At 36.2% G+C, this 60,948-nt stretch overlaps 2 protein-coding genes across 3 annotated transcripts; one reads left to right on the top strand and one right to left on the bottom strand.

The window, feature by feature from the left end:
- The first annotated feature begins 2,802 nt into the window (after positions 1-2,802).
- RBM12B (RNA binding motif protein 12B) lies at positions 2,803-11,937 on the top strand. 2 transcript variants are annotated; one of them, XM_077167200.1, is made up of 3 exons: positions 2,803-2,977; positions 6,167-6,215; positions 6,779-11,937. In XM_077167200.1, exon 3 carries the CDS (start codon positions 6,807-6,809, stop codon positions 9,690-9,692), a length of 2,886 nt encoding a protein of 961 aa, XP_077023315.1. In that variant the 5' UTR covers positions 2,803-2,977; positions 6,167-6,215; positions 6,779-6,806; the 3' UTR covers positions 9,693-11,937. The 2 variants fall into 2 exon arrangements, with proteins under 2 accessions (XP_077023315.1, XP_077023314.1); XM_077167199.1 differs by having other exon boundaries at positions 2,803-2,959; positions 6,779-11,936.
- A 1,159-nt stretch (positions 11,938-13,096) lies between these two features.
- On the bottom strand, positions 13,097-44,292 carry CIBAR1 (CBY1 interacting BAR domain containing 1). The gene is made up of 10 exons (XM_077167202.1): positions 44,159-44,292; positions 43,326-43,560; positions 40,982-41,050; positions 40,159-40,260; positions 34,593-34,598; positions 32,961-33,065; positions 21,198-21,311; positions 15,872-15,991; positions 14,087-14,182; positions 13,097-13,752 (listed from the first exon to the last, which is right to left on the bottom strand). Exons 1-9 carry the CDS (start codon positions 44,182-44,184, stop codon positions 14,096-14,098), a joined length of 864 nt encoding a protein of 287 aa, XP_077023317.1. The 5' UTR covers positions 44,185-44,292; the 3' UTR covers positions 13,097-13,752; positions 14,087-14,095.
- Positions 44,293-60,948: the final 16,656 nt, after the last annotated feature.

Here is a 60,948-nt window from a genome sequence, read left to right as displayed (position 1 = left end):
ACCTCTGGACATGATCCTAAAGGACAGAATTATTTGGTGCATAATTGATATGGCTTTTTGAATTATCTTTTTTGGGCTTTTCCTTACATTCTCCTTGTTTGGAATTTTTTCTTAGATACTTCTTCCTCTGGCCTTCTTCGTTTTCATCAAACTGAGAGTGAATGGAACACAGCGAAAGAAAGCCTAACTAAAAGGAGACATCCTATTTCACATGTGGTCCTGACCACTTTCCCAGGAATGAGTTTGACAACTGAGATTTGGGGGCCAAAGCTTAAGAAATAAAATATGGTGATTTTACCCAGTATTTTCTCCTTTCTGCATATCTCCCATTCAGGATCCTTATCTCTATCTTTCTCTCCTGGAAGCAAGACTCACATTTATCTCAGGCAAGAAGTTATTCAAGATATTGAACACACAATCCACGTTCAGTAAATGTCAGTAGATTGAATGGAGGTCAAGTGTAGAAAAGGAATGAAGATCTTGGATAACATCAAAGAACTGTAAGGCCAAGTGATGCAAATACGTTCATGTGGATGTTGAAGAGCTATAGGAAGGGTGCATCTGAAAACTGTCTGAAACCAAAATCATTCAGGAGGGTAGATGGTGCTGTAGTTGTGATAAAATGCCTGGGGAGGCTGATTAACTGCTCACACAGAGTCACAAAGTCACCGGTGCTCAGTGTGGCCACCATGTTTCATGGTATAGTCCTCTCTTTTGCTGTTTCAGAAACATAGCTTTCTCTCTTTTCCCCCAAATGATTGGTTTTTCATGCAGAGACACTGAAGGCACAAAACCTCCGCAGTAATTGAAATATCATGTGGGAAAACCCAATTACCATGACTGGAATTTTCTTTCTTTCTTTCTTTCTTTTTTTTTTTTTTTGATTGTGTGGCATGTCCTCAAATCCAGTTATGATCATCTGAAAAATGTGGGAGGCCAACTAGAAAAGCCAGACATTCAATGTAGAAAAAGTCTGTGTGATTATGGGGGCTGATGAGCCCAGAACGATGGAGAAAGCAATGAGAAGCTGTCAATGTCTAGTTTAAGCCTGTTCAGGGGAGTGTCTGTTCTGGTCATATTTGGCCAGAGGAGCCCTCTAGCAAGTGTTCATGAAATGATAGCTATTGTTTTTGTTAATATGGGTAAGGATGTCTCCAGGTAGCCTTAACTGAAAAACATTTTTTGAGATTAGGTAACTCTTTGTGCTCTATCTCCATTCTTAGCAAATAACTTTCTGATCATTTGACTCCATATTGAGAATGCATACGGGCCAGGAAAGTGCTGGTTGATCTGAAATGATCTCAGATTCACTTTACTAGTGTTTCTTCTTTGGATTTAATGTTGATATTCTGGAATTTACATTTTGCTTTTGTGTGCTTGCTATTAAAGGGAGTCTGCCTCAGAATTCTTCTGTGTATTATAGTACAGTAGCCACTGGAGGCAAATCACTAGCATTCAATTCTTGGCATTACCTTGTACTATGTGACATTGGGCGAGTTATGCAACCCTCTATGCTCCCTTTCTCTTATTTGTAAGACAGGAAAAATAAGAGTACTGATGATAGTTTAAGAATAAAGTGAAATACTGCAAAGGGACTGATACATAACACACCCTCAAAAGCCCTTAAGGTCAGTTTCTTGAGCAAGACTGGGACCAAACACTGAAGTATGGGGAATAATCAAGGTAAATACTACCTAATCAATGTGACCAGCTCCCAAAGATGACTTCCTCTGCCTCTCTTTGTATCACTATGACAGCTGAAACAAGTGGCTAACAGAATCGTTCCAGATATTTGCATATATTAATTTATTCAACATTCCTTACAACTCAAAAGGTAGGTACTATTGTTATTCTGTTTTACAGATGAGGAAACTGAGGCATAGAAAGGTTAAGTGATTTACCCCACTCTGGGAACCATATTTTACTCACTTGTTAAACTACCTCGTTTCTCACAAACATATTAAATTTGAGAATGATTATTTTGCTGTGGGAGAAGGATTCAAAGCCCATTTGCTCACTCATCTGTGTCAATGTTTTAAAAATGTCATTTCTGCTTTTTTAGTAAACTTTTAATCAATCCATAAATGCATTATGTAATTGCATGGGCTTTTTATTAGATACAAATAATAATATAAAACCAAACATAAGTTGTTCACCAACTACTACATAGCAGGAATCAAAGAATTTGTACTTGTTCCTGTAATTGTGCTTTTCATTCCCCAATTTTCAGGACTAACACTTCTGTTCTCGTCTCAAAATACCTTAGGGTGGGAAGGATAAATTTATAAAGGCCCTTCTTCACAAAGTTACTAATACCCATAAAATTGAGAAAGAGCATTTATTAAGCCTTTGGGTGTTGTTACCATACCTGGCGTACATCTAAGGCAGTAAAATAAACACTTCTGTGGCCTTTTACAGTTTACACAGAGACTTTCAGAAGATGCTTATACCACATGGTAACAAAAGCATCAAAAGGACAAAGTAATCGCCAACTTTCCTCTTCTTTTGCATCTCTTTCTTTAACTCCTAGGAATCCCGAGCTTTTGTGCAGGAGGTATTCACCGGTTAATTTCTTCAAAAGCCCCCTCTGACTCCAACCAGTAGACCCTTTGTTTCCGAATTTCGCCTTCCCCTGGGCGAAGCTCACCGGTTGGCTGGAATCAGAACATGCGCGGAAGTTTAGCAAATTCAGGGCGGGTTGGCGCGTTTGCCAGGCACCGCCTCCCTTCCCCTAACAACTGGAAGCGGCGCGTGCGTACACGGGGCCTCCCGCCGGGCTGGTGGGTTACGTCTGGTGTGCGCATGTGCAAACAAACTGTACATCCGTTTGTCCCGACCGGAGGGGCGAGTGGGCGCCATCTTCTTCTAGGTTTGTTGAGGGCTCTGCCGGTTCTGCGGAGGCTGCTGCGACGAGGAGCGCCCGCCACCCCAGCCTTGTGTGTCCAACTCGGCAGCAGTGGTGTGTGTTTATTGCCAAGTGCGAAGCAGTTACCCTTTGGGTGTGGTGGGTGGGGAGGGTTGCGACGAGGACGAAAGAACAGGGAAAGGCGGGGCCGGTGGCCGCGCCATGATTTAGCGTAGCTTCAGCGGTTAGGGCACCCTCTTTTCTAGCTGAACACCACCTCTCGGGTCTGTCTCCGTACGGTGGTGTGTGTGTGCGTGCGCTTCCCAGTGACCTTGACAGTGAAGATCTCGAAGGATTTCGTAGGTATTTTTTTGTTTGCTATGTCATCGTAGTCATTAGAGGCAGGAAAACGCCTGGCTTGTTAAGACTTGAGAGGGGCGAAAATATTTCAATTAGGTTTGGGTACAGTTCATCCTGTGGCGAGTTAGCTTGGAATGTGAGCCTTTGGGACGGTGTAACAGAAAGGCACCGGAGGTTGGGCGGTCCAGGTTAATTTGAAGGCTGATTTTGGCTGAAGGCTTGGCGACAGCATCGGATCCCACGTAGCAACTTTGGCCTGGCGCGGAGGAAGTCCTGACCCCTGGGAGTGTGGACAGAGGCTTTGGGCTATAGAATCGATGCCTTCCGATGATCCCCGTTTGAGGATGATGGATGTTATGGGAAATCCTGTGCCATGTGGATTCGTCTTCATATACAGTTCATATTGGGGACCATGGCTCTGTGTCGTCATGCCTTTATTTTAACCATCTACGTGTAAAAAGGCAGATCATCGTAAAGAATAATTGTGGACTCGGGTAGATTTTCTGCAGGGGAAACTCGCATTTAGAATTTGGATGTTCTTCATCATAATTTTGGGTTTTAAAAAGTAGTCACAGGCAAACAGTAAAAGGTTTTCTCTCCCTCACCATGTCTGGAAAATGACTTGTTTGTTTGTCATTTAAAATCAAATGGCTCTGAGATAATGCCTATTAATTCATTCCCCGTTCTCTATTTCCTTATTAGTCTTTGTGTTGTTTTAGTAATAGTGATTTCCTTATTAGTCTTTATTTTGTGTTGTTTAGGAATAGTGGTGATTAAGTTGGATGAACCGTTGGGTAAAATCAGCAAAAAACACTTAAAATGAGCTTATTAATTCCAGTGGCTTACTCTGATATGAGCCCTTAGGATCCGCTTCATTCTTTCCATAGGTTTGTAGTTCTGGCAGATTGCTGTGTCTTTAAATCAACTCAGAGTCACTCAAATACTTTCGTTGCATTCTTTAGAAAATTTGTAAGTGCTGAGTACTTTAGAGTATTTTGTGTATTTGGCTTTCGGTGTAATCTAATGTTCTAAGTAGAATTTCTGGAGAATTTGCCTTAAGGAAATAGTATATGGGAATCATTGGAAGAGTGCTCATTTTGAGAGCTCATGTCTTACAGGTGTTCTCCTGGTTAGAGAAACAAATTACCCTGCTGTCCGAAAGGCCAAAAAGTCTAAGCGTTAGATAAAACTGGAAAATTAGAACAAACTTTAGTCTGCTTGAGTTGGAATTCATGAGATACTCATGTGATTGCTTAAAACATAGTTTCTAAGCTAGGATAAACTAATTACTGGAGATTTTTTTGTTTGACATATTATTCTTTGAGACATTTGCCACTAATTTTTCTGGTAGAAGAATTTGTGTTCTTAGGGCAAATCCCTTTTTAAATATTAAAAGTGCTTAGGGTGTACAAAATGGTGCATAACCAGTATGCTTTCTAAAATATTTTAAAAGTAAAAAAGTAGCAAAGTCAATTTGCATAGGAGGGAGTCTTGGAAATTTAATGTGTATAACTGTTTCAGAAGACATAGATTTTGTCGAAATGTTGGTGTGGATATTAATTTGTTGATGAAGCTAGGCTTATACTTTTTTTGGGGGGTACCATGAACATATTTTAATCTCATTAATTAGATATTGATAATAATTCAGATGTAGGAGTGCCAAGTAATTTCTTGGTGTCTTTATCTGTTTAGCTTTTAACAGTTTTAAAAGTAGTTTTAAAAGTGTAGTCTATGGCTCCCTTTTAAAAGAAAACAAACCTTACAGATCTCAAAGAATGTCTTCAGAATCCATTTTGAGGCACAAGGGTACTTAAGTGTAAATATTAAACTGCAGCAAAATTTATTTGCAGATTAAAAACATAAATTTATAATGATTAATTTAGTAAGTCTTAACAGTTTGACAGTACCTCAATAAGTATTGTTAGTTGTGTATCCCTGAGAGTATTAGATGTATGTTTCCTTAAAAAGAATAGTAAATTGAGTTTTTTTTTAAGTAGCTGTATTGTTAATTACCACATGTTCCAAGTTAATGTGTTTTTATTATATTTTTTAGTTTTCTATGGTGTCATTTGGGTTTCCTCGTTGGAGTGCTAGTTAGTTGTTTGAATGGGAATAAATTTATTGGCATGATAAGATTCTATAATTATCTCAACATTTTCTATCTAGCTTGGGATGAGTGTTAATAGTTATTGTCTTAGGAGTTTAAGACAAGAAGTGATATTGAGAACTTTGATTTTAGAGATATTTTACTATTTTCCTCAATTACATTTTAGATCAGTTTTTCAAATGCGAAGAAGAATCAAAAATTTGATTACATGTTTGGAAATGTGAGCTGTATATATAAAACTTAAAATTCTATCTAAATGGTAGTCTGTAATTTGGATTTGTTATTTTAAGAATGATTTTTGAATTTCAAGTGCTGGTAGTTTTTGCTCTTATGTATTTAAAGGGAGAAGGTGGTAGAAGAGTTGTACATAAATACGATCTAGATGTTTGGTTTTTTGTAGGTGAAAGTAATGGAAGGTTTTTTGGACTTTTTTTAAATGGCTATAAAATATATAAACAATGCAATGCCCAGATCTTAAGGTAGAATTCAGTGAGTTTTGATAAATTTATACATCTGTGTGACTGCCACTCCAGCAAAATGTGGAACATTTCCATCACCCCTTCCCTTGTATTATTTCCAGTCAGGGAGTAGTTCTGTTTTTAGTTTTCAGTGGTCTTTTTTTTAAAAATAATTTCAATTGTCTACTTGGATTTTACATTTTCTTCTGTACTATTTTTTGCTAGGTTAATATCCCCTTGGAGCAGAGACCATTTTGTGTTGCCTATAATTGTAGTTCCTATATTGCTTCACTTTACTTTTGATAGGTAGTACTGAAAGGGATATCCAAATCTGCCAGTAGTATAAGGTTTATTATAGGGCCCAAGGATTAATTATATTTCATTTTCTTTCCACAGTTAAGTTGCTTTTACAGAATTAACAGGTCTCCAAGAAATTTAAAAAAAGGTAAGATATCTGGAGCTTAAGGCTATATATTCACAGAGGCTTGACCAAAAAACAAAAAACATGTAAAGTAGAACAGTATGTCTAGTATACATGACTTCTGTTCTTTATGTCTGGCCAGTGATGCACTAGTGTTAAGCAATATTATCATAAGCAAAAATTATACTAATCATAGATGACTTTTCTAAACATGTAAAATTCATCGTGGTTGGTAAAATACTTTAACTCACAAAGCACTGTCATGTTTTAGTAAAGGTATGTTTCTAAGTGAGTCTGAAAATAGTTTGGTCTTGTTGTGAAGCAGCATTTGGCAGACTTACAATGGAATATTTGATATTTTTGATGTTCATTACTATATAGGATAGATGCTATGAAATGTTTTGTAAGGTAGTTGGTTTATTTGTATGCTTAGATGGGAGAAAATTTATTCCATGTTTTCTTAATAACGTGTATCTTTTCATTTATAAATGCTGAAGATGGCAGGAACCAAGTAATTATTAAGCTTAGTTTGGGCTAAAGTACTTAAAAAATAAGACTTGCTATTATGTGTACCTTTTTGTCTGCAGGTCATTATTGCTGTGGTTTGAGCTCAGCATGGCTGTAGTCATCCGTTTACTGGGGCTTCCTTTTATTGCGGGGCCTGTGAATATTCGTCACTTCTTCACGGGATTGACTATTCCTGATGGAGGAGTGCATATAATTGGAGGGGATATTGGGGAGGCTTTTATTATTTTTGCAACAGATGAAGATGCAAGACGTGCCATAAGTCGTTCAGGAGGTCTTATCAAGGATTCATCTGTAGAGCTCTTTCTTAGTAGCAAGGCAGAAATGCAGAAGACCATAGAAATGAAAAGAGCTGATCGCACAGGAAGAGAGCGACCAGGATCTGGGGCATCAGGGGTTGGCAACCTATCTAATTTTGTTGAGGCTAATAATGAAGAAGCGAGTAATTCTGGATATGGCTCTTCAATGAATCAAGATGCTGGGTTTCATACTAATGGTACAGGACATGGTGATTTAAGGCCAAGAAAGACACGGCCGTTGAAGGCTGAGAACCCTTACTTGTTTCTACGGGGTTTACCTTACTTAGTAAATGAAGATGATGTACGTATTTTTTTCTCTGGTTTGTGTGTGGATGGAGTAATTTTCTTAAAACATCATGATGGCCGAAATAATGGTGATGCCATAGTAAAATTTGCTTCTTGTATTGATGCTTCAGGAGGTCTTAAATGTCATAGAAGTTTTATGGGTTCAAGATTTATAGAAGTAATGCAAGGCTCAGAGCAACAGTGGATGGAGTGTGGTGGCGATGCAATTAAGGAGGATGACGTCCCTATGAGAACTGAAGAACATTCTCCACCAAGAGGAATTAATGATAGACATTTCAGAAAATGGTCTCGTTCAAAGTCTCCCAGAAGAACACGTTCTCGTTCTCCTCTTGGATTTTATGTTCATTTAAAAAATCTGTCCCTAAGTATTAACAAAAGAGACTTAAGAAATTTCTTTAGAGATACTGATCTGACCAATGAACAGATTAAGTTTTTATATAAAGATGAAAGAAGAACAAGATATGCCTTTGTGGTGTTCAAGACTCTGAAAGATTATAATACTGCTCTGGGCTTACATAAGACTGTTTTACAGTATCGTCCAGTTCACATTGATCCGGTTTCTAGAAAACAAATGCTGAAGTTCATTGAATATTATGAGAAGAAAAGACCAGGGTCAGTAGAAAGAGAAAGACCTGGACATGTTTCACAAAAATACTCTCAAGAAGGCTACCCTGGCCAGAAGTTATGCATATATATAAGAAATTTTCCATTTGATGTCACAAAAGTTGAAGTGCAAAAGTTTTTTGAAGACTTTTCTCTTGCTGAAGATGATATATATTTACTTTATGATGAAAAAGGAGATGGTCTGGGCGAAGCATTGGTGAAATTTAAATCAGAAGAACAGGCCATGAAAGCTGAACGTTTAAATCGACAAAGATTCTTGGGGACAGAGGTGTTGTTAAGACTTATATCTGAGGCTCAAATGAGGGAGTTTGGTGTAAATTTTTCCTCGATGTCCAGTGAAAAAATGCAAGACCGTTCACAGTCACGTGACAGAGATGATCATTCCAGTTCATTTGACTCAAAAGAGCAACCAGTATACCCAACTGGTCCATCTGAAAACTTCAGACATCAGTTGGAAGACTTCAGGCAACCGGACAGTTTCAAGCATCCCCCAGGGGATTTCAGACAGCCTGATAGGCGCCCTCCAGAGGACTTCAGGCACCTCCCGAAGGATTTCAGGTGCCCCCCAGAGGATTTCAGGCACTCCCCAGAGGACTTCAGGCGCCCCCGGGAGGAGCACTTCAGACAGCCTACTGAGGAGGACTTCAGGCGCCCTTGGGAGGAGGACTTCAGGCATCCTAGAGAAGAAGACTGGAGGCGGCCTCCCAAGGAGGACTTCAGGAGGCCCCCTGAGGAGGACTGGAGGCGACTTCCTGAGGGAGACTTCAGACGGCCTCCCCAGGGAGATTGGAGGCGACCATCTGAGGAGGACTTTAGGCACCCCCCTGAGGAGGATTTCAGACGGCCCCCTGAGGAGGACTTCAGGCGACCCCTTGAGGAGGACTTTAGACGGTCCCCTGAGGAGGACTTCAGGCGGTCACCCCAAGAGCATTTCCGGCGGCCACCCCAAGAGCATTTCCGGCGGCCACCCCAAGAGCATTTTCGCCGGCCACCCCAAGAGCACTTCCGACGGCCAGCCCAAGAACACTTCAGGCGGCCACCCCAGGAGCATTTCAGAAGGCCACCTCAGGAACATTTTAGGCGGCCACCTCAGGAGCATTTCAGGCGGCCACCTCAGGAGCATTTCAGGCGCCCTCGAGAGGAAGACTTCAGGGGCCCACCAGATGAAGACTTCAGGGGCCCTCCTGATGAGGACTTTAGGCACCCTCCTGATGAAGACTTCAGGAGCCCCTTGGAGGAAGACTTTAGAGGCCCTTCTGATGAGGACTTTAGGCAGCTCCCTGAGGAGGACCTTGGGGGTGCTCCTGGAGAGGAGCCCAGACTTCCTGACAATTTTAGACCTCCTGGTGAAGAGTTTAGGAACACACCTGATGATTTTAGAAACCATCGCCCTTTCATGAATTTTGGTCGCCCAGAAGGTGTGAGGTTTGATTTTGGAAAGCGTTATATGGGAGGTTTTCCTGATGGGAGATTTATGCCTGATCCAAAATTAAATTGTGGTTCAGGTAGAGTAACTCCTATTAAGATAATGAATCTTCCATTTAAAGCTAATGTTAATGAAATTTTAGACTTTTTCCATGGTTATAGAATCATAGCAGATTCAGTTTCAATACAGTATAATGAACAAGGATTACCTATAGGGGAAGCCATTGTTGCTATGATAAACTATAATGAAGCTATGGCTGCTATTAAAGATCTAAATGACAGGCCAGTTGGCCCACGTAAAGTTAAGTTAGCTTTGCTCTAAAGAGCATTTCTAAATTCAGTTACCTTCCCACAGTATTGTTGCAGTAAAATGCATTTTTTAATGTTTATTTTCAATTATCTAATGAAAAGAAACATAATTTTGATCTGTGAAAGAACTAATGTAAATAGTAGAATGTTAATCTGGTTTTCTTTTGCTTGCAAATTGCCACTTTTTCTAATTTAAAGTTATATATGCTTTTTCTTTGACAGTGGGAGAGAGAACTAATCCTCGAATTCATTTTTCTTGATGTCATTTTTCTTGATGGGCAAACCTCAAGACTTGTATAACATAGAGTTGAATTTGGGGAATATGAATTTTATATTCACTTTTGTTTCCATTCTGTATTCTATATCTTTTACTCAGACTGTATAAGGAAATGGTCAGTGATGATTGTTCAGGCTGGGCATTTTCATTGCTACCTGCCTGCAAAATTAATTCTTACCCATCTGGGACGTTACCGTGTTAATTCTCCTGTTAAATATAAATAGTTCAAAATGGATAAACTGTGAAAGTGAAATTTACTTATGTAAAAAGTTTAGGATGTTCTGAAAGTTCCCATGTTCATAACTTTGCAAAGTTTTATAAAAATAAAAAAAATTACAACTGAATAGATCAACTAATTAACTTTTATTTGTATGAAAGAAAAATTACAGCTTGGTGTCTGTGACTTTTTCAACAGCTACATTAATAGGGACCAACATAAATGTATAAGTGCTTTATATATAGTTCTGTGGTTTTTTCAATATCTCATCAAAATGATAAGATAAATTCAAAATACAAGACACACACACACAAAAACAACCACAGTTAAATTTCAGGTGCAAGGGATCATAGGCAGGGAGGAATCTGACAAATGGATTGTTTGTTTCTAGAAAGAATTTAGTGGTGATGCACAGAACTTGTATTTTTATTTTCAAAACTTTTGAATCCATTCAGACAAAACTAAGTATGTATAAGACTTGTGAGACTGAATTTTGACTTTTTTGATATGCTACACCTAATGCAGGCATTTTACAAATAGATGGATTTTCTACACCCATAGTATAAATGGCTAACATTTATTGAGAACTCTTGTGTATTATGCATCATAAGTGCTTTACATGCATAATCTCAATCTTATTGTTCCCTAAGAAGCACAGCGTTACTAAGTACGTCCAGTTTTCAGATGAGTTTTGTTTTGCAAGCTTAGTCATAGTAAATCATGGACCCACTTTCAGTCTAGATGGACCACTGACTGACTCCAGTTTATGTTCTTAACACTTGCTGAATCACTTTAAGTGTATTTTTAATTTTAGTAAGAACATGCTAAAAATATTTTCAAGGATAAATGATATTTTTGACTCCAGTGTTGCTTTAAAAATAGCATTAAAAAATTTAAAACTACGGTGTCAAAGATTAAAGATTGTTAATAAAAGACAAAGTGACTTTAAAAGTTCTTATATATTCAGGGTTTCTCTTGGACACTCACATATTGGCTTCTAATTCACAAAGTACAAAATTGCTAATTTTATCAAGAATGATTTGACTTTGGCCTTTTCCATTTTCATAAAATATAGTTCAATGGTGTGATCAGGAGATACTCCACATTGAACAAGCAAGAATAAAATTTAAATTTACATGCAGTAATAATGGGTTATTGCAGAAGAAGAATACTTTGTTAGTACTTAGATTAGTATCTAAGTGTTCTAGGTTAATTTTCAGTGATCCAAAGAGGCCTAAGAGAAGCCCACTGAAGTTTCTGTATTTGTTCTTTTTTTTAATTATACTGAACATCTTGCTTGTTTTGTAGCATGAATAAACTGGTAAATTTGGTTCAAAGAAGCTCTCTGATATGACTTTTTAAAATACTAAAGTTATAAATAGCTAAGGGAATAATAAAAAGGAATATTCAAACACACAATGAGTAAAATAAGAAATGGCATTTTAAAATATGGGCATTAGATAAACCTGTGGAATGTATGGAAGATTTAAAAACACATTAAATGCATAACATTAAAGCTAAGATGAAGCTTATTAATGTGGAAGTGCTTCTTAAACTGATTGGTTGTAGTGGTAGATAAACGATCAACTACAGTAAACACAAGTTTTGTATTTTGATTTAAAATTAATTGATATGAATATTTCATTTTACTCTGATATATCGTGGTTTAATTTTTTAAAACTTTTTCATTATAAAAGTTTATTACAGGGTGGGCAATGGTGACTCAGTGGCAGAATTCTCATCTGCTATGCCAGAGACCTGGGTTAGATTCCTGAAGCTTGCCCATGCCAAAAAAAAAAAAGTTTATTACTGAGAGCCAGTTGTGTGTATCTCTTTCCAACTCTGCCATCATAATAAATGTGGATAAATTGCCAATCATAGGCATATTTATACCATGAAAATCAGCGTCGGCATTTTCCCCTTCCTCTAGAGAGCCAATTTTACCAGCACACCTCCAGAGAATAGTGGATTGTGGACTAATTTGTGCCCATCACCCTGCTTTCAATAAGTTTTGTTTCTTCTATCTTCTGCATATACTAGGGGTATATTGGTTTTTTAGTTTGATACCCAATGGTATTTTCACTCTTAAAGACAAATGTTTTTATCCATTATCCAGAAGGTATCTGAAAAATATAGATCATGTGTTGAAAGTCATTTTATTCTATAACCAAGAGACAGGTTAAAATTGTATTAGGAGTGCACTTTTACGTGGAACATTTTCAAGAACAGTGGCGCTTGGGCCATAAATCACCTTCTCCGGTAACCCTGCCACCACCATCTGTGCATTAAATACTCGGATACAATTATGGTCCATGATTATAAATAACATTTAATACTGATAACCCTACTAATACAGCTAATATTCCCATTTTGGAGCTAAGAAACACAAGTCTGTAGACTAACCTGTTGGGTTGGCTACTTGTTTAATTTACAGCCAAGAACATGAGGTTTCTTTAAGTACCTAATAGCCTTGATTTTGCCTCAGCCCACAAAGTATAAAATACCTAGTCTGGCCCTTTAAGAAGTCTGTCAGCGTGTCTAATTTAGATGAAACTTAGTTGTACATTGATAGCATTCTCATTACGTTCTGAGGTAGGCAGAGCATATACATTTTATTCTAGAGTTTTCTGATTCCAGAATTAAAAAGGCACTTTTAGTTTTACAGATAAGGCAGCTGATACTTAAAAGCTATTGAGTAAGCAATGAGAAATACTATAACCCTATCTTACTTGCCTCTCCCACAACAACAACAATCTTAAATACTGTTTGGGAAAATCAAAAATGCAATGACATTCTCAGTGCCATAATTTATTAATTTAGGGTATTGAAATATTAAAAAAGTACTGAAGTCATTTTATGACTTAAGGCTACCCTCAGGAAGCAGTGCTTTGTTAAGAACAGAATCATAAATGACAAAATCAAAAAAGCTTTTTAGAAAGTCTTTATTTTTCTGTTATTGCTTTTTCCATTTATCCCAAATGAATTAATAAATTTCATAATTTTTATCCGTGTTGACTGGGACCCATGAAATAATAATTTCCCCACCAAAGGAAAACAAGTTTTAGATGAACTGAAAGGCTCTTAAATTGTTTGATATTTTCTGGAATAAAGGTGCCTATATTTTTTATTAACAAGATGATAACTTGGTAAAATTTGTAGTGAATTCTTAATGGTTTCTGACATTCCATTTGTGCTTTTTAATGTTTCCTTAGGCAACATTCCACCAAGTTATTTTCCAAAAGTTGTGGGACTGTACGTAATGCTTCAGTGTGACAAGCAGTTTTTGTTCTAAAACCAGAAATCAGGTTGAATGTGACTTAAAAGCTAAAATTTATGCTTTATGCATACTGGTAAAACATTAACATCTTGGTGTCCCATTTCCTTTATTTAGTCTGTTTGATTACACTCTTGTTAAATAGTAAATTTACAGATCAATTGATGAAACTTCAGGTTTTAGTAAAAGTAAACAAACAAAAAGGAAATTTGTCTTTTTAATCAAGATTTTGTGGAATAGAATTTGTATTAAACAGAACGACTGTACAGGACACTTTTCTCATGATGAAAGCAGGGATTCTTAACCTAAAAGAAGAAAAATAGAGTAGTTATATCTTTTGATTTTTGTCATTCAATTGTGTAGCAACCTGAAATAGGTACAGTGCATTATATGAAATACTCTGAAATACATAATCTTAAGAAAATGTACTCAAAAGGATCATATACCACTATGGAGAATGCTGAAATGACTGATGTGTTAATGTTTTTAAAACCTTCATTTTTGGTCAGCATACATTTTAATTATCTCTCCATTTTCAGGAGTGTTTCACTTTGAGCTTTACTGTACAAGCCAGTATCAAGTTGTACAATTTTAAATGCTGAAATCTCAGTCATTTTAAGATGGAAATGGAACGCATACTCAAGAAAATCAATTTTCTTCTTCTGTAACATCTAACTCTTCATCTTCGTCATCATCATTTGCTTGATGATCTTTTCTTAGTCGACAGGTAGATAACTGTTAGAAGATAATACATTTTTAAAAATTGAAGAAAAATAGTAACTTAAGTATTTTATTTGCTTAGTATTGTTTTAGATGTCCTTATAGGAAGTGGCACAGAGAACAATTATTCAAAAAATGTCCACGTGTAATAACTTCTGGTAATGAAAATTTGCCATAGACTATCATATTTTAAGGCTGGAAATAAAGTTTTTTATTTATCATATAAATTTTTTTGCATAAAATGTACAAGTAACCATTTGATTCCAGTTGGAAAGCCACCAGTACTTCAAAATATAAAATACTCCCAGAGAATAGTATAGTATCACAGTATATTAATGTTAAAAACATTAAGTTAAACAATTCTTGGGTAAAAAAAAACACAGGGATTTATTTGAATTGGAATCGCCAAAGGGATGGCAGAAACACAAGGATATTTCAACTAGACAGGCAGACAGAAATACTGATTAAAAGTAGTGTGATTTAAGTGGAATGAGTTAAAGATATTTAATTGACTTTAAGCTTTAAGTATATAGACTGTTGCCACTTGGGTTATCGTGCCTAAAACCTCTCTGAGGGTAATTATATAGTTCCCACATAGCAATGTCTGCAGACGTTGTCAAAACTAGGATATGGGTTTATATTAGTGGCTTCTTAGAGGTAGAGGTCAGGGATACTACTCAACATCTTTACAATGCACAGGGAATCTACTTACCACCCCCAAATAATTATATGGCTCAAAATATTAATAGTGCTGAAGTTGAGAAACCCTGGGGTGATGTGCCATACAAATGTTAGCTAACTTAGGTTACATTATTAGCTCTAAACAGTCAATCAAAACTTCATATGTACTGTAATACTAAATTTATGGAATCACTGCTGTAATAAAAATAGTTTAATTTGGGGGTGAGATACATGCATATAAAGCAGTAAGTAAATATTTAGAGGATAATCAAATAGAATGTATTGGGTCAACTTTACATACATGTATTTTGAAAGTATTTTGTTCAACTTTACATTTTGAAGGCTTGTATGAAAAGGACATCGCTTTCTAGGTCAGGATTTGACAAGTTATGCCCCTTAAGCCAAATCCAGTCTACATCCTGTTTTCCTAAGACAGCCACACTATGTATTGACTATGGTACTCTTAGTTATAACAGAAACCAAATGCCTTGCAAAGCTTTAAATATTTACTCTCTGGGCCCTTCCAGAAAAAGGTTGCCAACCCCTGCTCTAGACAATAGGTAACTCAGGCTTTCTGTATATAGAAGTGAGAAAATTGACTCTTATGAGCCTGTGATAATGGTCGGTGTAAAAGCCCTCTTGAGCTTTTCTGGGTACAGCCAATTGTAAAATGTATTTAAACAACGAAGTCTGACTTCAGAATCTCTGCTCTTCATATAGCTGGTCTATGCTCTTCACATACCAGATAACAAATCTTGATTAGTATTCTCTTGTCCTTTACACCTGTGCTCTCAAGTACTCTACTTTGGATAGTAAAATGTGGTTATTAATATATAAGGTAATGAATATAATAAGTAACATTATATTAGAGTTGCATCTAGTGGATCTTCCATCATTTTACAGAAGAAATAAGCCCAGAGAGGATGTTATATGAGGTCACATGGCTGAAGGGAAACATTTTTACTTCTGAACAATTCCAAAGGCATCAGCCCAGATTCCATTAAATTGTGTTTTCTAGCTCACCTGTCCTGTTCCAGACACACACTTTGCTGACAGTGATCTCTGAAGAGGTGACTTCGAATTTGCTCTTACAATGTCTAAACGAGATGAATAGTCTGGTGGATACAGAGAGTTTCGGAAAACCTATTGCAACAATAAATTTATTATAAAGCAAATGTTAAACAATGGAAATCTAGAAAGCCAAATTAAATTCCTTTTAGCTATTTTTTTAAAGCAACTCCACCAAAATGGACAAAGTTAGACTTACTGTAAATTTAAAGGAAAAAACAAAATACAAATAATAGCTTAACCTGGGAAGATGAAAACTAAAAAATTATATTTAAATCATAGAAAATGATGGTAAACAGTAATTAGAAAGCAATCAGTTGAGTTGCTTTCACCAGGGAAATGCAAAGGGTAAATATGACAAAATGCCTACCCTTGAAGTTTGCAAGCTAGGAAGAAGGTTTGTTATGATTCATATCTTTGATTCTTTGTTCTGCCAGTCTTCAGTTCTATCAATTTAACTTAAAAGCAGCTGAAAACCACATAGTAAATTGGAGCCACTTTAATTTATGGATTCCAACCTCATACAGGATCTGAAATCAACTACCTACCTATTCCTTAAAGAAGTGTTCCACATCTTAGCACTTTTTTTAAGGCTACCTCTTCCCATCTACCATTTTTTGAGCACACAGATTATAAGTAAGGTTATCAGCTATGAATTTCAACTTCCTTCCCTTTCCCTTCAAACTCTACTCCACCCTTCTATTTTTTTTTTTTTTTTAAAGCAAATGTCATTCTGATCCTTTCCAAGGTCCATTTAACAACAAACCATACCAACAAACGAGCTTCCTTTTTCCACAGGTTCCCTCCCTCAGCGTACACAAACCCAAATCCATCTTTTTTCTTTTAATTACCTCAAGGTATAACTTCACCTTTTAAAACACTTCTCATTCATTCCTCCACAAACTCAAATTTGGCTTTCACTCTCCACTGAAATTGTTTTTGTTAAAATCAGCCAAGTCATCTTTTTGTCTTCATCCTCATTTATCCTGTTAAATTTTCTTTCCAACTGTTTATAAAGGTTTCCCTTTTAGGCCACTTTTTTTTTTTTTTTTTTTTTTTTGTATGTTCCTCTGAAACAGTGTGTAGGTAAAATCTACATACATTCTCTACCGTCAACCAATCTACCATACATTCTCTTCTGATAACCATATTCATATTCCCAATCACCTTTTGTTCCCCTAGACCAGTACTGTCTAATAGAACTTTCTGAGATCATGGAAATGCTTGCTATTATATGCTATACAAAAAGGTATCCACTGGCCAAATGTTCTAATTGGAGCATTTCAAATGTGTAAGGAACTGAATTTTTATTTTAGCTTTAATTAAACTAAATAGCCACATATCCCTAATGAATTCTTTATTGGATAATGCAGCTCTAGATTCACTTTTACACCTACTACACCAAATTTGAAGCCTGGGCATTCAACCTAAATTTCTTACCTGAGGTTCTTCTGTTTTTCTTTACTGACTCCAAAACACTTTACTTCACAGCTTAGAATTATCTTATTAAAGACCAATTCTCTACTTTTCTATTCAAAAGCTTTTTGTGGTTCCCGATTACACAGAGTCCAAATGCCTAAGATGACATACAAGGCTTTACATCCTAACCCACCCACCCCTCTTCAATTATAGTCTCCATATCTATATATAGAACTTCTGTGCCTTTGAAATGCAGGTTCCTCAGCCTAGAATTCCTGCAAATTTACCCATCTTAAGAGCCAAGACAAAATACCACCTTTTACTTTCCCCAATTCTCTAGTTAGTAGCTCCTATTCATACCCTAAGTATAGCTTTTAACCCACTGTAATTGATTACATCTGTCTCCACAACTCCAGCAAGGAACTATTTTATCTTGTAACAACTCCCAGTTTAAGACTGTAACCTAGCAAGTTAATTAAATTCATATTAGCTAAATGTTATCAACAAGAACTTAATCCCCATGCTGAGGTAAATAAAAGGAGACCCAAACCGGGGTATGCCACCGCACACTGCTTTAAACCTTAAACTGCAGGGCACAATCAAGAGATGAAGTTTAAGAGCGACTTGTATTTTAGAGCAATTCAGGGATGCTAATTAGGTTGATAGGTTACTGAGGAACAAATTCTGTTTTGGTGCCAAGCATGGGAAACTGGCATCCTAGTATGATAAAACAAAACAAAAGACTCATTGAATCAATTGATATTTGGAGGGATATGTTACTTTGGTTAGAAGACTATTCCTTTTTTCCTCCTTGCAAAGATGAAGTTTCACATGAAAAACCAGAAGACAATCTACAACCCTTGGGATAAAAGTCTAAACCATCTAAATATTAAAATTAACCTCTTCCTGCAAAACAGTGAATTTACAGGAATAATAATTTATTTTTTTAGCATGGGAGGGAACCGAACCTGGGTCTCCGGCATGGTAGGTGAGAACTCTGTCTGCTGAGCCACTGTGGCCCGCCCAGGGATATTAATTTATTGGCAAAAATGCATTTTTCACCATGATCCAAGATCTCTTCTAGGATTAAATTTCAAAATCTGAATATACTCTAAAGCAATTGCATAGAGGTGATCTCTTGAGCGGAAAATGGGCCTGACTTTTTATATGAAGAACAAATAAGGAAAGATGGATGTGATATAACCAGAGTGCCTAACTGCAAAAAAATAAACAAAAAACCTGGCTGCTTGAATAAATCTCATCTATTATCACAAAGCATGGACTACCTAGAAGAACAAGTTATTCCTCTCTGTATATTTTCTTTACTTGTTTCCAATAAACCTTATGTTTATAAGATTTCTCCTCCCCCTGGCACTTGTTTGATATGATTTTACTTCCCTGGTCCCATAACTTTCCCTAAACTGCTTTCCTTCCTGCTACTGATTACTGTGTAAGCAGAAATAGTAATAGTTTATGCTTACAGTTCATTGAACATGTGCCTTGTTGTCAGCATTGTTCTAACTGGTTTGTATAGATTTCTGTGTAAAACAGTCTTACTTTTAAGATCTTTGCATATATAAAACCCTCTTTGAAAGTTGCTATGTCCTCCTACTCAGCCCTCAACCCTCTACTAAAGAAATTCCTTGCTTCACTAGACTATTTGGAACCCTCTTACACTCACAGCACACTATTTTTTTCTTTAAGGCACTGGTCACATAAAAATTACACAGTTACACTAGCATTTGTGTTTTAAATGTCTGAACTCACTGGTCAATTTTTAAGTTCTGCTTTTGACAACTTGGATTATTTTCAACTTGTAATGCTAAATCCTTAGCATTTCGAATGGTGCCTCTATATAAAAGGTGCTTAAGGAAGTTACTGAATGAACATTCTGAGGTAAGTACTATAAAAACCTCCATTTTAAAGATGAAGAAGATGAACTTGCTCAATATTAGCCCCTGGAAAGGGGGGGAGTTGATATTTAAAAACACATTTACTAAAAAGTCCTGAAATCTTTAGTTTTTCATGGATCTCTCCTACAAGCTACCTAGGTAGCTATTTAAGAGTAGTGGTTAAGAAAAGTTATAAAGGAAGTTGTGTGTAAAAAAAAAAAAAAGCTGTCTAGGACCTTTGGAATGGAGGGAACACCTGCAAGTTATTATTAGTTCATGAATAGTATGTTAAGAGTATTAGCAAAAGGATGAAAATACTTTTAAAGTTGTAGGTAATGTTGGAGGTTCACTTTTGAACCTGCTACTCAACTACTTTTGTACTATCGGTACAAAATAAGCAATTTCCTGTTTTTGTCATCACTCATCTAAAACCATACTTCTGGCATTATAGTATGGAGAGGATAAAACACAGCACCTATACTCAGACTTCTGGGTTTGGATCCTAGGTCTGCTATTTACTAGCTATGAGCTTTGGGAAAAGTTTATCTTTACTGCATCAGTTTTCTCATCCACAGAAATAAGGACAATATGTATTTTTATCAAATAATTCAAGTTATCAAAATTAATGGAAAGATGAATTAGTATAGTTAATGCTTAGATTTGTTGCTGGCCCAAAGAGCACTATATATGCCTTTGCTCTATTATATTACAAACGACAGATAAAAGTTTGATAATCTATTAAAAACAATGAATATGAAAAGGATGAAAATTGAGAAACCTGAGCTTTAGTGTTTAGAATGAAGAGACCCTTAAGAAGTCATCTATTGACAAAGAGTAAATAATATGATCATGAATGCACACCTGATGAAAAACTAAGATCAGATTTTGGCATTGGAAGCATAAATACACACACACACTTATATATATACATGTACCTTTATTTTAGTCAAGCTATTTTCTGGATTTACTGAATTAAGTTTCCTGGAATCAGCAAAGTAATGGGAAAAGAGGACCCCAGTACTGCTTTATGGATAGTTAATTAGAAAAAAAAATTAGTCTCCAAATTTGTTGAATGGCAGACATTCCTAAATTCTATCACTTGTTAATAATACAGAATAATTCTGGTTACACCTCAGAAGTCATATTGATTTTCACTTTTACTATAGAGATAATATGAACACAGTATGTCTGGAATAGTTTATCAATTCAGCAAAAGAAGCTTTTGTGCCCTTTTTTTCTCTTTTGGAAGGGAAGAAGGTAGGGTGTTTACTTTTCAGATGTGCATACTGAAGAATAAGCTTTGATATTTAATTGCTCTAAGGTTAGCCGACCAATCAGAATTCTTTGTATTTAACCAAACCCCTATCAGTGCAAAATAAAATAAGCCTTATATATAAATCTACATTTATTTCATAGTTATTAAGTCATATAAAATCAGTTAGAATCCCAATTCTGATACTTAACTAGCTAAGTTACCATAAGTAATTTCAGTTAAACAGGTGTAAATAAAGCCTCAGCCTGTTTCCATGGTTGTAAAATGAGAACAATAGCACCTAACCCACAGAATTGTATAAGGATTGATTTCATGCATGTAATACTTTGGGCATTGTGCATGGCCATAAACATTCAAATGTTAGCTATTATTTTTAGCATACTTCAGTGAGCTTCTATCACCACCCAAATGATACCACTTTATTTCATGTAATGGCTTTATGTAGATTATACTTTACTAGCTATTAGTAATTAACTGTTGGAATTTACCATGAGCTAATGGGACAATGTTAAAAAATAAATACACAAGAAATCATAAAAGTTCAGCTATTTAGGACTACACACAATAACATAAACCATGGAAGTGTTCTAATTTTAACATTTTTTACCCACAGAATTAATGCTCTCAAAAAAGTTAATGTTCTTTTAAACATTTCCATATTAGTAGAAGAACTGAGTTTATATAGATACAGTCTTACCTCTAAATCTTCTTCCTCATCAATCTTCTGTATATTTTGGTAGGCAGCAGTGTAGACCTCTAAAGCTTTGCCATGAAATAACATTTCAATAGTGATAAATTCGGAAAATATAGTCTAGATGAACAAAGATTTTAATTGAAACAATCACTTAAGTTGTTTGGTGAATTTAGTAAATTTATATTCTCTGTAGTCTTGGCATTTTATAAAGTACAGAGATATCTTTTTCTACATGCTAATGAAGTACAAAAGATAAAATTAGTTGCAAAGGCCCTATGTAGGAAAACCTTCAAATTTTACATATTTCCTACAATACCTTATATATTTTTAGTTAGTTCATTTATTTATACCTAGTAATTGACATTTATGATAAAAAAAGGATCTGACTAAAATGTATGCCCTTATGTACCCGATAACACGTCTGTATTAGTCGAGCAGTTTTTCAAGCTGGTATTTCAACAACTCCAAGTAATGTTTAAACAAAAGAATACTGATTAGATAGGAATTATATCCCATCATATTTCTGACTATAAACTATGTGTATTCTTAACCACAAAAGAAATACTTGGTAATAATGATATTATGACTAATAAAGCACCATACATTTGTGTAAGTCTTTTTAGTTTAAAAATACATGACTTGCCCCTTGTTACTCAGCACTAAAATGTTGAGAAATGCACCTAATTCTTCTAAGGTAACAACAGTTCTTGTCCACTGCACTGAGCTGTTCTTGCTAGAAGCAATCATTTCCTTTACAAATAAACTGCAGGAGAGCTATATGAGCATGATGAAAACTTGTACCAAGGAAGATCATGCTTAAAGAGAATGGAAATATGCATGCTGATATAGATGGGGCTGAGATAATCAGTAGGGAGGGAAAGGATATAAACCAGACATGTCTTCAATAAAATAGGATCTTATCCTTTTGTTAATTATTTTTAATTCCTTATCAAAATAAAAAAGCATTAATGTTGAGAGAACTGGGCAGAATGAGAACAGCAGAAAATACCAAAGATACTCAAGCATTGTCCTTAAAGATACAAGATGGATAAGACTGGTTAGACTAGAAGGTAATAGTCAAATACCCATTTCCCTTCATCCCTGCTCTCCTGACTGGAGTGGTCTTGCATTTTGAAAGACAGCCATATAGATGGCCATCAGTTTTCTCTGACTCTTTTCTCCATCTTTTATTTTTCCCTAAAGGATCAGAAAAATATATAAGGGTACTAACAAGTTTCTGATTGCTAGTGAGTGGAAATAGATAATGTAGTTGAAAGGATTCCTTTTGGACTATGAAGGACATATATCGGTCTGATGGAGAAGAGTAAATATGACTAACAATGATTCTTAGTGTCACTTCATATATGTCACCGAGGGCTCTGATATACTGGACTAGAAACCAACTACTCTTAATATAAAATAACATTATGCTAAGACATAATTTTGGATTTTATACCAAGAATTTCCCAATACCCAGGAATACTGTAGAGGTGGAATGGCTTTTGAACTGGGCTGAGACTTACTCTCTTGGTTGTCAGTCTCCCTAAGGCAGCTGCTAACCAGAAAGGAGTGAAGTGCCCTTTAAGAGTTCTGAAACTTCTAGAGGAAAAACAGTAGAACTAGGACTCAATTACAAACACTGAGGTTCCTTGAAGCCCATTTTAGATGACATGAACTCTAAATCAAGTACAGACTTACATCTTTCTTTCCTAATGAAAATTCAGAGATTCCCCACTTGTAGTGAATAAAGAACTATATAAAAACAATACAATATTGGTTTGACTTTCTTTTTATTCAAGCCTGGAATAGAAAATTGTGTTTTTCAATTACTTGGTCTTCAGAATAGAATTACTGATAATGCCTAAAACAGTGGCAGCAATTAAGTCCTGAAATAAGTTTCTTTTAAGGTGAGCACAGAGGGAGAAGGAAAATACACATTTTAGAATATCAGCTAGCTCCATGTTTTAGTTTTTTTTCCTGGGCAGAATATTTAGAGACTTATCTGCTTACCTGTGTGGAGGGAGAAGGGGAAGGTATTTGTCTTACTCTATAAAAGTAGCCAAGAATTAAGTTGGATAGCCTCAAGTGAGGGATTAAGCTTAAATCACTCAAGTGAGTTGGGTAGTAATAGGGGTCTATTACTAAATGTTCCTACAAATGGACCTTCTAAACCTTTAGCAGATGGTCACACTGTTTAATAACCAGTGAAGTCCAAACATTTAAAGCTTTATTAAAACTAAATCTGTAGGTTTGGGTTCAATTCAAATCTATTCTAACCTGGTAACTGGAATACACAAACATTTCAAAGTAATATTTAAAAATTTTCAAATATTTGAATATAGTTATTAAATTCCTTATGTTTAAAGTATCTGAATCTGATGTTACCTCTGAATTAACATAGTTTTGAATACTAGCATTTTGTGTAAGTTAACCTTCCCCTTTGACTCATGAGTAAGCCCTGAAAAATAGGTAGTTACAGCATCTGAAAGGAGAAAGTCAGTGATCAGGCCATTACGACAGAACTGTCAATTGCTGTGCAAGCTGAATGGGCTCCTTCTAGTTGGAACTTGCACTCTTAGGGTGTTGGGGGCCTGATTCTTGTATCCCACGCAATTCTTAAGCTTCTGCATAGTCTCAAATCTGAAGGCCTGACCCACCTGCTCCAGGCTTACTCTACTGATCTGGGGAATCACACCTTTCAGTAGATCACATCTGTAAAATCTGGAGAGCTTGTGTCTACAAAAAAGCTGGACTTGACTGGGATTGCAACGACCCTTTAGATCAGTTTGAGGAGAAATGACACCCTAACAATTGAATCTTCTGATCCATGAACAAGACTGAATGTACCCTTTAAGCTGCTTCCTGTGCCTTAAGGTAGGTAGCCCGTGCTATAATATACACACAGATGGTGAACCAAGTATGAGACCCTGCACTGTATATACACAAAACTTCCAAGTTCTTAAAAAAGGTCAGGGCCTGGAGGTGACATCATGAACACAATGATTTAAAGACATACCATGAAAAAGCCTCCCCAGAGATTAAGCAAATAAAAGGGCAAATCTCACTTGCTTAGAACTCTGGACAATAGAAGAGACTGGAGAACGACTCCACAAAAGCTGAATAGAAGAGAGAAAAATATCAGGAAATTTCTGTCTTGGACCTGCTGGCCTGTTCCTCTCCCCCTCACTCAGTCCTGCACAACTTGTGAGTCCTTCAGAGGCAGCAGCTAGGTCTCTACCAGAACGGACAGAGAATATAGACCCATTCAACAGTGAGTTAGAATCACATGCATATCTAGGTACAGATACCGAAGTCTGCAGAGACAAACTGAGGAATGCAGTACATGAAAGGGATCCTGGGGTGGAGGTGGACTGGGGGAGTCTGTGGTAAAACTGCTGGCAAGGGTACACTCACTCAATCCAGTTTCTCCCAGCTAGATCACCTAAATGTAAAATGGACTCTTCTGGTGTGACCAACTATTCTAGCTTGATGCCATCAGGCTTCCCCCAAGTGGGATACCCTAATGGGAAAGAAACGAGAGTAAGAAAAGGCTTAAAGGAGAAAAAAGGGGCTGGGGGCTTAAATTGAATGGCTATAAGTCAGGTGGATCCTAGAACTTAACAGTGTAAGGAAAATGGGGCACTGAGTGAGGACAATAAACAAATTTATAAGCACTGGGGAGAAGATTCTGCACAAAAGCAAACAACAAATCAAGATTCCTGGAGAAGGAACAGAAGAAAGGAAACTTTCTCCAAGAAGTGAAATAATTGCATAAAAAGTACAATCTTAAAAACTGTTTTACGTACCCAGAGCAAGAATCAGATGAACTGAGAAAATCTAAACAGTTAAACACAGGCTGAATTCTAAAGGTCTAGAATAAGTTGGACTGAGTGTCAAAGAGCCTTAATACAATGCCAATCAACAATAAAACCCTAAACAAGAGCAAGAAACAGGGGCACGCCATGGTGGTTCAGCAGGCAGAGTTCTCACCTGCCATGCCAGAGACCTGGGTTTGATTCCCTGTGTGCCTGCCTATGCAAAAAAAAAAAAAAAAAAAAAAAAAAAAAGAGCAAGAAATAGGCCTTCAGAGTTAACTCATCAAGACAATGCCTAGACATAAACAAAAAATTACAGGCCATACTGAGAAATAGGAAGATATGGGCTCTGTGAATTTAGAATGACTAATTAAAAAAAACAGAATTTAGAATGACTAATCAAAAATGTTCAAACAAATCTAAATTCAGGAGATGAAGGAAAATATGGCTGAAGAGAAGAAGACAATGTGAGCATAAGAAGGACTCAAAAGTATACAAAGAAACATGACAGAAATTATGGGGATGAAAGGTACAACAACAGAGATTGAAATTACATTAGAGGCACACAACAGAAGATATGAACAGGCAGAAAAAAGACTCAGCAAACAAGAAGAGGACAATTGAAAGCACAGTCAAAAGAACAGAAAGAAAACAGAAAAAACTGCAGGGTGTGAGGGATTTGAGTGATTGCATGAAGTGCACGAACATATGTGTCATGGGTGTTCCAGATGAGAAGGGAAGGGAAAAGTGACAGAAATAAAATAAAATAAAAATTAAAATTAAATGAAATATTTAAGGAAATAATGGCAGAAAAATTTTCAAGCCCTATGGAAAACAAAAAGCATGTATAAGAAGTGCAATGTACTTCAAACAGAATAAATTCTAATAGACATACTGAGACACATACTAATCAGAATGTCAAATGACAAGATAAAGAGATACTTCTGAAAGCAACAAAAGAAAAGTGATTCCTCACATACAAGGAATTGCCAATAAGACTAAGTGCTGATTTTTCATCAGAGATCACAGAGGTGAGAAGGCAGTGGTATGATATATTTAAGGTAGTGAAAGAGAAAATTTTTAGCCAAAATTTCTTTATCCAGCAAAACTGTTCTTCATAAATGAGGAAGAGTTTAAAATATTCACAGGTAAACAGAAACTGAGAGAGTTTGTCAACAAAAGACCTTCCCTAAAAGAATTTAAGCAAGTTCTGCAGTTTGAAGGATAAAGACAGAAGACAGTGGTTTGGAGTAATGTGAAGAAATGAAGATCATCATTTAGGGTAACTAAAAGGGTAAATACAAAACTCAATAGTATTTTGTCCTCAGTGTACAATTCTGTTCTTTAATTTCTATGAGTTAAGATACAACTGATAATGGCATGCAAAATATAAAGTGGTAAAATGGAACAAAAACACATGAAGATAGGAAAGAGAGTGATATGGGAGTAGGGAACATGTGAGCCACCAAAGCTAAGATTGTATCCTTTCAAAGTAGGTTACAGATGTAAGTTGTGTAATATAAACCCCAGGGTGATCACGAATAAAGTATTTAAAAAATATACAAAATTTATATAATAATTTATAATTATAAATTAATATAAATAATATAAACAAACAGGAATGAGGAAGGGATCAGATGCTTCACAGAAGATTAACAATACAGAAAAGAAGGCTGAAATAAAGGAAAAGAGAAGTAAAAAAAATATGAAATATAAAAACCAAAGGAAGGGCGGTACAACAGTGGTGAGAATTCTTGCTGCTGAGCCGGAGATCTGGGCTCAATTCCAAGAGCTGCCCATGCCAAAAAAAAAAAAAGTAAAACCAAAGGACAAAATGGCTGAAGTCTTTACTATAATAACATTGAATGTTAATGTATTAAACTCCCCAATCAAAAGATACAGATTGGCAGAATATATAAAAAAGAATGAACCAACTATATGTTGTTTACAAAAGACTCGTCTTAGACCCAACTATATAAATAGATCAAAGTGAAAGGATGGAAAAAGACTACATGAAAATTGTAACCAAAAAAGAGCTAAGATAGCTATACTAATATTGGACAAAATAGAATTTAAGTCAAAACTCATTATAAGAGACAAAGAAGGACACTATATATTATTAAAGGGGGCAATCCACCAAGAAAAAAATAACAATCATACATATTTATGCAACTATCCATGGTGTCCCAAAATAAATGAGGCAAACTGGAAAAACTGAAGGGAGTAATAGACATTTTTACAATAATGGTGGGAGACTTCAATATACCACTTTCATTGATAGAATATCTAGACAGAAGATCAGAGAACTTGAATAACATGATAAATGAACTAGACTTAACAGACATCTATAGAGAATGTCTATATAGTGCACCCCAAAACAGCAGGCTATACATTCTTAAGTGCACATGGATATTCTCCATGATAGATCACATGTTGAGTCACAAAAAAAGTCTCAACAAATTTAAAAAGACTGTAATTATACAAAGTACTTTATCTGATCATAATGGAATAAAGCTGGAAATCAGTAACAGGTGGAGAACTGGAAAGTGCACACATATCTGCAAATTAAATAATACTCTCTTAAAAATCAGAGGGTCAAAGAAGAAATTTCAAGGAATGTAAGTAACTATCTGGAGAAGAAGGAAATTGAAAACACATATCATATCTTACGGGAAGCAGCAAAGGAAGTGCTGCAAGGGAAATTTATAGCCCTAATCACCTACATTAACAATGAACAGCAAACTAACCCCAAGGCAAGTAGAAGGAAAGAAATAACAGAGTTTAGATGTAGACATAGATGAAATTGAGAAAAAAATAATAGAGAAAATTACAAACAAAAGTTGGCTCTTTGAAAAGATCAATAAAATTGATAAACCCTTATCTGGACTGAAAAAGAAAAAAAGGGAGAAGACACAAATAAATAAAATCAGAAATGAGAAACATTATTACTGACCCCATAAGCAATATAAAGGATCAAGAGGATACTTTGAGTAACTGTATGCCAACAAGTTAGTCAACGTAGATGAAATGGGCAAATTCCTAGAAAGACACAAACTACCTACACTGACTCTAGAAGAAACTGAAGACCTCAACAAATCAATCATAAGTAAAGAGAATGAATGAGTCATCAAAAAGCTCCAAACAGAGAAGAGTCTAGGGAAAGAATAGTCTCTTTAACATGTTAAATGGTGCTGGGACAACTGGTTAGCCACATACAAAATAACGAAGCTAGTGAATTTTACCAACAATTTTAAGAAAAATTAGTACTGATCCTTCTCAAACGCTTCCAAAAAACTGAAGAGGAAGGAACACTACCTAACACATTCTGTGATGCCAACATCACCCTAAAAGATATGATAAGAAAAGAAAATTACAGATCAATTATATACAGATACAAAAATCCTCAACAAAATCATTGCAAATCAAATCCACAGCACATTAAAAAAATTATACACTATGAAAAAATCCATGATCAAGTGGGTTTTATTGCAGGTATGCAAGAGTGAGTCAACATAAGAAATCAATCAGTGTAACAAACCACATTAACAAATTGAAGAAGAATCACATAATCATCTCTGTTGATTCAGAAAAAGCATTTGACAAAATACAGCATACTTTCTTGATAAAAACACTTAGAACAGTAGGAAGAAAAGGAAACGTTCTCAACATGATAAAGAGTATATATGAAAAACCCACAACTAACATCATACTCAATGGTGAAAGATTGATAGCTTTCCCACTAAGATCTGGAACATGACAAGGATGCCCAATGTTACCACTAGTATTTAAATTGTATGGGAAGGTCTAGCCAGAGCAGTTAGGCAAGAAAAAGAAATAAAAGGCATCCAAATTGGAAAGGAAGAAGTAAAATGCACACTATTTGCAGATCACATGATCCTATTTAAATCCTGAAAAATCTACAACAAAAGCTACTAGAGTTAATAAACAAAGTCAGCAAAGTGATGGTGTACAAGATCATCCCCAAATCAGAAGTGTTTCTATATATTAACAATCTGAGGAGAAGTCAAGAAAAAAATTCCATTCACAATAGCAACTAAAAGAATCAAATATTTAGGAAGAAATTTAACCAAGAATGAAAGGATGTGTACACAGAAAATTACAAAACATTGCTAAAAGAAATCAAGAAAGACCTAAACAAATGAAAATTCTGTGTTTATGGATTGGATGACTAAATATTGTTAAGATGTCAATTCTACCCAAAACAATTTGCAGATTCATCAAAATCCGAAATTAAAATTTCAACAGCCTACTTTGCAGAAATGGAAAAGCTAACTATCACATTTATTTGGAATGGTAAGGGCCCCCCAAAAGCCAAAACATCTTAAAAAAGAAGAAAGTTTGAGGACTCACATTTCCTGACTTTAAAGAAAATTACAAAGCTATAGTTGTCAAAACAGCATGGCACTGTCACAAGGATAGAAATACTGACCAATGGAAGTGAATGAAGAGTTCAGAAATAGATTCTCACACCTATGACCAAGTGATTTTTAAGAAGGCTGCCAAGTCCACTCAGTTTGGAAAGCTGGACCCTTATTTCACATTCTATACAAAAATTACCTCTAAATATATCAAAGACTAAATGCAAGAGCTAAAACTATAAAACTGAAGAAAACACATGACTATATCTTTATGACCTAGGATTTGGAAATGGATTCTTAGATACACCAAAAGCACAAGTAACAAAAGAAAAATAAGATAACACTTCATCAAAATAAAAAATGTTTATGTTTCAAAGGACACATCATGAAAGTCAAAAGACAACCCATAGAATGGGAGCAAATACCTGATAAGGCACTTCTATCCAGAATATATAAAGAACTCTTACAACTCAATAATAAAAAAGACAAAAAGGATGTGAATAGACATTTCTTCAAAGAAGATAAAACAAATGGCCAATAAGAACATGAAAAGATGTTTAATATCATTAGTTATCAGGGAAATGCAAATCAAAACCATACATAAGATACCACTTGACAGACGTCAGAATGGCTAGAATAAAAAAGTCTTATAAGCAACAAATATTGGTGAGGATGTGGAGAAACTAGAACTCTCATATACTGCTGGTGGGAATGTAAAATGGTGGTAATGACACAGAAGATATTATATTTGGTGCCTTATCATTTTGCCTAGTCATAAGTTCCTCTTTTTAAGTGACCACCCCAGCTAGCACTGCCACCAACACCTTATGGTTTAAATAAGAGCCACCTCCAGCTACTACAAATGGCCCTTGTTGGTTCTGTTTTTTGCACTGCATAATTTACTAGCTGCGCAGATATTTCTATTTGGCTTGGGTGGTAAGAGTTGCCCTCAGCTCTTCAAGTGGCCCTTGCCACTTCTACTTTTCATGCCATGTAGCTTAAAACGGCCAATTCTTAGTATCCACAGGAAAGTCCTACTCCTCTACTCTGGGTCACAATAAAGACCTGGGGATCCACATGTGTTCCTCTTCTCCCTCATTCCTCCATCAATCCTCACAGGAGCCTAAGTTAGGTAAGTTCCCTCTGCTGCCTCATTCTCTCCCTCTCCAGGACCACTGATCTGATAATGCTGTTGTTTCATGCATTCTCAGTTTGCTAGCTATCTGAGTTTGTGTGTCATCACCCAAAGAACTTCCACATAACATCCAAAACAATGTTGCAACCATTTTGGAAAACAGTCTGGTAGTTCCTCAAATGTTTAAACAAGAAGTTCCCACAAAACCCAGCAATTCCACTCCTAGGTACACACCCAAGAGAAACGAAAACTTGTGCACAAATACTTATAGCAGTACTACACACAATTGCCAAAACATGGAAGCTATCCAAGTGCCCATAAAGTGATGAATGGATATATAAAATGAGGCATGTATCCAAACAATGGAATATTATTTGGTCACACACAAAAAAAGAATGACGTCCTGATACATGCAACAGAACAGTTAGTTGAACCTTGAAAACAGTATGCTGCATGAAAGAAGGCAGCCACAAAAGATCATATATTAAATGATTCCATTCATTTGAAATATCTAGAAAAGGGAAATCTACAGAGACAGAAAGTAGACTAGTGCTTGCTTAAGGCTGGGGAAAACGGACATAGGGGTGCATCAGCTAAGGTGTACAGGTTTTAATTTTTGAGGTAATGAAAACTGATTGTGGTGACAGTGCACACATTGGTGAATATACTAATAACTATTTAAATGGGTGAATTGTATGGTATGTGAATATCTCAATTAAAAAAAATTTAGATTGCTTCCTGTCTTCCTTTTTTTGTGGCAATAAGGAGACTTCTCTTCTCTGGTGGCAGAATACAGAAGGCAAGCAGAGAGAATTTTGGAAACCCTTTTCTTCTCTTTGCTCTCTCCAATGTGCATCCTCTCACTCCATCTCCTTTGCTACAGGAAATTCCAGGTAGTAGGAATTGTTGTTTGGAATTCTACACTCAACCTCCCCATAACATTTTTTTGTGTGTGTGAGGCTCAGGAAATTAAAAATGTCTATATTAGTGGCCAGAATGCAGGTGGTACACAGAAGTGACCTAAAAGATCACACGGTGTAGACAAACTGTCATAAGGAAAAGAAAATTTAGCAGACATCAGTTAGAGCACTGTAGTAGGGAATTGAGCTTCCATTACTAAAGGAGGCCCTTAGGTGGCAATGGAATCTGGTGCACCTGCCCAAGCCTCTACTTTCATTTTTCAGGTTTAAGCTACCTTATAATTCTTTCTCCTCTCCCTCAATAATTTTGGAGATGTCAGCAATTGCAAAACTTTATACACTGCCCATATTCTCCCAGCTCAGAAAAGAGGTTTGCTTCAAGACAGTCTCTTCAGATGCTTGCCTGTGAGTAGCAATCTATTTATTATAGTGGAGAGGCTTTGACTTGATAGATAACTTTTTTAATTCTGTCTTCAGGACCAAAGTGTTCCTAGGACCTTTCCTGGCTATTGGAAAAGTCAAAGTTCTGAAATCCTTTGACACTATGATAAGAAATTAAAATAAAATAAAATAAAAAAGGTGCAAAAAATGTTTCATGGATTTTAGAGAATTATACTTAAGTTGTAAGATAACACTTATTTTATTGATAAGAGTACAGATCAGAAAAGCAGAAAGTTTTCTTTGTCAGCAGTAGTAAAATGACAGAAACCTTTAAAGGTTGTTACAGGAAAATGTGCAGTGAGCCCAAAAAGATATCCTTCAATAAGTTGTTTTAAAGGCTATAAATCATCTTATAGCCTTTAAAATTTTTTCCAAGATGCTTATGAAAAAGTCACTGAAGAGCTTCTGCATTCCATGATTTCTAAGGTTTCATATTTCCTGATTTGTTATAATGAAATAAGTCAAATTCTTGTGTTTTTTTTTTTCCACTAAGAGAATATATCATGGTAAAAGCAAGTTAATGTGATTGACTATTATCCTGTTTGCTAATTTGCTAATATGTAGTTATTATAAAGCTTTATGCCATTAAAATCAATGACAGTGTATTATAATGGAAAGCACAGGTTTTAAAAATACATAATTGGTTTATATTTCAGATTTTCGGTTATGGTATATTTGGTAAGTTACTTTATATCTCTGAGATCTGATTTCTTCATTATAATATGTGGATTAGACCACATAATTCTCATAGAGTTGCTCTAAAGATTAAAAGATAATTTATGTAATGTAACTGGCACAGTACCTGATATGTAAAAATGATGCATAAAAACTTAATGTTAGTTCTCTTTGGTTAAATAGCATTTGTGATAGAGTCGATTTTCTGCTCTCTGGTTGGGAATGTAATCCCTTTATTTACCATTTTTCCATAAGAAAACAAATTTGTATATTTTGTTTTATATCTTTTACATAAGGACTATTTTGGATTAAAAAATTCAGAGTACTTTAACATTTTCATAAATTTAAATAAAACAAAAAAATAAGTTTAGAAGAACGTGTTTTAACCTTAACATTATTACCTTTATATCTTTTATTTTCTGCTTTTCAAAATTGTCAATAGTTTCCTCTAGATGACGAGTTGTTCGGGTAGCATCCATTGTCGCTCTCTGTAATTCAGTTTCTGCCTACAAAGTATTCCCCAACCAAAGATAAAAAAAAAAAATCAGAATTCATTTAATTGAGTCTATTAGTAAAAGCTATTGGAGTACTGGCTTTTGGCATAAGACTGTAGCTGGTTTAATATTGTATTTTAACACATATAATAACATTATCTATGCAATATAATAAGTGCAGGAAGAATAAAGAACTTTAAATTTATCAAACAACATGATTCATAATCTAAAAGAAAAAAAACAAAAACCTCCTATTTCTATACAATCATCTTTTTCCAATATTTTCCTTGACTGAACTACTGTAAAACTATTTTTTATTTTCTACTCCTTCTACGTATTTCACTGCTTGTGCTGTTAATAATACTATCTTTTTTCTTTTCACTTTTTCTCTTTCCTTTAATCCATTTTCCCCAGAAAAGAAGTAGGTTAGTGACTTGTTAGCAATTTTTTTCAATTCTCTCAAACTCTGGTCTTAATCTATAAAATACAGTAGTATTTCTTATAGGACTGTTTTGGATTAAATTAAATAATCTTTGTACAAAACTAAGGCGAATGCTTGGCAAACAGAAAGATCTATAGCTACAACAATTTCCACAACTGACAGTCTTTGATTTTTATAGTACTATTATAACATTGCAAATATATAACTAAAGTCTATTATTACCACCTCACTTACTTTTACTAGTTCTCTAAATGCATGAAATATTTTCTAATTCTATAACAAAGAAGTAGAATATAAATTACAAATTTTTATTATTACAGCATGGAATTTTTGCCTGTAGATTTTCTTAAAAGCTAAAAATGTTACACTATCTGATTAATGCTTTTTAGAAAAATAAGTACGCTAGAAATTAGATGGTAATTCTAATGCTTTGCTTCACTCTAATGACAAGGACTCATACTATCTAGATCTGTGTTGTAAAACATGGTTATTAGTCACATGCAGCTATTTACATTTCAATTAATTAAAATTAAGTAAAACAAAAAAATTGGGTCCTAGTTACTATAGCCATGTTTCAAGAGCTCAACAGCTACAAGCAGGTAGGGGCTACAGTACTGTAAAGTATAGAACATTTCCACTCTAATCCTGAATTTCTCTTTAAAAAAGCTTTTTTTTTTACATGGGCAGGCACTGGGAATCGAACCTGGGTCCTCTGGCATGGCAGGCGAGCATTCTTGCCTGCTGAGCCACCGTGGCCTGCCCATTTCTTTTTTTTAGGACAACAGCTGCCCCAAAGCATTTAAAGTTGTTTCTCAGAGAGTAGCACAGACATGTTTAAAAACATCTAAATTCTCTGATTAAATCCTCCCTAATAAATGTCTACTTCCTACACCAGAATTGTATTTTATTTACTAAAAATTATCATGTCATCACTTAATATTTAATCATCGGAAAATGTGCATATGTCATCAAAGTTTTGTGACACATAATATTCTGACATTTAGCCTTTTCTTTTTCAAGAAAATGTGTAAAATTAAAACAAGTAAAAGGAATTTACAATAAGGATCCATCTCTTGACACACCACTTTATCACCCACCTGTGACTGAAAGTTTTCATAAAGGAAAAATATAAATTTCAAAGGGAATATAACAATTCTTTCAATAAATTAAAATCATATACTATTATATAATTATATTCTTGCAATTAGATTAGATTAAATAGAACTGCATTAATATATACTCTTGAAATTACATTAATTCAAATACACAATTTCAAGATATTAATGAGCACTTAAAACCTATTCATTTACACCTTAAGCTATTACCATATCTATCTGTATATCCATCTGCCATTTAAGATATAAAGTTTTAAAAAACCATATAAATTTTAACTTTTAATCATAATCAACAATAAAAAACAGTTCTCCATATTATTGGGCTTGGGATTCTTTGAAATATAACCTCTTCACAGAAAGTTAAAAAGAAAAATAAAGCTCCTTTGAAGATTTCTTAATATGAAAAAAATGCCTAATGGTTATTTGATGCATGCTAACTTTTGCTAATGGAAATAGTGTATATATAAACTGATGCAATTATTTGTGACTAATTCCTTTTAATTTTTTCCCTCTCCATTTATTGATATTTTTATTTTAAAATTTGAAAGGATGGATAAGAGTTGGCTAAACTAGGATAAAGAGTGGGGAAACAGAAGCAGTAACTGGAAAATCTGTATCTTAATCTTTTATTGCCCCTCCAGCAACTATTATTCATTTCAGAAAGTCTCAAATCCATTTATTCAAGAATAGAACTCACCCGAATTTACACAGCTACTTTTGGCAGAGTAAAGAGACTACAGAGTTCTAATATTTCCTTTCATTGACAATTATTCAAAATCCTAAAATGTACCAATTTTTGAGTAGGAAATGTTTGATTAAAATACAACTTTATGAATGAGAGTACTATTATATTTAATGAAATTAGTTAAGAGTGTAAAATAAATGAGAGGGCTAAATTGGTGTTTTTCAAATTCTGTTACAAGAAACTTGTTCAGAGACTGCTGGGGCCATGGGAGGTAAGCAGCTAGAGCCCTGGGATTCTTCTTTACCCACTCTCTATTACCAGAGTGAGCGTTATCTTACACATGGAACTTTCATATATTTTTGAATAAAGAGTCAGATGAATTTTAGTTGTCTATTCCAGTAAAAATTCTATGATGCCACAATTAATTTACATTTATTTTAAATACATTTATATATAAATGGTACTTTATTTTCAAGTCTCAGGTTGTCAAAATCCACAGGGGTCATGGCTTTTCCAGTGAGCCTATCAATTCACCTGAGCAATAATTTATTTAGTTGTTGCATTTAGTTTTTCTCCCTTGTGATCATGGACTTGCTTTATCTATACTCTGTAACTACCTTCTCCACAGCAGTTTTTACAGAGCAGCACCAAAAACCTTTGTCTTAGGAAAGACTCATTTTCAGGTTGAGCACCCATACCAATACCCCTAATCCCCGATTCAGGCTTGCCAACAACCCTCAGGCTCCTTAATGTTGCTTATTCCGTCTTCAGCACAACCCCCCAAAAAACAAACAGAAATTTTTATCTCTGGTTTCTTAAACAATGGTGACACTTCCTGGCCTCTGCCTTCATCTTACTTGTCAGTCATGAATTTCCCAGCATTCTCTGGTATGCCTGACCTACCACAAAACATAAATTCTCTATAATCTCCAGTTTAAGATTTTAAGTCTTTACTAATATTTAGATTTTCCTGACCCTACAGCCTCCAAAGGACAGGCCTAGCCCTGTGACTGTCCACTTCTGTTTTGTACAAGGTTGGGCTTAAGTACCTTTGGTCCAAAGGAAGAAGGACCAGGCAATTAGCGCAGCCCCAAATCACTGCTCAAGGGACTCCCCTCAGTTGTTCTGGAAGCTCACATGCTCCCAAAGAGCCATTCCTCATGTGGGTTCCTGGCTGAGCTGGGAAGTGATAGACAGCCTTAAGGAAGTAAGAAGGAGACACACATAAGGAGGAATGGTAAAAAGAGGAAGAGGGATAAGTCAGTGCTTTCCACACAGTTCCACCTACCCCAGTTGTTGGTAATTAGTCAGGCACTATTTTCTGTTTTTTTCTTTGGTCATCGAACAAGGCATACTGTAGTTTAAGAAATAATCATGTCTATCAAAAGAACCTTGTTATAGTGGTCCCCCATCTAGATCCCTTTGTGTCCATCTGTGGACCTCATTATGCTCTCAAATCTCCTGAGTGTCCTTTGCTTGAAGTCACAATTGTGTTTCAAATAGTCGCTTTTTTTTTTAAGGATGAAGGGAATTAAACGGGCAAAACATTATCTTCTTTCCTCTTCTTAAAAATGGGGCAGATACAAATGAAATGAGAAAGAGAGATGATAAAGACTGAGATGGTATAATCTAGGAATGTCTACAGTGTATAATGATAGTGACTAAATGTACAAATTAAAAAAATGTTTTTGCATAAGGAAGAACACAGGAATGTCACTACTGCAGGGTGCTGAAAATAGATGGTAATTAATATTTTAAAATTTTAACTTACGTGTGAGACTAAAGCAACAAATATTTGGTACAAAATTTATATTTTGATTAGTGCATTTCCTAATATAACTTATGTAGACAGCTTAACTGAACACCATAAGTATGTGGAACCTTGAGTAGGACGTGAAATTTTGTTGATCTGTCCAGAGTGATGCCCCGATAAATCTCAGAGTGATTTGAACAGTGAATAAAAAAGTATTTGCAAAGTCCCCTTCGGGAAATGGTGAGAAAGGGGGGAAAATTCAGCTCCCCTAAGTTGAATTCTTGATATTCTCACAAGCACAGTGGATAATCAATAGACTGAGCCCCCAATCTTGTTGTTTGTTCATATGAAACTCAACCCCTCAAAGGGTAGGTCAAGACTACTTATAATTAGACCTAAGAGTCACCCCCAAGAGAACCTCTTTTGTTGCTCAGATGTGGCCTTTCTCTCTGGCCAACACAACAAGCAAACTCACCACTCTCCCCCTGTCTACATGGGACATGACTCCCAGGGGTGTGGACCTTCCTAGCAATGGGGGACAGAAATCCTGGAATGAGCTGAGACTCAATATCAAGGGATTGAGAAAAACCCTAGAATGAACTGAGACTCAGCATCAGAGGATTGAGAAAACCTTCTTGACCAAAAGGGGGAAGAGTGAAATGAGACAAAATAAAGTGTCAATGGTGAGAGTTTCCAAACAGAGTTGAGAGGTTATCCTGGAGGTTATTCTTACCCATTAAATAGATATCACCTTTTTAGTCAAGATGTAGTGGAGAGGCTAGAGGGAACTGCCTGAAAATGTGGAATTGTGTTCCAGTAGCCATGTTTCGTGAAGATCATTGTATAATGATATAGCTTTCACAATGTAACTGTGTGATTGTGAAAACCTTGTGTCTGATGCTCCTTTTATCTACCTTATCAACAGATGTGTAAAACATTTGGAATAAAGATGAACAATAGGGGGAACAAATGTTAAAATAAATTTAGATTGAAATGCTGGTGATTGGTGAGGGGGAGGGGTGGGGGGTATGGTATGTATGAATTTTTTTTGTTTTCTTTTTATTTCTTTTCTGAATAGATGCAAACGTTCAAAGTAATTATCATGATGATAAATATGCAACTATGTGATGATATTGTGAATTACTGATTATATATGTAGAACGGAATGATTAAAAGTTAGAATGTTTGCATTTTTTTTTTGGTATTAAAAAAAAATTAATTAAAAAAAAAAGGGGCAGATTCTCTTTCTCTAACCCCAACTCTGCAAGTGAAATCACTGCCCTCCCCTCTACAGGTGACATGACATCCAGGGGTGAAAATCTCCCTGGAGGCATTGGAGGTGACTCCCAGGGACCAGTCTGGCCCTGGCACCGTGGGATCAACAGTGACATCCTGACCAAAAGGGGGTGTAACAAATAAGGTAGCAGTGGCTAAGAGGATTCAAATAGAGTCGAGAGGCTATTTTGGAGGTCACTCTTATATAAGCTTCAGTTAGACACTGCTACCTACCATAACTTACCAACCTTCAACCAAAACCATTTCAGCTAATCCTAAAAAAACACCTAGGGCATTATATAAGATTCTATAAAGGTTCCATGCACTAGGGTAACATTCCAGAAACCTACAACCTCCAGATGGGTCCCTGAACCAGTAAGTCCTGAAATGCAGAGGCCAGCCTCTCCAGAACATCAAATAGTTTCGTTCCACTATCCCATGGTATTGACAGCCACTTCAGATATGAAAAAATAAGAATGGGCATAGTCCAAATACCCCTAAAGAGCTGAAGAAAGATCAAAGTTGATGGTGAAGGGCGGGCCGCGGTGGCTCAGCGGGCAAAGTGCTTGCCTGCTATGCCGGAGGACCTCGGTTCGATTCCCGGCCCCAGCCCATGTAACAAAAACAAAAGAAACAAAATACAATAAAACAAGAAAATGTTTAAAGATGTTTCCCTTTCTTCCTTCCTTCTATCCTTCCTTCCTTCTCTCTGTCTTTCCTTTAAAAAAAAAAAAAAAAAAAAAAAGTTGATGGTGAAGCTATATAGAAAAGGTAAGGAATAACAAACAAGTATGATTGCTAAATCATTAAATTGATATTTCTTTGAGTCTCCAGTATCTTAGAGTAGATAGAAATAAAAACCTAAAATTGTGGAATTGTAACCCATGTCAAACTCTGAAATCTGTTCTACAACCAACTGTTGCAATGTGCTTTGAAATTTATCGCTTTTTTGTATATGCTATTTTTTTACAAAAAAGAAAAAAATATTTCTTCTAGCCTCCAGTATTTTGGAGCAGCTACAAGGGAAAATCTGAAATAGTGGAATGGTAACCCATAACAAACTCTGAAATCCATTCTGTATCTACTTGTTGAAGTGTACTTTGAAAATCATTGCTTTTCTTTCTTGTCTTTGTATAAATGTTATATTTAACAATAAAAAAATTTTTTTGAAGTGGGGCATAGTGCACTGATGTATTAAATATAATCTTTGAGTTAATTTTATAATATTTAGGAGTCATCATCACCATGTGGAAAAACCTTAGAATTCTGAATTTATTCTTTACAAAAAAATCTGCAATTATGAGTTTTTTTTTTTTTAACTCTATCGTGGGAAACAAGAAGAATGAATTAATTGGTATAATCTCTTCAAAATGAGCTAATTTCTATAGTGAGAATTCCTCTTAACCTTTATATTCAAATTCTCCTTACATTTTAAAGTATAAATGCAGTTTCCATACACCTTTATTATTTTTTAACTTATCAGGGGACTATATTGACAAGACACTGACTGGTTTCATGTTGAAGAAAACATACAAAATACAGAAAAAGTTGGTTCCATCTCCTCCCACTCCTCCTCACCCCTTAACACTCATCATCATGATCTGGTCAGAAGAGAGCTTTAAAGCCAGAGGGCAGAGTGACAAAGGGGCTGGGGCAGGGTGATGGGTTCCTGGCTATCACAATAATTCCTGTGAAAATTCACTGTGGTAATGTGGTGCCTCTCCCTGCTGGGAAGGGGAGTAGGCTGCAGCCTGAATACAGCCAGCCATACACATTTACTTTTGCGCTGCCTACCGTACAAAACATTTTTTCAAAGACCAAAATTCAAAGGATACAATAACATGTCGATCAGATGGGTTTCGCTGACGTGTCCTTTCTAATTGAGTCAACTGCTTAGCTTCTCGATTCCTTGCTGTTAATGTTGCTTTAAGGTCATCCTGTAGATATATATTTTTCGTTAATATAAATTTCTGATTTCAGAAACAAAATACATACATTTTGTTTTAAGAAAGAGAGAAAGCTCCTGTTGATCCAGGTACCATTACTCTAAGATTTATGAGTAGTGCATTATTAGTGTGTGTCTATGTATGTGTGTGATTGTGCTTGTGTGAGTTTCTTTAATGCACTCTCAAAGTAATGACAGACAAGACGATAATTTCAAGGTAAAACTATAACCATAAATATATATATATATAAAATCTTGATTGTGGTAGTAGTGTACATGGGTAAACACATCTGTCAAAACTCAATGAGCACTTAAAATGGGAGAATTGTATGGTATGTGAATTATAACCCAATAAAGTTGATTTAAAAAATAGAAATGTGTTATACTCATTTTAAAGTCTAAATGTTATTGCCTGCGTTAAAACAAAAATATAAACACATTTAGTAAAATAATTTGTCCATATATTCTTCATAACTATAAATATTAAAATGTTTTAGTTTCCATAATAAAAATACTTTATGTTGCTACAGTACTTACTTAGTAAGCTCAACTAAAAACATTTCATTATCCTCAAAGTTCTAAGAAATGATCTTTCAGAATGTAAAAAGAATGAATAAACGCTATTTTGCACTTTTATTAAAAAGACAATTATTGGAAACCTCATACCCTTTCACAGAATGTCTAACAACAGGAGAAAAAATGCATTTACTTACCCGTTTCATTTTTACAATGGTTCCATAAGCTTTCAGAGGTTCAACTACTTTGGCTTCAAGTCTTTCAACCTATTGAAAATTATTACAAAATATAACTGAAAAGAAAAATATAGATACATCAAAATTTAAATTGATATAAAATCTGTGTTTAACCTAAACATAATTACTACATAGATGTTTAAAAAATTTAAATGTAATTCTGTAAATTATCTCTATAATAAAAGGATTATCACCAGAAATCAGTAAGACTGAATGAAATTCTAAACCCAAACACCTTAAAAAACTTTAAGCTGAAGAGTACCAGTGATAGCACAAAAGCATCCGCTGTGCAATGACAAGAAAATGTCTCAGGTTTTTGAGGAGCTCATCTCTGCCACACCATCATTTCTGCAATACTTTTTTACCTTAAAACAGTAGCTTTTGGGACAAGTTCTAAGACATCTAAAATTTTAATACAGTACCATTTTCTGTGTTCTGTACAGTACTGGATACTCAACATACATTATCTCTAAAACGAAATCGCTGTTTTCCAGATAAGAAAATTGAAATTGAGAGATACAGCTTATTGGAAATATTTAAAATTGTTCACAATCCTCAAAAGCAAAAATGGTTAGGGATCACTGCATTAGCTGCAATTTTTCTGAGAAGCCATTTGTAAATTATCAAAGCCTAAAGAACAAGATAAATGGTCTCAGTGTTCAAACTGTATGGTTGACCTCTCTTCTCTCCCTAGCACACATTAATTCCTTCTTTTATCTAGAATTATTTCTTAAACATTACCACTTTTTATCACATTTTGAGTAATTATTTTTACTAACAGCACTAGTGTAAAGCACTAACAAAACAGATTAAAAGAAATGACCAGTATATAAATATAGTATAACTCTCTCGAACATTGAAATTTTCTCAGAACAGTAATACAAGATGACACATTTGAACGTGTATTATTTTTATAGCAGGGAAAGGCTTTTTTTTGATAATACATGCATAATCAATGAATAATTTTCATTTCATACTGATTTTTGTTTAGTTCCTGTAAACAAAACATAAATGAATGTTTCATTTTCAAAGATTTAGAAAAGAAAAAAAAAAAAAAGAGGTCCCATCAAGCATATAATTAGTAATCCTAAAATCAAAACTATTACTATTAAAAGGATAGTTTAGTCTATACCATTCCTAATAATCCATAGACTGAATTCAGTGTAAGGATTATCCAAATCTTTTTTCTGTTCTCCTTTTTGTTGCCTACCTTTTGTTCATTTCATTGTTCATTAGCACCTCCACCATTTGGTAAGCAAGGGAAATAAAAGGAGAACAAATGTAAATCAATTCACTTTGCTATTTGAGAAATAGCATAAAGGTTTTCTAGAAAAGGACACTGAATATATTGGCAAAACAGGAGTTTTAAGATTATTTGTGGGTATAAATTTTTGAAACATTAAACCCCCAGTTTTCAAGTATAACTGAGAAGTATTTATCACAGAAGAAACATCACAAGAACCGAACATTTTTCCAAAAAGAACTCCAAATGCAATTTTTAATCAATTTCTGAGTTTTTCTAGTTCTGGATGAGCAGTAATCATGGGTTCAAAGATTATTATACATTCTATTTCTTTTGATAATTGAAATTTCTTTTTTAGGATTTAAAAAAGGACCAAAAGCATTGATGAGTAAGGTACAAAAAAGCAAAGCAGATCTGAGCAACTCTGACAAGTTAACTTATGTCTTGAAACCAAAAATATTAGTAAAAGCTCTTTTTCATTACTGAAGGGGAAAAATGGGCTTTTAGAAAGAAAAAACCATTATACGTCTACTCCTCCCCCCCCTTCCCAAAAGAGCAAAAACCACAAAGAGGGCCTCAGCTAATCACTGGATATAAATCAGCATTTTTTTTGTTGCTGTTTTTGTTAAATTTTTCAGAGCCTGGAAGCTGCAATGATTTCTTGTCCATTTATGATTTATTCACACACAATGCCATTTCCAACATCTTCCACTTCCAGTCATATGTACATGCAAAGGAGACACAAGTCATGCTTCTTTTCTTCCCATGGGCACTTTATATACTATCTCCTATAAAAAATTATCCCTTGGCCAAAAACTGGCAAATGAAGTGGGGGAAATTCAAGACTTCAAGACACACTAAAGTGGTGATTTAAAAAGCAGTAAAAGAAAACACAGAAAGCTTTCCTTTAATAGGTACACACAATTGTTACAGACACGAAAATCTGTACATTTATCATCGCGTGTTTGTTCACCACTGAGGATACACAGAGGTCTTCATGGTTCCTTCATCCATTACTTCATGCGTCATTCTTAACAATGATGCTGTGACCTTGCTCCATACCTCTGCTTGTCGATAATCCTGAAGTTTGGCAAACTCATCAGCAAAGTTTTTCAGGCCCTGCTTTAAATTTGGGGTCTCAGTAGAGGCATACCCGTTGATTTCATTCACCAAGAGGTCTGCTTTGTCTCTCAATCTGGCAGTTTTCCGCACATAAGCAGCAAAGATTTGGCACAGCTCTCCAAAATGCTTTTCCACATTTGTGACAGCATCTTGCAGTTGTCTGGTTTGAGCGTCCCTAGCGAAAAAGGTGACACACAAAAAAACCCAAAACATTTTTGTTAGAGATGAGGCAGACTCACTGTCATGTGCATTTAATAAACGAACATTGCCGGGATACTTTGCAGCTTTGAAGGCGCAAAACCATCAACAATCCCACCATCTCCCGGGGCAGATCCTCCTCCTCCAGGACCCCATTCCCAGCCTGGCCACGATATCCGGCCAATGTAGGCGGACAGAGAAGCTTGAAAGGACGCACGGGACCTACCAGCTACCGGGGGAGGACTATTGAGGCTGGGAAGGCAGCTCCGCGCTACACGGCCTGGCTTCCCGACGAGGTACAGGTAGCCGCCTGCCTTCCAGGCTGCTGCACAGCTGGGACCAAAGGCCCAGAGCTTGGGTTGGGGCAGCGGCCCACCCATCCCTGGACTCCCCTTGGGCGCCGGGGCTCGCTCCAGCACAGGGAAATAGGCCTCAGGGCGCAGAGGCGGCGGCGGTCCAGCCTCCGGCCCAAGGCTGGAATTCGGCGCGGAGGCCCCACGGAAAGAGGCCCCACTTCCCCCACCCAAGTCCTCGCGTGTGGTAGGCCCTAGGCAGCTGGGCCCCAGGGCCGTTACCGGTTTTCCAGGCTGCGCCTTAACATCTTGCCTCGCGCATCACCGGGAACCCGGTGCTGGGGCCCGACAACCGACGTTCCGAGGCGCCCGAGCGCGCGCCAGGGCGCAGGCCGACGTCGCAGGGAGCTGGAGAGCCCGCCCCGTGCACCTCCGCGTTGGCCGGGGCGTTTCTATGGAAACGCAGCGCGCGCCCCCGCGCTCAACCCTAGCGCCAGACCTAGACTGTCTGGGGCTCGAGAAGGGCAGCGCGGGAAAGCAATGGAGCTGTCACGCCCATCCCTGCAGATCCGCCCGCGCCCTCACCCGCGGATGCGGCTCCCGGCGAAGTTCCTTAAAAACATCGCGGAAGCCCCTCCCGCTGGAGCTTTCTTGCCACGCCTGAACGAAGAGCCGCGTTTACCTCAAATGCCCATTGGTTTCCAAATCCTTCCAGGTTGGACCGTAGCAAAAGAGAGAAAAAAAGACAACCGAGCAATAACCCCGAGGAAAACGTAGAACTAAAGGCGAAATAAAGGCCAGTCTATGCTTATGTTACATTTGGTCACATATGTGCAACTCTGAAAATGTCGGCTCTTGGAGGCTGCCTTTATAAGGGGAGCAAGTGCTTAATGCTTCATTTTAAAATTTTCATCTATTCAGCAGATATTTATTGAGCACCTACTTTGGGGGTAAAGATTATGTTAGACACTTGGAATAATACAGTGTTAAGAAGGGTCTCCAGCCGTGGAGAGCTTGAGAGTTTAATGGGACAACGGACACTTAATCCATAATACCCTTAGATGAATAATAAGAGACATTTCTTTCTCCTTTGAACACTCAAGCTGGTTTCTACTTGTGTTTGCTCGTTCAAGTAAACACCTGTTTAGCTTTAGGACTAAATTCAAGCTTTATCTACATCAAGAAGCCTTCCTGGACTTCCTACCTTTCCCTAATCAAGTCAGCTTTTGGGGCCCCTTCTTCTGTGATATATTTTTATTGGTTTTCTGTCTCTGCTACTCTAGACTTTGCACTCTTTGAGGCAGAGAAAATAGTCTTGCTTTTGTATTCCTTTGTGCTTTGTTCTGCTCAAAACAAGATTTTTTTTTGATGGGGACAAATTTATGCCCCTAGTCCTTTGTTACCTCTCTTATGGAACTTACTCTGTCATGTTTCAACGTGTATCTATCTTCTGCTCTTGCATTCAATTGGCAAGCTATCTATTGAAGTCTGGTATCTTCCAGTATTGTGCTGGGCTCTGAATGTGCAGTGGTAGGCAAAAAGTAGAATAGTCTTTGCCCTTATAGAGTGCACTGTGTGGGAGAGGAGGAAGGAAGGACTAAGAGGAGGTAAACAATGTATTTAATTAAACTATTCAACAAATACATGTGAAATATTAAGTAAATTTTGTGCAACTGTATCGTTTCTGCTGTGTAACAAACCACCACGACTTCAGTGGCTTAAAACAATCCTTTTTCTAGCATCAGGATTCTCAGTCCATTGGCTGGTTCTTCTACTTCTTGTCTGCCCAGCTGACAGGTAGCTGCTGGTAGCTGACTGATCTAGGATGGCTTAACACACTTCTAGGGGTTGGCAAGCTGTCATCAGGGAAAACAAGAGCAATGTGTTTCTTATTCTCCAAGGGCTGGCTAGACTTCTTCAAATGGTTGCAGGGTTCCAAAATAACAAGAGAAGACAAACCCCACTGCATAAGTACCCTTCAGATCTCTGCCTGGGTCACATTTGCTGATATCCTGTCCATCAAAGCAAGTCACATGGCTGAGCCTAGGGGCTCGTGAGTAGAAGCAGGGGAAGAATTAGTGGATACTTTTGCAATCGAACACAATTTGCTCTACCAAAACTACTAAGGAGTAGTACATGGCACCAGCAGAGCATCTACTGAGTATAGTGGTTTGGCAACCTAGTTGGGGAAGGGCTTATTGAGGAAGTGACCGGTGAGCTGAGATCTGAAGAATGAGAAGGCGTTAACTAGGTGAAGAGGGAGAGAAGAACAGTCCAGAGACATCACAGGCAAATTGAGCCCCCAAACCCACCCCCATCTCTCCCTTACTTCCATATCTCAGAAAATGGCAATACCCTCCTAGCCGCACTGGCGATTCCCATCTGCTCTACCTCCAGAATTTTGAATCATTCCTTCTTCATTTCTTTTATATCATCATAATCCAAACCACTGTCATCATTAGCCCTTAGCGCAAAAGCCTCCTTACTGGTGCCCTCACATCCACATACTGTAATGCACAATCAAACATGTAAATCAGATCATACCAATCTTCCAGAATTTCCTTGTGCACTTAAAATTTAAAATCCTTATCCTGGCTGTTAAAGGGCCTTACCTCACATCTGTATTCCTGGCTACTTTCTCTTGCTCCCCCATAGTGCTTTAGCCACACTTTTTCTTTCTAGTCTTAGCATATATCAAAATTATTTCAGAGTCAGTTTTTTTTTCTTTTTGTAGGCTGTATGGTGGGGTCACATTTCGTTATTTTTACATGTGAGTATCATGTTATTGTTGCACCAGTTGTTGAATTTTTAAAATTTGTTTGTTTGGTTTTTGTTTGTGTTTGCTTATTTGTTTGTTTTTTTGGGAAGAGCATGGACTGGGAATCGAATCCAGGTCTCCCACACGACAGGTGGGAATTCTACCACTGAACTACCCTTGCATCCCCTTCAGAGTCAGTTTTGTGTTTGTTATTCTCTCTGTCCAGAATGCTCCTACAATGATTTTCACATGGCAGGCTACTTACACTAGGGGATTCTGCTTAAAAGGCACCTACAAACTGAGGGCTTTTCCTGATCACCCAGTTGTTACATAGCCCCCTGTTTTGTTTTCTTTGAAACATATATTACTCTCTGAGTTTAACCTACTTGTTTGTATGTTATTTCTCTCTTCCACGACTAGAATATATTCTCCATGAAACGAGGCACTTTCTGTTTGGTCACGTTATGTTCCCAGTATCACCACAGTGCTTGATCCAGAGTAGGTACTCAACAAATAGATGAGTTTACAAATGAGCATATGAATGAATGCGTTAAAGCCCCATAGCAAAGGGAGCATGGTGTTTGTGATAAATGAAAGACCTGTGAGGTCGGAGTGGAGGGGTGGGCTGGGTATTGAGGTATGAGACATAGTTGGAAAGTCAGTAGGGCCAGGTCATATAGGGGCTATGTTAAGGCGTTTGGGGCTTCATCTTAAAATCATTGTGAAGCTATTGATGTAATAGAGCCAGAACTATCTTATTCATTATGGAATTCTTGAAACTATTAGTTCAATGCCTCATAAATAGCATATTAATTCTTGAATAAATACGTAATACATTCCATCAGTCTTAATCCAATATATGGCATGGATATTCCCTTGGAAACTTCTACGGAGATGCACATTTTTTAATCTTTCTGTCTTATCAACAGACATTTCAAATCTGTATCAGCACAATTGTTCCCAAGTCTTTATTACTTGGCCGTATTTCCTGTCTTTTGGGCTTATACTGTCTGCTAGAGTGCATCATCTCATAGAAGAGGTGCTGGGGGTAGGGAGGTCAGTGCCTTGGCCAAGGTCACATGATGAGATGGTAGGAGGGCTGGAATTAAATCCTTTGTCTTCCTTCTCCAATGTGCTTCCCACTGTATCAGGGTCTCATTTCATCTCTCTCTCTTTCTCTCTCATGAATCATGACTTTTTGCAAAGTTCTTAAACAAATATAAATGAAAATCACCTTGACAAAAAAATGCCTTTTAGTACTTTTGGAAGGAGGTTATGTGTCAGAGGATCAGTCAATCACTGGGTATAGTATTATAAAATTCTCTGGAAATTATTGTTGCGGGTTACATATGGCATATGTAGTGATTTTTATTAAACTGTTGCATCATATTTGTATATGTATTGTGGAAGAAAATGGTCTTATTTTGTATAACATTGAATGACTTCCAATTTATTTATGATGCTTTAAGAGGTCCATTGGAGCAAAAGACTTACATTAGTTCCATTCACTCACTTATTCAGTAATCACTTATTGAGAACTTGTCATGTACCACGTGCCTTATTTTCCATTTCTGTTCGCAAGTGCTCTGAGTTAGGTGGTAGGACACAGCTAAACATACAATGCAGTCTTATTTCTTTGGGACTTAAAGGGGATTTGATATAGTTTTAACTAGATTATTTTAATTTAAATTATATTGTAATTTTACTGGCCTGAGCCCCCCCATCCCACCAACTTTAGAAATGAAGAAAGATATTAAATTACCTAACATGGTGTAGTGTATATATGGGCTAACAGTGAGTTTATGCCTAAGCAATATAGCTTCAAATGTAGCTGTTTCAAATAACCTAAGCCAATTGTTTTAATGATGATACATAGAAATAATGCTTCTTTCCATCCAGCAAAAGATTTACTTTTTTGTATGGTTTTACTAATTTTTTGCTCTTTAAAGATTCAATATTTGAAGGGTTGTTAAGTACTCCCTCTAGTGGTTAATTTAGTACTTAAGGTTATTTGGTCAAATTGGAAGTCAAGGAGATATAATGAAACCAGCCCTAGACTCCTATTTTTTTTTTAATGGCTGTTTTTAAAGTAGAAATCACCTATAACTAGTTTTCATCTTAAGTAATAGGGAGGGAGTATAATTAAGCACATGGGCTTTGACGGCTCTAATTTCACAGCCTGTATTCAAAGCCTTATCCCATTACTGTTTCAAGCTTTATCAATGCATCAGAATCACCTGGAAGGCCTTTAAACTATGGATTGCTGGGCTCAAGCCCCAGAGTTTTTGATTCAGGAGGGCTGGAGTGAGACCCAAGAATGTGTATTTTTTTAGCCAATTCTCAAGTGATACTGATACTGCTGGTCTCAGGTGATGTTGATACCAATTTGAGGACCCTAGACTCCTAGGGTAGTGAAAGTAAGCTTCATATATTCCTCATAGCTTAGCCTAACTTATCTTACAGGGTAGTTGTCAGAATTAAATGGAATACTAAATGTTAAGTGCTTGGCATGGTACCTGACATACTAAGCACTCCATAGAGGTTAGCCACTATTAATATAATAGTAGAGCTGTCAGTATTTGCTAAATTGGAAAATCCAACAAATAAGGTAGAACTTTAAAGAATATTTTTGTTGCTCAATAAGATGGCTAAGTTATATCAGTAGTTATATTTATCAGCAATGTTTTGTTCTTGACACCAAGTGCTATTAAAATCTGTTAATACCTCTCTAATGATTAATGCATTAATCTTTTTATATATTGTTTTATAAAAAAATCTATGCAAAACCAAACAAAAACAAAAGACCCCTCAAATTTATGGAGGTATGTTGTTCTAGTTTGCTAGCTGATGGAATGCAATATACCAGAAACAGAATGGCTTTTAAAAAGGGAGAACTTATTAAGTTGCAAGTTTATAGTTGTAAGGCCATGAAAGTGTCCCAATTAAAGCAAGTCTATAAAAATGTCCAAATTAAGGCACTCAAGAAGAGCCAATGAAGTTCAGGGATTTTCTCTCAACTGAAAAGGCACATGGCGAACATGGTGATGTCCGCTAGCTTTTTCTCCAGGCTTCTTATTTCATGAAACTTCCCCGGGTGTGCTTTCTTTCTTCACCTCCAAAGGTCTCTGGCTGTGTGGGCTCTGTGGTTCTCATACTCTCTCCAAAATGTTTCCTCTTTTACATGATACTAGTAAACTAAACAAGACCCACTTGAAATGGTGGGTCTAATGAAAGGTTAATACCCACAATTGGGTGTGTCACATCTCTGTGGAGATAATCAAGTTTTCAACCTATAGTACTGAATAGAGTTGGAAAGAAACAGCTGCCTCCACATGATGGATCAGGATTAAAACATGGCTTTTCTGGGGCACATAATCCTTTCAAACCAGCACATATGTCAAAGGGACACAGGAGCCAACTGTATGAGCTCCCAATGGCCAAAGCTGGAAAAATTTGAGCAAAAAACTAAATGAAATCATATTGATATTAACCCAAAAGATAAAATAAATATCCATGAGTCCATACTGATATAAGGGAATAACTAAATAAATGGGGGAGAAGAGACAAATTTGCCAATAGAAGAATTCCAAATAATTTATATAGATACTGTATCCTCAAGAAGGTGGAGCATAGCTTCCACTTCTTGGGCTGTGCGTTATGACTTCTTTCCAAAGAGTAAATTATGGAAATGGAGAACAAAGGGGTAAGTAACTTTCGGGTGGAGAAACCTGACACACACTCTATCAGCCAAAATTGATCAATGTCAACATCAAGACTTGTATTTGAGAGTATATACTTTTAAAAAAATATATTTTTATTGATAAATCTTAACAAACATTCCATACATGATTTATGATCAATGGCTCAGAATATCATCACATAGTTGTGCATTCATCACCATGATCATTTTTCAGAACATTTATATCACTCTAGAAAAAGAAATAAAAAGAAAAAAGAGAAAACTTATACATGCCATGCCCCTTACGCCTCCCTCTCCTTGACCATTAGTATTTCCATCTACTGAATTTATTTTAACCTTTGTTCCCCTATCATTTGTTAATTCTCCATCCATATTTTTTACTCATCTATCCATACCCTCGATAAAAGGAGCATCAGACACAAAGTTTTCACAATCACACAGTCACATTGTAAAAGCCATATTATTATACAATCATATTCAAGAATCAAGGCTATTGGAACACAGCTCAACACTTTTAGGTACTTCCCTCTAGCCTCTCTAATATGACATAATCAGAAAAGGGATATTGATATAATGTGTAAGAATAACCTCCAGGATAACCTCTCAACTCTGTTTGAAATTTCTCAGCACTGAAATTTTATTTTGTCTCATTTCTCTCTTCCCCCTTTTAGTCAAGAAGGCTCTCTCAATCTCTTGATGCCGAGTCTTGGCTCATCTCAGGATTTCTGTTCCACCTTGCCGGGTAGATTTACACCCCTGGGAGTCATGTCCCATGTAGGAGGGAGGGCAGTGAGTTCACCTGAGACCTGCTTAGAGAGTGAGGCCGCATCTGAGGAACAAAAGAGGTTTTCTTGGGGTGACTCTTAGGCCCAATTTTTTTTTCCTGCAAAAAACATTAGATCAGTATTTGCCATTCACTGTTGTCTATACTTTAGAGAACAGTTACCTTTTTGAGCCTCAGCTGCTTTTTTTTTTGACATTCATGCATTTTTAATTATTTTCCATAAATAAGTTTTTCATGGGGGAATATATTTGGAACATAAATATCTGTCTAGTATACATGCTTTTCAGTTAAAAAAAAATTAGTTTTAGTAGTTGCCTTAATTCCACAAGTCTGCTACACCAAAGAACTACAAACTGGGTGACTTAAACCAACAGAATTTATCATCTCATAGGTCTGGAGACCAGAAGTCCAAAATCAGGTGTCTGAAGGGCTGTGGTCACTCTGAAGTGTGTAGGGAGGAATCTGTTCTGTGCTTCTCTCCCAGCTTCTGGTGATGGCCTGTAAGCATTGGTTTTCTGGCTGTGTCACAAATCAGGCTCTGCAGCTGCCATCACACAACCGTCTTCTCTCTCTCTGTCTGTCTGTATCTCTTCTCCTCTTCTTTATTTTTAACTTTTTTAATTGTATAATATAATATATATACAAAGCAAAGAAAGAAAAAAGCAATAGTTTTCAAAAGATTCTTCAACAAGTAGTTACAGGACAGATCCCAGAGTTTGTCTTGGGCTACCATACTATCATCTCAGAATTTTTCCTTCTAGTCTAGAAGGAATAAATTTTTTTTTTATCATCACCATCAACTTTTTTGTGAAAAATAACATATACACAAAACAATAAATTTCAAAGCACAGCACAACAATTAGTTATAGAACAGATTTCAGAGTTTGGTATGGGTACAATTCCACAATCTTAGGTTTTTACTTCTAGCTGCTCTAAGATATTGCAGACGAAAAGAAATATCAATTTAATGATTCAGCAATCATATTCATTTGTTAAACCCTACTTTCCCTGTGTAACTCCATCTTAGGACCAATTTTAATAGGCCTAGCCTATCCTTTGCAGGAATAAATTCCACAAGGGCGAACCCCAAGATTGAGGGCTCAGCCTATTGACTTGATTGTCTCCACTGCTTGCGAGAATATCAGGAATTCTCCAAAGGGGAAAGTTGAACACCTCCTCCTTTCTCCTCAGTGCCCCAAGGAGATCTTGCAAATACCTCTTTATTCACTGTCCAAATTACTCTGGGATACATCAGGGCATCATACTAACCTGGACAAACCAACAAATTCTTACACCCTATTCCAGATTCCATGTACTTATAGTGTTCAACTAAACTGCCCATACAAGTTAAGTTAAGAAATGTATTATGCAAAATATAAATTTTGCACCAAATAAACATCTCTCCCTTTGGTCTCACACAGAAGTTGAAGTTTTGGAATATAGATATTATCTTACCTTAGTCCTATCCAGATCAGCTTCATTCATATCTCTACTTGAAGTTGGATCCCTTTTTCAACTTTTTAAACAGTTCCTGTATGGAGTACTTCTGACTTTCATAGCTTCAGAGCTCTAATTCTGAATCTCAGGTGTCACATAAACACCTGAAGTTCATGGAAACGACCAGGTTATAGACAAACAGCTAAGTATCTCAGAATTTAGGAATAATAGTTACAATTCGTGAATCTATGTGACTGCTGTAAGAGCTTACAATCTAGGACCATTTACAATAGGCCCCAACCTGATAACCCATGCTTTCAACTTCAGTTCCCCAAGTTTTTGTATCATAGTCAGTCTATTTGTGTGAGACATACAATATTTGTCTTTCTGTTTCTGATATTTCACTCAACATACAGTCCCCAAGTTTCATTCACCTAGTTGCATGACTCACAACTTCATTCCTTCTTCTGGCCAGTCAGTAGTCCACTGTTTGTATACACCATAGTTCCCCCTTCCATTCCTCAGTCATTATACCCTTAGGCCATTGCCATCCATTGTGGATTGTGAACACTGCCACAATAAACACCAGTGTGCAAATGTCCATTCCTGTCTCTACACTCAGTTCTTCCAGGTATATACTGAGCAATGGGGTTTCAGGATCATATGGCAACCCCACCTCTAGCTTCCTGTGGCACCACCACACTGCGCTCCGAGGGGACTGGCTGCACCTCTCAGTTTTCGTACTGACAGTGAATTGGCACAGCTCGTTCTCTGCATTTTCTCTAGCACTTATTGCTCTCTGTTCATTTTTAAACAGTTTTGTTCACACATCATATAATCCAATCATATAATCATATAATCTAAGTGTATAGACATGTCTTTGCCACCATAATCTATCTGAAGAGATTTCCTTTCCTTCCACAAAGAATCCATACCCCTTCCCATGTGCTGTGCCTGTTGACATTTAATTTCTGCATAATGCCTTTGTTACAATCAGTGGAAGCATACTATAATGTTACTGTTGATTACAGACCTTAGCTTGTATTGATTGTACTTTTTCCCATATACCGTTTTTAACACCCTGCATTATTGACATTCATTTGTTCTCCCTCATGTAAAATGTTTTTTTATTTATACATTTAATCATTATCATTGTCTACTCTAGGCATTCCTAAATTATACTGTCTCAGTCTTTATCCTCTATTTTTCCTTCTGGTTTCATACATGCCCCCAGCCCTTCTCCTTCTATCAGACTCACATTCAGCTTTATTCAGTACTTATATTATTGTGCTACAGTCAGGTAGTATTTTGCTATCCGTATCTGATTTTTTACGGTCAGTCCTGTTGCACAATCTATATTCCTTCAGCATCAATTGTGCAATCTCTACCCTATTTCTATCTCCTGATAACCTGTGTTCTTTTTTTTTTTATTCCATCTCAGTCTTTATTGTCTATCCTTCCTTCTGGTTTCATTTGTGCCCCCAGCCCTCCTCCCTCTATCATTCTCACATTCAGCTTCATTCAGTGTTCTAACATTATTGTATTACAGTTAGGTAGTATTGTGCTATCCATTTCTGAATTTTTACAATAAGTCCTGTTACACAATCTGTATCCCTTCAGCTCCAATTACCCAATATCTACCCTATTTCTATCACCTTATGGTCTCTGTTACCAACCGAAATTCTCCAAGTTCATTCACTAATGTCAGTTCATATCAGTGAGACCATACAGTGTTTGTCCTTTTGTTTCTGGCTAATCTCACTCAGCATAATGGCCTCAAGGTCCATCCATTTTTTTACATACTTCATAACTTTATTCTGTCTTATAGCTGCATAATATTCCATTGCATGTGTATACCATAGCTTGTTTAGCCACTCTATCTGTGGATGGACATTTTGGCTGTTTCCATCTCTTGGCAATTGTAAATAATGCTGCTATAAACATTGGTGTGCAAAGGTCCATTTGTGTCCTTGACCTCATGTCCTCTGAGAAGATACCTAACAATGGTATTGCCGGGTCATAAATCAGGCTCTGCAATAATAGCAATTCTATATTTAGCTTCCTGAGGAACTGCCAAACTACCTTCCACAGCAGTTGTACCATTTGACATTCCCACCAACAGTGGATAAGTGTGCCTCTTTCTCCATATCTTCTCCAGTACTTGTCATTTTCTGTTGTATTGATAATGGCTATTCTGGTGGGTGTGAATTGATATTTCATTGTGGTTTTGATTTGCATTTCCCTAATAACCAGGGAGGTTGAACATCTTTTCGTGTGCCTTTTAGCCATTTGTGTTTCCTCTTCTGAGAAGTGTCTGTTCATGTCTTTTGCCCATTTTGTAATTAGGTTTCTGTCTTTTTGTTGTTGAGTTGAACAAGCTCTTTATATATTCTGGATACTAGACCTTTATCTGATATATTGTTTCCAAAAATTGTCTCCCATTGTGTAGGCTGTCTTTTTGCCTTCCTGACAAAGTTCTTTGATGCACAAAAGTGTTTAATTTTTTTTCCCATCATCAATATTTATTGAGCATTTACAGTGTACTAGGCACAATAGAACATACAGAAAACATTGTCCCTGCTCTTGAGGAGCTTATATTCTAAAAAGTGTTTAATTTTGAGGGGTTCCCATTTCTTTCTTTCTTCAATGCTCGTGCTTTGGGTGTAAGGTCTAGGAAACTGCCTTCTATTATAAGATTTATAAGATATTTCCCTACATTTTCTTCTAAAAGCTTTATAGTCTTAGATCTAATGTTTAGGTCTTTGATTCATTTTGAGTTGATTTTTGTATAGGGTGTGAGATATGAATCCTCTTTCATTCTTATGCATGTGTATATCCAGTTCTCTAGGCACCATTTATTGAAGAGACTGTTCTGTCCCAGGTGAGTTGGCTTGACTGTCTTACCAAAGATCAGTTGTCCAGGATGAGAAGGTCTATATCTGAACACTCTATTTAATTCCATTGGTCAGTATATCTATCTTTTTTTTAAAATTTATTTTTTTATTAATTAAAAAAAATTAACAACAAATGAACTAAAACGTTAACATGTGATTCCGTTCTACATATATAATCAGTAATTCACATATCATCACTTAGTTGCATATTCATCATTTCTTAGAACATTTGCATCAATTCAGAAAAAGAAATAAAAAGGCAACAGAAAAAGAAATAAAACGAAAACAGACAAAAAGATTATACATACCATATCCCTTACCCCTCGCTTTCATTGATCACTAGCATTTCAATCTAAATTTATTTTAACATTTGTTCCCCCTATTATTTATTTTTATTCCATATGTTCTACTTGTCTGTTGACAAGGTAGATAAAAGGAGCATCAGACACAAGGTTTTCACAATCACACAGTCACATTGTGAAAGCTATATCATTATTCAATCATCTTCAAGAAACATGGCTACTGGAACACAGCTCTACATTTTCAGGCAGTTCCCTCCAGCCTCTCCATTACATCTTGAATAGCAAGGTGATGTCTACTCAATGTGGAAGAATAACCTCCAGGATAACCTCTCGACTCTGGAATCTCTCAGCCATTGACATTTTGTCTCATTTCACTCTTCCCCTTTTGGTTGAGAAGGTTTTCTCAATCCCTTGATGCTGAGTCTCAGCTCATTCAAGGATTCTGTCCCACGTTGCCAGGAAGGTCCACACCCCTGGGAGTCATGTCCCACGCAGACAGGGGGAGGGTGGTGAATTTGCTTGTTGTGTTGGCTGGAGAGAGAGGCCACATCTGAGCAACAAAAGAGGCTCTCTTAGAGGTGACTCTTAGGCCTAAATTTTAAGTAGGCTTGACCTATCCTTTGTGGGGTTAAGTTTCATATGAACAAACCCCAAGACTGGGGGCTCAGCCTATAGCTTTGGTTGTCCACACTGCTTGTGAGAATATCAAGAATTCAACTTGGGGAAATTGAATTTCTCCCCATTCTCACCATTCCCTGAAGGGGACTTTTCAAATACTTTTCCACTCACTGATCAAATCACTCTGGGATTTATCAGGGCAGCTTTCTGGACAAACCAACAAAATCTCATGTCCTACCCAAGATTCCAAGTACTTATGGTGTTCAATCAAGCTATCTACATAAGTTATATTAGGAAATGCACTAGTCAAAATATAAATTTTGTACCAAATAAACATTTTTTAATATATCTATCTTTATGCCAGTACCATGCTGTTTTGACCACTGTAGCTTTGTAATATGACTTAAAGTCAGGTAGCGTAAGATCTCCAACTTCATTTTTCTTTTTCAGGATATTTTTAGCTATTCGGGGCATCCTGCCCTTCCAGATAAATTTGATAACCTGTGTTCTTAACTTCAATCTCCAATTTTGCTCATTAGTGTTAGTTCATATTAGTGAGACCATATGATATTTGCCATTTTGTTTCTAGCTATTTTCACTGAGCTTAATGTCCACAAGTTGTATCCATGTTGTTACATGCTTCATAATTTTATTCTGTCTTACAGCTGTGTAAAATTCCATTGTAGGTATATACCACAGCTTGATTAGCCACTTATCTGCTGATGGGCATTTGGGCTGTTTCCATCTCTTGGCAATCATAAATAATGTTGCTATAAATGTTGTGTGCAAATGTCTATTTATGTCCTTGTCCTCAAGTCCTTGAATATATACCCAGTAATGGGATTGCTGGATCATACGGCAATTTTATCCTTAGCTTCCTGAGGAACCACCAAACTGTTTTCCAAAGTGGTTGTATCATTTTACATTCCCACCAACAGTGAATAAGTGTTTTTCCACATCCTCTCCAGCACTTGTCATTTTAATTTTTTTGATAATGACCATTCTAATGAGTGTCAGATGCTATCTCATTGTGGTTTTGATTTGCATTCCCTAATAGCCAGTCAAGTTGAGTATCTTTTTATGTGCCTTTTAGCTATTTGTATTTCCTCTTCTGAGAAGTATCTGTTCATGTCTTTTGCCCATTTTTAAATTGGATTGTTTGTCTTTTGTTGTTGAGTTGAACAATCTATATATTCTGAATACTAAATCCTCATCTGATATGCAGTTTCCAAATATTGTCTCCCATTGCATGGGCTGCCTTTTTACCTTCTTGACAAATTTCTTTGATGCTCAAAAGTAATTAATTTTGAGGACTTCCTATTTGTCTATTTCTTTCTTCAATGATTGTGCTTTGGGTGTAAGTTCTAGGAAACTACCTCCTATTACAAATTTTATAAGATATTTCCCTGTAAAAGTTTTATGGTCTTATCGCTAATGTTTAGGTCTTTGATCCATTTTGAGTTAATTTTGTATAGGGTGTGAGATATGGATACTCTTTCATTCTTTGGCATATGGATGCCCAGTTCTCTAAGCATCATTTATTGAAGAGTCTGCTCTGTTCCAGGTGGTGGATTGGCTCGAGCGCCTTATCAAAGTTGAATTGTCCATAGAGGAAAGGGTCTATATTTGAACAGTCTATTCAATTTCAATGGTCAGTGTATCTGTCTTTATGCCAGTACCGTGCTGTTTTGACCACTGTAGCTTTGTAATAGGTTTTAAAGTCAGGTAGTGTCACACCTCCCGCTTCATTTTTCTTTCTCAAGATATTTTTAGCCATTCATGGCACACTTCCCTTCCAAATAAATTTGGTTTTTGGTTTTTCTGTTTCTGCAAAATAACTTCTTGAGATTTTAATTGATATTTCATTGAATCTATAAATCAATTTGGGTAGAATTGACATCTTAACTATATTTAGTCTTCCAATCCATGAACATGGTATACCCTTCTATTTATATAGGTCTCTCATGATTTATTTTAGTAATTTCTTATAGTTTTTATGTATAGGTCTTTTGTATCCTTAAATAAATTTATTCCTAAATATTTTATTCTTTTGGTTGCAATTGTAATTGGAGTTTCTTTTCTTGATTTCCTCTTCAGATTGCTCATTACTGGTATATAGAAACACTACTGATCTTGGGGTGTTGATCTTGTACCCTGCTGTACACTTTGCTATACTCATTTATTAGCTCTAGTAGCTGTGCTGTAGATTTTTTTGGATTTTTCAAAATATTGTATCATGTCATCTGCAAACAGTGAGAGTTTTATTTCTTCCTTTCCAATTTGGATGCTGTTTATTTCTTTTTCTTATCTAATTGCTCTGGCTAGAACTTCTAGCACAATGTTGAATAGGAATGGTGACAGTGGACATCCTTGTCTTGTCCTGATCTTAGAGGGAAAGCTTTCAGTCTTTCCCATTGAGGATGATGTTAGCTGTGGGTTTTTCATATATTCCCTTTATCATGTTGAGGAAGTTCCCTTCTATTCCTGTCCTTTGAAGTGTTTTCATCAAGAAAGGATGTTGAATTTATGTCAAATGACTTTTCTACATCAATTGAGATGATCATGTGTTTTTTTCTGCTTTGATTTGTTGACATAATGTATTACATGAATTGATTTTCTTACATTGAACCATCCTTGCATACCTAGAATAAATCCCACTTGGTCATGGTGTATAATTCTTTTAATGTGCTGCTGGATTCGATTTGCATATTCTGTTGAGGAGTTTTGTGTCTATATTCATTAGAGAGATTGGTCTGTATTTTCTTTTCATGTATATTTGTCTGGCTTTGGGATTAGGGTGATGTTGGCTTCATAGAATGAGTTAGGTAGCTTTCCCTTTTCTTCATTGTTTTTTGAATCGTTTAAGCAGGATTAGTATTAATTCTTTCTTGAATGCTTGGTGGAACTCATGTGTGAAGCCATCTGGTCCTGGATTTTCTTTTTTGGGAGCATCTTGATGACTGATTCAATCTCTTTACTTGTGATTGGTTTGTTGAGGTCATCGATTTCTTCTTGAGTCAATGTTGGTTGTTCATGCCTTTCTAGGAAGCTGTCCATTTCATCTACATTGTCTAGTTTATTAACATATAGTTGCTAATACCTCCTTTATTTCTTCAGGGTTAGTGGTTTTGTCTCCTCTTCCATTTCTGATTTTATTTATTTGCATCTTCTCTCTCTTTTTTTTGTTAACTTAGCTAAGGGCCCAGCGACTTTAGTGATTTTTCTCAAAGAACCAACTTCTTATTTTGTTGATTTTCCTGATTGTTTTCACATTCTCAACTTCATTTACTTCTCTAATCTTCTTTATTTCTTTCCTTTTGTTTGCTTTGAGGTTATTTTGCTGTTCTTTCCCTAGTTTTTCCAAGTGAACAATTAATTCCTCGATTTTTGCTCTTTCTTCTTTTTTAATATAGGCATTTTAGGCAATAAATTTCCCTCTTAGCACTGCTATTGCTGCATCCCATACATTTTGATATGTTGTGTTTTCATTTTCATTTGCCTCGAGATATTTACTGATTTCTTCTGTAATTTCTTCTTTAACCCACTGGTTGTTTAAGAGTGTGCTGTTTAAAATGTTAAAATAGATTGAGTAGATTGAAATACTAGTGAACAATGAAAGGGAGTGGTAAGGGGTATGGAAAAAATATGGGGAACAAAGATTAAAATATATTGAATAGATGAAAATACTAGTGGTCAGTGAGAGGGAGGGGTAAGGGATATGGTATGTATGAGTTTTTTTTTCTTTTTATCTCTTTTTTTGGAGTGATGCAAATGTTCTAAAGAATGATCATGCTGATGAATGTACTACTGTGTGATGATATTTTGGGCCATTGATTGTACGCCATGCACAGAACATTTGTATGTTTACGAATGTTCATGTTTGTATATTGTTTCAGTTTGATAATAAAAAATAAATTAAAAAAAAGAGTATGTGGTTTAGCCTTCATATACTTGTGAATTTTCTGGCCCTCTTCTGCTATTGATTTCCACCTTCATTCCATTATGATCTGAGAAAGTGTTTTGCATGATTTGAATCATTTTAAATTTGTTGAAACTTACTTTGTGATCCAGCATGTGGTCTATCCTTGAGAATGATCCATGTGTACCTGAGAAAAATGTGTGTCCTACTGTTGTGGGGTGTAATGTTCTGTAAATGTCTGTTAAGTCTAATTCATTTATTGTATTATTCCAATTCTCTGTTTCTTTGCTGATCCTCTGTCTAGATGTTCTATCCACTGATAAGAGTGGGGAATTAAAGCCACCAACTATTATGGTAGAGGTGTCTGTTTCTCCTTTCAGTGATGTCAGTATTTACCTCATGTACTTTGGAACATTCTGGCTTGGTGCATAAATATTTGATTGTCATGTCTCTTGTTGAATTGTTCCTTTTATTAATACATAGTGTCCTTCTTCGTTTATTATAATTGTTTTACATTTGAAGTCTAATTTGTTGGATATTAGTATAGCTACTCCTGCTTTTTTCTGATTGTTGTTCACATGAAACATCTTTTCCCAACCTTTCACTTTCAATCTATTTTTGTCATTGGGTCTAAATTGAATCTCCTGAAGACAGCATATA

The sequence above is a fragment of the Tamandua tetradactyla genome, chromosome 6 (genome assembly GCF_023851605.1).
Source record: "Tamandua tetradactyla isolate mTamTet1 chromosome 6, mTamTet1.pri, whole genome shotgun sequence".
NCBI lineage: Eukaryota > Metazoa > Chordata > Mammalia > Pilosa > Myrmecophagidae > Tamandua > Tamandua tetradactyla.
The sequence above is the reverse complement of the archived record's forward strand: the minus strand, read 5'-3'. Positions and strand labels throughout refer to the sequence as shown.

Excerpts from the sequence above, each read along its gene's own strand:
- CIBAR1 (XM_077167202.1), bottom strand. The coding sequence starts at position 44,184 with ATGTTAAGGCGCAGCCTGGAAAACCG. Across the intron at positions 41,051-43,325 it reads AGGATTATCGACAAGCAGAG|GTTGAAAGACTTGAAGCCAA; the intron begins GTATGGAGCAAG and ends AATTTTCAATAG. Across the intron at positions 15,992-21,197 it reads ATGAGGAAGAAGATTTAGAG|GTTTTCCGAAACTCTCTGTA; the intron begins GTAAGACTGTAT and ends TTGTTGCAATAG.
- RBM12B (XM_077167200.1), top strand. The coding sequence starts at position 6,807 with ATGGCTGTAGTCATCCGTTTACTGGGGCTTCCTTTTATTGCGGGGCCT.